At 22.2% G+C, this 72,089-nt stretch overlaps 1 protein-coding gene and 1 long non-coding RNA gene across 2 annotated transcripts; both read right to left on the bottom strand.

Annotated features, from left to right (window-relative positions):
- Positions 1 to 10,398: 10,398 nt before the first annotated feature.
- LOC122512916 lies at positions 10,399 to 17,713 on the bottom strand. The gene is made up of 3 exons (XR_006302673.1): positions 17,653 to 17,713; positions 10,893 to 11,036; positions 10,399 to 10,604 (listed from the first exon to the last, which is right to left on the bottom strand). It is a non-coding gene; the product is annotated as an uncharacterized LOC122512916 (long non-coding RNA).
- A 23,973-nt stretch (positions 17,714 to 41,686) lies between these two features.
- On the bottom strand, positions 41,687 to 68,066 carry LOC122512913 (ESX-1 secretion-associated protein EspK-like). Its single transcript, XM_043629059.1, has 3 exons — positions 67,604 to 68,066; positions 52,725 to 53,129; positions 41,687 to 42,251 (listed from the first exon to the last, which is right to left on the bottom strand). Exons 1-3 carry the CDS (start codon positions 67,616 to 67,618, stop codon positions 41,985 to 41,987), a joined length of 687 nt encoding a protein of 228 aa, XP_043484994.1. The 5' UTR covers positions 67,619 to 68,066; the 3' UTR covers positions 41,687 to 41,984.
- Positions 68,067 to 72,089: the final 4,023 nt, after the last annotated feature.

Genomic DNA, 72,089 nt, shown 5'->3' with positions numbered 1-72,089 from the left:
TAAGTTTTTATTTTCTAATATTTATTTAATTGGAACTTATTCTAAATAAATAAATAATTAAAAATAATTGAAGAAATTACGAATAATTGAAATTTTGTAAAATTGTAAATTCTTAAAGAACTTTTTAAAAAATTATTAAAAATAATAGATGTTTAGAAGATGTTTAGTTAAAAACACGAAAAAAAATTCAATTTTCAAAAGTTTCAAATTATTACAGAAATTCAATCATTTTCAAGAGTATATTAATATTTCTTTGCAAAAATTAAATATTGTTCAAAAGTAATAATACGAATAATAAATTATTCGTAGGGATTCAATTATTTTCACAAATAATAAAACTAATCGCAGAATTACAATTATTTTTAATATAATTTTAATCGAATTTCTCAAAAAATGTAATTATTCTTAAAAATTTTATTAAAATTCGTCAAAAAGAATTCAATTATTTAAAAATCTGTTGATAAAATTCTTTATGGGAATTGAATTTTAAGGAATATTCAATTATTCAATAAATTATTTATTTTTGCATTTAAATAATTGAATTCTAGTAGAATTTCTAATAAAAATTTATTTAAAAATTAATTTCAGTTAAAATTTTCGATAATAATTGAATATTAAAAGCAATATGGAGTGAATTTTAAAAAATAATTGTATTTTGAAATTATTTTTTTTGTAAAAGTTTAATTGAATTTTTTTAATATTATTTTAAGTTTTTATTTTCTAATATTTATTTAATTGAAGAATTTACGAAAAATTGAAATTTCGTAAAATTGAGTATTGTAAAGAAATGTATTTGAAAATTGTCGAAGAACTTTTTCGAAAATCATTAAAAATAATCGATTTAAAGAAGAATTTTAGTTAAAAATTTTTGTGAATAATAATTGAATTGTAAATGATTTTATCACTCGGTCATCTTTAAATTATTATAAAACATGAAGAAAGCGATCACTCCGAGTCGAAGACTCGGAGTTATCGATATCTTTATGTTTTATAGTTATGAAAAATTTAATTTATAATTTTAAGTAAAATGTTCTCTTATCTGACTCGGACTGGTTATATTTTTCTCAGTAATTGGTCCTTAAATGATCCTTAATTTTTCAATTTTGGTCCGGAAAGTCCGTAATTTTAAATAATATTTTTAAATACTTTCACTGTTTCGAGCTCTGCAACGATTGATTTTGGTTTTTTTGAACAATTTTGATTTTTTTGTGTGTTTTTTTCAAGTTTATCATAATCTGAAAAGAAACAAAAAAAAAATATTTTAATTCGCTGTTTGCCACATTCGATATATTATGGCATAAGATATATATTTATAAAAGAGAAGAGTTTCACTTGGATTTTAAATTCTTTAGAGTGTAGGAGAGTTGAAAATCCCCCTCCCCTCTCCCCACCCTTCGTCTACTACTTGCATCTGGAAGTGAAGATGTGTATTCGCGGCTGTTAAGCAATCCTCTTCACCTGATCTAATTTACTGCCCCGGCATCGATCTTCTCAATTGCAACATTTCGTTGCTTTGAGTTGCAATAAATACGATCCCCGATTCAATGGATTATGCATTGTGCATCCGAACGCGATACGCGCGTTGAAATTGATTTCTTTTTTTTTCACCTCTTGTCGTTCCTCATTCTTATTATTCTCAATTTCCAATCAGTTCATCTCTATGTCATTCGATTTAACGAATATTCAATTTCAAAATGAGAAAAAAAAAAAGAAAATATTTTTTAATGACTTGAAATTTAATATTGGGTTAAAAAATTATTGGTAATATTATGTAAATTTAAAAATAATGAAAAAATTCTGATTTTGTGAGATAAAATTTTTGTAGAAATAGTTTTTCTATATTATGAAAACAAGTTCGTTAATTTTTTTATGAACGGTTTTTCGAAAGAACGTTACACATTAGTTTTTTTTTTCTTTTTTTGCTGTTGAAAATTATTATTATAACTTTTTACAAAAGTTTTGAACTTTCAAATAAATGAAATACCTTTTATTAAAAATATTTTCATAAACTGATTGCAATAAAAATTAAATTCTTAAATTTTATATTTAGAAACTTTATAATTAATTTTATTCAAAGTGACCCAAATTATATAATAAAAATTTAATTTGAAGAGTAAGAAAAAAAAAATCTCCTTCTTTTGAAAGTAACAGAACTTTATAGGATCATAGTTTTCAACTAGAAATCTTGTTTTGATAATTATTATATTTCTTAAAAACTATTTTCAATCTCCATTAATTATTAATTAATTTACTCAATTAAATTATAAATATAATATTCAATTTAAAGTCCGTGTCATTAAAAAAAACTGGTTTAAAAAAAAATAAATGAAGTATATACAAACCATCAATTTTTTTTTCTTCAAAATTATTCATTTAATATCAAATTTACATTTTTATTTGCCCTTTTTTTCATATTCCGAGTAAAAATCCATTACTTCTAAAGAGAGCCAAAAAAAAGAAAAGCTTTCAAAATGAATGAAAAATTTGAAATAAAAAATGCCAGTTGAAAGAAAAGTTGAAAAGTCAATTAAATCCTATTTATTTAAAGATAGCTTGCTTAATTTATACAAACATAATTGAATTACTTTATTTGAAACATCCGGTTATGAAAGTGTATACATTAGTGAACGGAGCTTTCGCGCTGGTCAGACGAGAATACAAATACATATATACATATATATATATATCTATGTATATATATTTCAAGTAGTCAGACTATCGCTGTGGTCAGACACAGTGTGACTACTACACACCACACATACACACAAACATAGAAATGTATGTACATAAATATATCCTAATGTGTGTATATTTTGCACGCGACATGATTTGTCGATTAAAAATTTAGCCAACTCATTTGCATTCTAATTATTCCCTGAAATTTACTGTTCATTTAAAAATATAATGAAAAATCGAATATAAAATGGAAAGATATGCAAACGATATTTCTCGATTTTTGTCCTGCTGCTGCTGCTACTGCTGCTTTAATTCAGAGTAACATGGTTATAATTTCTCTTTTCGATAAAACGCCAATTTCTGTTCACTTGTTTCATAGAGTTATTGCATCTCTATACAGTTCAATTAATTCATTTAAAAGAACATACCTTTAGTTTTTTTTCATTTTTTTTTTTTTTTCTGTTGAAAAGTTTTCGTTTGCCAGTTTTTAATTAAAGTTTCCCAAAAAAGTATTGATTGGAATAATTTTACTTTTAGATTTTAGTAGAGTCATTTTTTCAAAATAAACAATAAAATATATAATAGTAAAAAAAAAAAAAAATATATAAAAATAAAAAATTTTTTTTTTGTAAAATAATACAAATAATAATATTAGTAATAAATAATAATAAAAATAATAACATTAGTAATATAAATAATAATAAAAAAATAGTAATGATAATAACAATAAGTAAAATAATACAATAAAAATAAAATAACTAATAATAATAATTATTTATTAATTAATACACTAATTAGTATAAAATGCTATGGATATAATTGAAATATAATATTTATTTATTTATTAATTTATTAATTTATTTACTACTTTTTAATTTAATTTTTTTATTATTTTTTTTTATTATCTATTTATTATTTTTTTATATTAAGTTTTTATTTTCTATAATATAAAAGTATTAATGATTGGATTTGAAAAAAAAATGGTAATTATAACGATAACTTTGAAGTTAAATTGGAAACTAATTATAGTTTCGATAATTCCTGCATATAATTGATAGCGAATTGAATATATTTTTGTGTTTGTTAGCCAATCCTTTGGTAATGAGTCCCGTATGTTTTGTTGATGTAGAATAACATAAAACAAATTCGCTGCTGTTTGAAAGCGCAAGGATAATGTTGCCCAGCAGCAGCCAATTAAAATTTTGTAATGAGTATTATCATTATATTAATTAACTAGTTTCACGTAACGCCTTTTTGATATATAGCAGCTAATAAAGCTAACTTTACAATAAAAATTTTTTTTAATTTCCTCCCTTTCATTTTTAACTTTTTAAATTAAAAAATTCGACTTCATTTATTCGAAGCTGATTTATCGCCTTTTTTCTGATCAATTTTACCAAATTTTACAGTTTTTATCCCCTTTGTTTTGCGAATTTTATAAATTAAATAAAATAAAATAATAAAAGTGGAGAAAAAAAAAATTAATGGGAAAAATAAATCAACATGAGAATAAATAAAAAAAGTAAATGAAAATAAAAAAAATGAAATAGAAAAAAATGGAGAGATAAAGTAGAAACAATAAATACAGTCAACTCTCGATAATTGAATTTTGGATTTAATTTAAAAAAGAAAAGAATAAAAAACAAAAAGTAATAAATTTTGTCCTCATTTAATACAAAGAGATAAAATATATCTTTGCAAAAAGAAACAAAAAAATAAATGCAGTAATTTAATTGTTTGCAAAACAAAAAAATTGAATCAAACTGGATAAAAAGAGCAGTTTTTGTAAAGACTATAATCAGTCCGCTAGAAAGAACTTTAACATTTATCTAGGTTTCAGTGAATCGTATAAAATTATTGCTCCGTTACATATCCAGCCGGTTGGTAGTTTGATACGAATGAGGGAAGGGTATATATAAGTTTCATTGTAACTTTTTACGACAGCAAGAGTCTTTTCTCTGTAATCCTTCCTTACAAATGGACCGTGAAGCTTTTTTTCTCTCCTATCTCCGCCCACACGTGTGTAACATTCAAAAAGCCAAAAGCATAAAAGGACATATATACATTTCTTCTTTTGTTGATTTCAAAGTACCTACAAGTAAATGCAGCAATTAATGGATTTTTCTTTTACAAAATTTCTCACTATTTTGTAACTAGTTTTTACCATTTTTTACTATTTTTCACAATTTTTACTATTTTTTACTATTTTTACCATTTTTTACTATTTTCTTTTTTCTTCATCTAAATCTTTGATAATAAATGTTTGTGAACTTTTCCAAAGTATTTCACAGATATATTTCATTTGTGTCAACCGCACCCAATCTTCTTTTTCTATTAAAAAAAAAATTTTTTCTTCTTTTTCCTCCTGAGAATTTCGAAATTATTTTTCCTCCACAGTATTTCGTGTGTCTCTCTTTCTCTCTCTCTCAAAGAACTGTTACTTGAGGCGATAATTTCTCGAAACCATTTAATAGATTCAAACTACTTACACTTTGAATTCAGTGATGTAATAAGTGGAGCAGCGCGTTTGAAATCAATGTATGTATAGAATGAGATGTAAAAAAAATTTTTGAATAGCTCTTTTAGTCACGAGAAACCATTTAATGCTTCCTTATTCTTGTGTGAACCTTTACTATTTCACTGATCAAATATACATACATATATGTTGCTTTTAATAGTCATGTAGAGACTTTTTTTTGAGAAGAAACTTAACACGTTTAACAATTTTCCACTGTTTACATTTTACTCTCAGTTTTAATGAGTCTTTCTTTCTTTTTTTTTTTTTTGCTCTCACGTGACCCAATTTTGAAATTCTACGAAATTTACTATTTTGATGATATTTTTTTATTACTGGTTAACTATTATTTAGGATTTTTTTTTACTAATTTTCAGACTATTTTTTACTATGTTTTAGAAATGTTTTACTACTTTTTTTATTACTTTTCACTATTATGTTTATTAATTTTTACTATTTATTACTGCTTTTTATTCCCTATTTTCTACTATTTTTCAACTACTTCATTATTAATTGTTTATTACTTTTTACTATTTATTGATATTCTTTTACTATTTTCTACTACTTTTTACTATTTTAACTGATTTTTTACTATTTTTCACTACTCTTTTACTATTCTTTTAAAAATTGTTCACTACTTTCATAAACTCTATTTTTTAATGCTTTTACTATTTTCTACTACTTTTGACTATTTTTTTTGACTATTTTTTAATACTTTTCACTATTTTCTACCACTTCTTACTATTTTCTACTACTTTTTTAAATATTTTTTAACTCCATTTTCTACTACTTTTTAAAATATTTTTTAACTTCATTTTCTACAACTTTTTACTATTTTAACTTATTTTTTACTATTTTTCACTACTCTTTTACTACTTATTAATACTCTTTCAATATTTTTAGTACTCTATATAATTATTTTTTACTATTCTTTTAAAAATTGTTTACTACTTTCATAAACTCTATTTATTAATGCTTTTACTATTGTCTACTACTTTTGACTATTTTGTTTTACTATTTTTTAATACTTTTCACTATTTTCTACCACTTCTTACTATTTTCTACTACTTTTTAAAATATTTTTTAACTCCATTCTATTTTTTACTATTCTTTTAAAAATTGTTTTCTACTTTCATGAACTCTATTTTTTACTACTTTTTACTATTTTCTACCAATTCTTATTATTTTCTACTACTTTTGAATATTTTTTACTATTTTTTAATACTTTTTACTATTTTAACTAATTTTTTACAATTTTTTTCTACTCTTTTACTATTTTTTAATACTCTTTCACTAATTTCAGTACTTTTTATAAGTATTTGTTACTATTCTTTTAAAAATTGTTTACTACTTTTATGAACTCTATTTTTAATACTTTTTTACTATTTTCTACTACTTTCTACTACTTTCTACTATTTTTACTATTTTCCACTACTTTATACTATTTTTTAATACTCTCTCACTATTTTTAGTAGTTTTTCAAAGTATTTTCTACTATTCTTTTAAAAATTGTTTACTACTTTTTTAAAATTCCATTTTTTAATACTGTTTTCTACCACTTCTTACTATTTTCTACTACTTTTGACTATTTTCTTTCATTATTTTTAGAACTTTTTAAAAATATTTTTGACTCTTCTTTTAAAAATTGATTACCTTTTTTTTAAATTCTATTTTTACCACTTTTTACTATTTTTTACTAGAACTACTTTTTATTACTCTTAATATTTTTTCTACCTTTTTGTACTACTTTTGAACTATTTTTCACTAAACTCATATACAGAGAAATGACATAATTTGACAGGAAAAATAAATTTAATATTTTACTGCTTTCGTATCATTATGTCATTTTCCAATAATTGTTTTCTAATTCCGAACCGAAAAAACTTATTGTGCTTAGAGATGATTGATCTATTAATTATCATATTAATTTCAAATTACAAATTAATATTCAATTTAGTAAATTTCATACATATATATATACAACAGAGATTGCAAATTAAAATGATAATCTCGTGTTTATCATGCGTGTGTTTGTTTCGGAAACTGTTTCGGACAGCAAATATGTTTCTGAGCCCGAAATGAGCCGTAAAATCTATTTCGAAATTATGAGCGGCGATGCATGTGCTTCGGCATATACTCAAATTGTCCTCTCCCCTCTTCCCATTCTCTCTCCTCTCTCTCTTTCCGCTATATAATATAACTTGAACTTGGAGCAGTCAACGATCCTTGAACAGATTGGGTCGTTTTATGAAATATTGGTATAGTGCTTTAAAGAGATATGAACATTGTACAAACGCATATTCTCTTCAAAAGTTTTAGTTCTCTCTTTCTTTTTATTTCTCTTTCTCTATATATACATATATGTATGGACCATATCTCATCTCTAGCTTAAATTTCTAAGACTTTTTCTTAATTTTCTTTCTCTCTTAGCCTTTGGGGAATTTAATGTCACAGAGCATAAATAAACACATTTCTCTTTGCTGAATTTATTTAATCTTTTTCTTTGTTCTGTCTATATATATATGTATATAGAGACTTTGGTGACTGAATGGGAATGGACCAAAAAGACACACTAATTAGTCGAGAATTTAAAATTTATAAAATGACAGAGCATACTCGCTGTCGTGATATTCTCAAAAGAGAATTAATTTTACATCGTGAGAAAGTAGCTTTTAAAAATGTGCGCTTTTTTCATTAAAGAAAAACGTTTTTTTATTTTTGGAATGGCGAATATTTTTTTTTTTATAACGTCTGGAAAATTTTGATTTCTGTTGTCAAAGGTCAAAAACTAGGATTTTTGATTTATTTTTCAATATTATTAACCAGTTTCGTATATAATTTTCTATTTAAATATTTTCAAAAATTACTAGAAAATAATTTTGGAATTACCTCAATTTTTTTTAACCCTACTCTATATATTTAACATAAAATACATTTTTAAATATTAAAAATAATCAATAATTTTTATTTTAATCAATAATAAACTGTTAAAAATTCTAATGAATAGATAAAATTAAAGAAAATTGAATTAATTAAAGAAAAGTACTTCTAAATTCTAAAATAATTGATTAGAAAATTAGTACATAGAATTGTTTAAAAACCCATTTAAATTTTTCCCAATTTTTTAAATTAGAAAATGAATTGATTTTTCTGAAAATTTGTTGAAAAGCTGTCTGATAAATATTTAAAGTATTGTTTAAAAAAAGAAAAACTGAACGTGTTCAATGTTTTTCACTTTTCTTCTCTCTTTTATATATATATATAAAAACCTTCCAGAGTTTTATGCCCTGGAGAATTTTGCTCTTTGAAAGTTATCGGTCCGCTAGACATTGGTCATGTGTATTTATTCGAGTACTAGTCCAGAGGGTAAAGATACGAGAGAGGGTAAAAATCTGTTCCTCTGAGTCCCTAGAAACATCACTCCGAATGAATATGGAAAAAAAAGAAAAGAGATTATCTTCCGTCTTTATAAAATATAATATTTGATTTGCATTACTTTCTTATGCATGTCACGTATAATTTTTTTTTTCTGTACAGAAATACAAATTCCTTTTTCTATATACACTGAGCATCTCATATTTATGTGAATTGTATATTGAATATCTTTTCAAACACACGTTTCGAAAAGTTGAAATGAAAATTTTTTTATATTGAAAGGATAAATATTTTCTTTTTGAATAATCAAAGTTGTTTGCATTTTGCTACAATTTTTATTTTGAAAATTTCATCATTCATCAGTTCTGAATTTTTATTTTACGTAGTTCTTTTGTATTTCTATATATGTACTTTTTTTGTATTCTTCTTTTATTTTTTGTATTTGGTTAATTTATTTATCTTCACTACTTTTTTTGTACTTTTCTGTTCTCCCTTTATTTTTTCTGTACTTTTCTTGAGTTTTTATATTTTATGCTTTTGTTTTATTTTGTCTCTTTTATTTTTTGTATTTTTCTTTTATTTTTTTGTATTTTTTCTTTTCTTCTGTTTTTTGTACTTTTCTTGAATTTGCTTTGTTTACTGTTTGTACTTTTCTTGTTTTAATTATTTTTTAACTTTTCTTGCGTTTTTCTTATATTTTTCGCATTTGTTTTATTTTCTGTCTTTTATTTTTTGTATGTTTCTTTTATTTTTTTGTATTTCTATCTTCTTCTATTTTTTGTACTTTTCTTGTATTTGCTTTGTTTTATTTTTTGTCTTTTATTTTTTATATTTTTCTTTTCATTATTTACTTTTTTGATGCTTTTCTTGTATTCCTCTTTTATTTTTTTACACTCTTCTTGTTTTCTTCTTTTATTTTTAGTATTTGGTTTATTTGTTAGTCTTCACTACTTTTTTTTGTACTTTTCTGTTCCCCCTTTTTTGTACTTTTCTTGTGTTCTTATATTTTTTGTATTTGTTTCATTTTCTGTCTTTTATTTTTTGTACTTTTTTTATTTTCTTTGTATTTTTTCTTCTTCTGTTTTATGTACTTTTCTTGTATTTGCTTAGTTTATTGTTTGTACTTTTCTTGTTTTATTTACTTTTTACTTTTCTTGCGTTTTTCTTATATTTTTCGCATTTGTTTTATTATTTGTCTTTTATTTTTGTATTTTTTTTTACTTTATTTGTAATTCTTTCTTCTGCTATTTTTTGTACTTTTCTTGTATTTGCTTTGTTTTATTTTTTGTTTTTGGTTTATTTATTTATCTTCACTACTTTTTTTGTACTTTTCTGTTCTCCCTTTATTTTTTGTACTTTTCTTGTATTTGCTTTGTTTATTGTTTGTACTTTTCTTGTTTTATTTATTTTTTACTTTTCTTGCGTTTTTCTTATATTTTTTGCATTTGTTTTATTTTCTGTCTTTTATTTTTTCTATTTTTCTTTTACTTTCTTTGTATTTTTCGTATTTGGTTTTATTTGTTTTTATTTTTTCTTTTATTTGTTTGTATGTATTTTCCATGTTTCCTTTATTTTCCTGTAGATTTTTCTTTCACGTTAAAATTCATTTTTCCATTTATTAAATTTTTCTGACTTTTAAATTACGAAAACAATAAATTAAAAGAATTTATGAAATGTTCAAAATTAATTTTCACTTTTTTATTTATATCAAGTAAAAAATAGATTTAATTTCGAATAGCACGATGTATTTACATTATCATGAAGTGGTAATAGAGTCGTTTTTAAAAATAAAAGAGAAAAAAAAGTTGTTACTATAAAGTGAGTAAATAAGACAAGTTTGAAATTATCGCGGACAATGTCATCGTCGTCGTCGTACTCGTACCAATTTGGTATTCTTGGGACGAACATGTAAGGTCGTGGTTTTGCACTGTGGCGTTCCTTTCTAAACTGGAATCTCATTTAGTTCTAACGCGTCCATTTCTCACACCAGAATAACATAGTATCGTCTCGAAAGCTCGAGAAAGAATTCCACAATGCCCTGAAAGAAATTCCATTTTCAGAAAATGTCCTTTTTCCTCCACTCAATCTGATTGGGCTTCATGTAAAAGTGATGATGCCTTGACCAAAAATAAGAAATTTTTTTTTGTCGACCAAACTATTTATTATACGAACATCTTCTATATACGTTCCATAAACGCAAAAAAAAAATTTTTTTTCTCTCTCTCTCTCTCTCTCTCTCTATAGATAAATATTTTTATATAATTTTTTTTTTTAAATTTTCAAATGAATATTGAAAAGGCGAAATATATATATCTGCACCGTTTACCTTCGTGGAGTGAATTTTCTATATCCGTACATATGTTTGTGAATGAACACGTGCGCATGAACTCTCCTCTAAGTTTGTACAGCTTTGACAACAAATTGTCGTGCTGACAAGTTGTCACGATACTTTAACGAGCTGAGCGATTACCTGGAAAAAGTGATAGTATCATATTAATTAGGACATTGATGGATACGTAACATTTTACAAAATTTATTTTTATGTGTCTTAAGAAGGTGGAATTTACTCTTTAGTTCGTTTTAAAACAAATATTTTTTGTTGGAGAAAATTTGTTCGAAAATTTCTCCCAAAAAGCAAATGAAAATTTTTTTTAATTGATCTAATTAAATTAATTTTAAAATAAAATAATATAACAATGATGCCTCCTAGGGTCGATTAGGTAATTTCATTTTTATTTCAACTTTCAGTTTCACTTTTACTTTCACTTTGAGCGATTCTTCATTTACCTTTGTTTTTACTTTGATAGTTTTTTGTATTTTTTTTACTTTCATTTTCAGATTGATAAATATTTATTTTCACTTTCACTTTGATACAAAGTGAAAATAAAAGTGCAAATGAAAGTGAAAAAATCATTTAAAATGAAAATAATATAAAGATAAGAATTTTAAAGTAAATGTGAGAGTGAAATTGCAAATAAAAATCGAACAAAATGAAATAATAATTATAAAATAATTTAATAAACAAGTATTATTAAAAATTTAAAATAAGTTTCATTTAAAACTAAAAAAAGTTTTTAATTTCAAATTATAAACAATTGTTCAAGCTCTAAAAATTTAATTCAAAATAATTTAAAATTTACCTAAAAATTTTTTAATTTGAAAACAAAATGTTCATTTCAAATTTGTAAAGTTGTATTCAATAATTAAGAGTTTAAATCAAATTAAAAATATTTAATTAAAAATTACAAAGTTTTAAATTATTTTAATTTAAAAATCTTCATAAAAATATTAATGTTTAATTTATTAAGATTTTAAATATTTTTAATAAAGTGTTTTAAAGTAAAATAGTTTAAAACTTAAGTAATTTTTTATTAATTATTTTAAATTTGTATAAACTTTTGATTTTTGAAATGTGAAATGAATATTTTATTTTCAGATTTAAAAAATTTTGAAATAAATTTTGAAATATTTTTAATTTAATTTGATAATTTTTAACAAAACTTCATAATTTTCAATTAGATTTTTCACATTTTGAATAAAAAATTGTAATTCTGAAACTTTTTACTTTTACTTTTGAATAAAACTTTACAATTTCAAATAAAACTTTTTAATTTTTGAATGAAACTTTAGAATGTTTAATAACATTTTTAAATTTTGAATTTAAGTTTTAAATTATTCTGAATTAAGTTTGTTAATTTAGAACATAACTTAAAATAATTTTGAATAAAACTTTACAATTTTAAATTAAATGTTTTATTTATAAACAAAATTATAATTCTGAATTAAATTAAAAAAATTTTCTGTAATATTTTAAATATTTTGAATAACATTTTTAATTTTTGATTGAAAACTTTTTATTTCAGAATAAATCTTCAAAAGTTTGATATAAATTTTTCATTTTCAAACTGAATTATAATTTTTAATAACATTTTTAAATTTAAATTTAAGTTTTAATTATTTTGAATTCAGATTGTTGATTTTGAACATAACTTAATATAATTTTGAATAAAATTTTGTGAAAATTGAACAAAGTTTAATAAAATTTTGAGTTAAATATTAAATTCCAAAATATTTTGAATAAAACTTTACGGTTATAAATTTAATATTTTATTTATAGACGAAATTATAATATTGAATTAAATGAAAAAAATTTAGAGTAATGTTTTTAAATATTTTGAAAAACATTTTTAATTTTTAATTGAAAACTTTTTATTTTTGAATAAATCATCCAAAGTTTGACATAAATTTTTCATTTTCAAACTGAATTATAATTTACAGTTAAATTTAAAAAATGTTGTATTAAGGGCATTATAAATTTTCTGATATTACGAATCAAATTTTAATTTTACGAATCAAATTGAAAAATTTTGAATGAAATTTTTAAACTTTGAATAAAATTTTTTAACATTAAATGAAATTTAAAAAATTTCCAATTGAAATATCAAATTAAATTTTGAAATGAAAATTTCAAATTAAAAATATAAAAATACGAAATAATGGAAACCATTATTGTCGCGCGCTGTACATTCTCGTTTATTGAGTGGTGATTGTGTGCACACGTATGACTCAAGAGTCTTTCTCTCGGTAAAAAGAGGAAACCTACACACACACGAAATGGAGAGCAAGATGCGGCGATGCACACAGGGATCACCTCATTATGTACGTGACTCCCACATCGTTATGCAATAGCGAGAGATAGTGGTTCTCAAACTAGGGTGATAGTTCATTTGATATCTTCATTATTTCATCTTTTAATTAAATTCCATTTAATATAGTCACAGAAATTCAATTTCCAATAATCAAATTTAATTTCCATAAAATTTCATCATTAATTTGAGTAATTAAAAAAAAAATGTCACATCACTTGTGCGTCTATAATTTGTAGTGCATACGATAATAAAAGCATACTTGTCAGTCATTGTATAGAGCAAACGAGGGAGAATTAAAATCCATTTATAGCTTTTATGTAAAATAATGTGTGTCGTATTGAGTGGAAAATACAATTTTAATGAATCATGTATTCCATTTTTTTTCTCTTTTTTTTGTGTGTGTGGAAAACAAGAATAATAACAATAATCAGTTAAAAAAGAACATTTTTGCTGAATCAAGGTTCCTCTCTTTTGGCTCACGGTTAAAATTACAAGTTATTTTTTCTTTGTACGCCGGATGAAATGAAAAGCACACAGAAAAATGCTGAGGTGGTAAAAACGACTTGCGCTATATCACACCTCGCATATTGTCACTTTTTTTCATTTTTTTTTTATTCATCTTTTGCTTTATAATGAGATCTTTTCCATAGTGGAACAGAAATTATTTACCTTTCTGAAGAAATATTTTCTTAATTCTCAGTTCCTCTTTTTTTCAATTATAAAGAGAGAAGAAGTTAACGTCTTGCAATATGAAATTGAAAACAGTTTGCTTTTGAAAAATTTTACACTGCAAAACATTATTTATTCTTGGTGAATTTTTTTTTTAAACTTTATTTAAAAGGGGTTTCTTTCTACTTTTTAGAGAAATAAGAATTTTCCACTTGTTTGAAAAAGGGTAGTTCTTGAAAATTTTTTATTTCTTTACTTTTCCTGATATAGAAAATTAATTGGAAAAACGAGAAAAATGAAGTAAAAGTTTTTACTATTTACAAAATTATATCTAAAACTATTTCTATTTTTTTTTTTACTATTTCCGGAGCAATTTTTACAAAATTCGAAGGCAAATTTAGCAAAAGGGGAAAAAAGGTTCCTTATTTTTTTTCCTGGTAGTAAATAAATAAACAATAAAAAACAAATAAATATAAATGTAAAAAAAAATAAAAAATTAAAGAAGAAAATAATAAAATAATTCATAAAATAAATAAGTTATAAAAAAAGTTCCGAATCGTTTCCGTATATTTGGAAATAAATTAACATCTCTATAAAAAATAAATTACAGTTTATAGAAATTTTTCTCCTGTAAAAAAGTGTTGAGAGTAAAATTTCGGAATGTGAACCTTTCGCAATGATATAGATATAGAATCTAAATTACATTTATTGCGTATTTGAACTTAATAATTGGCATTGCAAGAGAAAATGATTTATGGTTTCCTTCGACAATTACCAAGAATTTTAATTATTATTAAATTCTCTTTGTGAGTATAGTAATTTATCAAAACAATGACAGTGGTTCAATATAGACAATAGTGTGCAAAATTTGTACATATCGAAATTAATTTTGCAAGTAGATTATTTTTTTGAAAAATAATAACCTTTTAGAGATAGAAAAGGAAAGTTTTTAAATTATAATTTTTATATAGAAATTTGTAAATGAAAATTTTAGATATATGGAACTTTTTAATTGTAAGATTTTGAATAGATTTTATAAATGAAAATTTCTAAACGGAGTTTTTGTATTGCAACTTTTAAATATATATATATATTTAAATCGAATTTTCTAAATAAAAATTCTGGAAATAAATTTTTTAAATAACAATTTTTAAATATAATTTTTTAAATGGAAAGTTTTAAAAGAAATTTTTTTTATGAAACATTTAAAACAGAAATTTTTTAATAAATTTTCTAACTGGAAACGTCTAAATGAAATTTTCCACTTAAATGGGAATTTTTAAATAGAATTTAAATCGTTTCTAAATATAGAAATTTTTAATTGATTTTAGAAGATTTAAGAAGGAATTTTCATGATATTTCTGCATAGATTTAAAACAAAGTTTTTAAACTAAATTTTTTTAATTAACAATCTCTAAATGGTATTTTCTAAATGAAAATTTCTAAACTGAATTTTCAAAATGGAAAGTTTTAAAATGAATATTTTGTTATGAAATATTTTAAATAAAAATTTTAAAATGGAATTTCCAATTGAAAAGTTTTAAATAAAATTTTCTTCACAAATGAAATTTTGTAATTGAAAATTATAGAAATTTTTTTCTTAAACTTTTAATTAGAAATTATAAAATTAAAATTTTTAAATGAAGTAATGTTTTAAGTAAAAATCATGGAAATTTCAATTTGAAAACTTCTAAAAAGCAAATTTTAAATTGTATTTTAGAATTTCAAATTAAATAATTTATAAATAGAATATTTTAAATGAATATTTTTCAAATTTCACTTTTTTAGATAGAATTTTTTAGAAAATAATATTTAAATGCAGTTTTTTATAAAAGAAATGTTTAAAATTTTTAAAATTTAAAAATTTTTTGTTAAAATTATTTAAACTCATATTTTTAAATAGAATTTTCTATTTTTAAATTTCTAATTGGAAATTTTTAATTACATTTTTTAAAAAAAATGAATTTTTGATATAAAAACTTTGAAATTGAAATATTTTAATTGAATTTCTTAAATAGAAATTTTTAAATTAAATTTTTAAAACTCATATTTTTAAATAGAATTTTCTTATTACGAGTTGATAAATGATATTTTCAATTTCCAAATGTCTAAATTGAAATTTTTATGTGAATTTAAAAAATTGAAAATTGATTTTTAGTTTAAAAACATCGAATTGAAAATTTCAAAATAAAAATTTTGAAATTGTACTCTTCGAGTGAAAATTTTAAAATAAAAATTTTAAAATGGAATTTGAATGAAGTTTTTCATAAAGAAATGTTTAAAAGGAATTTTTTAATTGAAAATTTTTAAATAGAATTTTATAAATGGAAATTTTCAAATGGAATTTTTTAAACTCATATTTTTAAATATAATTTTCTATTTCTAATTTCTAAGTGGAAATTTTGAATTAAATTTTTTCAAATTGTTTAAAAAATGAATTTTCGATATAGAAACTTTGAAATGGAAACTTTTTAATTGAATTTCTTGAATAGAAATTTTTAAATGGAATTTTTTTAACTTAATATTTTCAAACAGAATTTTCTAATTAGGAACTGTTAACTAATATTTTTTTTAATTTCCAAATGTCGAAATTAAAATGATGTGAATTTAAAAAATAAAAAAATAAAAAAATTTTTATTTTTAAAAACTTCGAAATGAAAATAAAATTAAAATTTTCAAACAGTACTTTTCGAGTGAAAATTTGTAAATAAAAATTTTATAAATACAATCATTTCTAATCAGAATTTTTTCTAAAGGAAGAAATAAATTCTTTTTTCTCAAAGAAATTTTTTTTTTTTTTTGACGGATGATATGGCGCATTTAAAAGAGGGAGATGTCAAAGTAAACGGAAAAAAATGTGAATTTTATAACCACTGAGGTAATTCCATCAAAAGTGCGAGAAGTTTGCGGAAGTAGCTTATAAACATTGCTATGTAATTTATGTTTAAGACCTTCGCGTGATTCGACTTGCAGTTAAACTTTTACACGCCTCATACTGTGATTGGTCAAAGGTTTTTAAAAGCAGTTGGCGTGATTCCGAGAATCTTTTCTCCAACTGGCTTCGAAAAAGCTTAGTCGTTTATTTTTCTCTTGCTTCTATTTTTCTTTTCATTTCCCGTTGAGAGTTTTTATTGCTTCCAAGTTTTGTCCAGTACAGTTGGAGTTTGAGCATTAAGGGTGTGACATTTTTTTTTCCCTTTTCTTTTCGCCCCCCGGGCAATGAATGAATGATTTTCTCCATTGCACTTGTATTTTCTCTATTGATGCATTTTTTTGAATAAAAAAAAAAATTTATTTTTAAAAATAAAGCTCATTTTTGAAATTATATTTTTTATTTTTAAAAATGAAGTTAATTTTTAAAATTATATTTTTTATTGTTAAAAATGAAATTATTGTTCAAAATTAATTTTTTATTTTTAAAAATAAAATTAGTGTTCGAAACTAATTTTTTATTTTTAAAAATAAAATTAGTGTTTAAAACTAATTTTTTATTTTTAAAAATAAAATTAGTGTTCGAAACTAATTTTTTATTTTTAAAAATAAAATTAGTGTTCAAAAATAAAATGAATTTTTCAAATTATAATTTTTTTAGTTTTAAAAATAAAATTAGTGTTAAAAAATAAAATTCATTTTTCGAATTACAATTTTTCTATTTTTAAAAACAGAATTTTGCAGGTGGTTTCGATTATAGAGAAATTTAAAATTTAGACGATTGTAATCTTGAGAGTTGTGTATCTCAATTATGTTTATGATTGATCAATTACATACCAATTGAGAGAATTGCAGAGATATAAAAAGACCTTGTGTATATATATTGTATTTATTCCATTGATTCTGTGAACTTTTTTTTTTCTCGAATCGAAGTTTATTTATTGGTTTATCATTAGTAATGGAGTTAATAGGAAATTAAAGTTGTCTATTGAAGCGGTAAAAGGCATTAATCTTCTAAGGAGGCTCGTATATAGCGTTGAATCGTCCTTGATGGCTTCTTGACCGCGTCTCACAACTGCAGATGAAGGTATTAACCATATAATCCAAACAAAAGTTTGATGAATGGCACTTTTGAATAATGACTTGTTTGTCATTTTTATTATTCCCAATATAGACAGTGAAAACGTATGGATATTAATTGCAACTTTCCAATTTTTTATCATTAATGATTATTTTCTGCATCGAAATTATTAATTTATTATTCAAACTTCTGTATAATTAACAAATGGATTTTTTTAAACTGATTTCCGCCTTTTTTGGGGGGTAAAATATTTTTAAGAATTATTTAAAAAATGAATTAAAATAAAATAAATTAAAAAACTAATGAAAATTAATTTAAATATGAATTGAAATTAATTTAAAAAATTAATTAATTTAATAAAATGATAAAAAAATAAAAAAAAATATTTTCATTACCTAACTAATTAAAAAAATTAATTAATTAGTTAATGAAAATATTTAAAAGCCAACTTTCTGAATAAAATTCAGATTTATATTTTAGAACTTCTAAGAAGTTGACTAAAAATAGATTTGAATAGTTAAAATTATTTTTTTTACTTAATGTAGATTTTTGATGAGAAAAAAAATCGAAAAGTCGTAATTTTGTATTTGTATTGATGATAGAAAAAAATGTTTGTATTTATTAACGAAGATACGAGAGCGAGTCAATTAATTGGTTCCAGTTTCATTTTCAGCAGAAACACATGTGACTAGTTATTGATTATCAAATTTAACGTCTCTAAAAATATTGTAGTAGTGTATATGAAAATAGATATTACTGAAAAATACAAAATGGAAATAAAATAAAAAAAATTTTTTTTTTTCACGGAAAATTTCAATATACTCTGGTAATTAAAAATAATTTGAAAAGCGCGAGACAGGTGAAATAGAAGAATTAAATAAAAAATATTCTTTTTCATATAAACTACAAAATTTATAAATTTTTACGATATTTGAAACTTTATTCGAATAAAAAAGTTCAATTTAGTAAAAAAATTTTAGAAATGCAGAATATAGTAGGGGAACATAGTCTAGGTCGGCCACCTTTTTGACTTTTGTTTATAACTTTTTTTTAAAAATGAATTTGGACAATTGAAGTATATGGTTGGAAAGTCCTGTTTAATAGGAACATTTTTTCTGTACAAAGTAAATTGACAGGTTTAAAAATGAAAAAGTTATAAAGATTTAAAAAAAAAAAAAATTGTAGTCCAGGTTGGCCATTACAGTCAAGGTCGGCCATGTTTAAAATTCAAAGGGCATTAATCGTTAAAAAATAAAATAACATGTTTGGAGTTACGGAAAATTGATTCTTTATTGTTTACAGTTTGTAACTTAATGAAATAACAAAATAATAACAATAAACAATATAAAAAAATAAATATAAATAAAAAAAAGTTTTGCACTAAAATATTAATAAAATTAAATAAAAATATTAATAAGATGATCAATTATATTATGAGTTATACAGAATTGCAGTTTTTGCAAATGAAGTAGCTCGTCCTCATCTTTGCGCATTTTAAACACATAGTGGCCGACCTTGACAGTAAGTAACATTACCGAATTGTTGTAACCATAAAGAAATACGTTTCGGGATTCGATTTTTTACTTTGTTTTCCTTTCAACCATGAGTCCCACAAATTTTCTGCATACTTGCCTTGACGATTCAATTTGTTTTTTATCTTTTATTAATGGTTTTTCACATTATGCACAAAACTTTTTTTGAGCTTTTTTTGTACCGACGTCACAGAAAACACAATTTTCGATTTTCCGAAAATGTAATTGAACAAAAAGTTAGGTTTCACTAAGACAAGCTTCGACAAAAATGCGCGTAGGTGGCGCTAGTGAACTTGACAAAAAAACGCGAGTGGCCTACCTAGACAGTAGGCCAACCTTGACTACATTCCCCTATATTCAATATTTTATGAGACAATTTAATAATTAATTTTAATAATATTATAAAAATCATATATTCTGACATAGGGAATTCATAGGGAAAAGTCCGAAATTTTTATTAAAAGTACTGAGAAAAATATTAAATTTGTAGAATTCATAGGAAAATTCAGAATTTTTTTGTCTTTTTTGTTTGACTCGTAAACTATAAAATTACCACGAATTCTAATACAAAACCTTGAATTTTTTCAATTTCTAACAAAAATTTATTTTTAAATAACTTAAATCTTGAACAACTATCATAAAATAAATAAATTATTTAATAAATAATTGTACTTAAATATTTCAAAATTAATTAAATTTTAAAAGAATTGCGTTTACAATTTTCATAAATAAATGAACTTCAAACGATTTCAATTTGAAATTTTATAAAATTTCAATGTTGAATGAATTTAATTAGAAAAAACTTGAATTTTTGAAAAATTTTAATAATTCAAAGTCTTATAAAATTAGTTAAATTTGCCAATATGTATTAAATTAATTATTAAAAATAAAAAATAAAAATAAAAAAATACTAAAAATTTATAGAAGAATTTTAATTAAAAACACTAAAAAAATTGAATTTTGAAAAAGTTACAAATTATTGCAAAAATTCAATTATTTTCAAAAATAATAAAATTCTTAACACAAAATTCAATTATTTTCAAAATCCCGAAATCCCAATTATTATTTGTATAAATAAAAAAATTCTTTTTCAAAATTCAATTATTTTCAAAAATTTTAATAAAATTCTTGTCAAAATTTCAATTATTTTCAATATTTACTATTTTAATAAAATTAACCAAAAGAATCCAATTATTTAAAAATAATTTTAATAAAATTGTACGCTAACGTTTAATTATTTTCATAAATAATACAAATTTCACAAGAATTTAAATATTTACAAATTTTTTAAAAGTTTCCTCTCAATAATTTAATTATTTTTAGAAATAATAAAACTCATCGCAAGAATTTCAATTATTTTTAATACAATTTTAATCGAATTCTTTGAAAAATGTAACTATTTTAAAAAATTTTCATTAAAATTCGTTAAAAGAATTCAATTATTTAAAATTTTTTTATGAAATTCTGTGGAATAATTTAATTAATTTCGTAAATATTAAAATTCTTTTCAGATATTCAATGATTTTGATAAATAATAAACTTCTTTTTAGGAATTCAATTATTTTCAGAAATAATAAAAGTCGTCGCAGAATTGCAATTATTTTTAATACAATTTTAATTGAATTCTTTGAAAAATGTAACTGTTTTAAAAAATTTTATTGGAATTCGTCAAAAAATTCAATTATTTAAAAATTTGTTAATAAAATTCTTTTTTAGAATTAAACTTAAAGAAACATTCAATTATTTAATAAATAATTTACTTTTATATTTAAATAATTGAATTCTCGTAGAATTTTCTAATAAAGATTGATTTGAAAATGAACTTTATTTTAAATTTTAGATAATTAAATATGAAAATAATTTTGAAGAAGTTACCGTAACAATATTCTTATAATATAAAATAATGATTTTAACACTCGATCCTCTTTAATAATTAATTATTATAAAACATAAAGAAATCGATCACTCCGAGTCTTCGACTTGAAGTAATCGTTATCTTTATGTTTTATAACAATATTTTTAGAGTTTATTAATTTTCAAGAAGGTTTGAATTTGAATGTTTTGAAGAATTTTAATTCCTACGAAAAAATAATAATAATTGAATATTTAAAATATTTAAAAAAGAAATTATTGTTTTCGAATAATTTTTCAAATTAAAGATATTCGTAAATAAATTTAACAGAACATTTTTTTCAATAAAATTTCTTCCTCTATTTTCTAAAAATTCAAAAATTTTCACTTTCATTTTCAATTAAATTTTCTAATTGACAAATATAATTTATAAACATTCTTTTCCTTTATTTTTAAAAAACTTTGAATTTTATTAAAACAATTGAAATTAAGAAATAGAATTGATGCAAATTATTTCTTTATGAAAATTGAGAATTTTTTACAAAAATATTAAGAAACGGGAATAACTAATGTTTTTCTTCACAAAAGAAAAAAATGAGTTTGTAAACAATATTGTTATTGAGAAATAAAAATTATACATAAAATGGGTATATTTCCTACTTCTTAAACAAAATTTTTTAACAATTAACAATTTTCTAGTATTTTTTATAAATAAAAAGGAGAATAATTTACATAATAATTTAGTTCAATCAAACGAAATTTGTTATAGAAAAAAGCATATAACAAACAAAATGGGTATATTTTTTATTTGTTAATCATAATTTTTTTTTAATTTTCTTATTTCTAATATTATTTTATTATAATTCATGAAAAAATACCTTAATTTCGATTTGTCAGACAAAATATTTTTTAAAGAAAGAAAAACAAAAGCATACAGAAAACTAACTTCAAAACTGCGGACAGATCGAAGAAAAGAATATGAAGATTAATATAGTTAATAATAATAATAATAATTAGTAAAATTTTTCTTTTAAATTTAATTACTGTTATTACAGACATAAAAAGTTAATATAATTACACCAAAAAAAATAAAATAGAACAATAATCAAGAATCTGAGAGAGAAAGAAGAATAGAATTCAGAAACTTTGACAAAGCTCATGAAACATAAATTCGCTGTGTGTTTACATTTGAAGTTAATTAATTTGCAAATTATGAATGATCTATTGGGCCAAGTTTCGATTAATGAAACCAATAATTGCATATATTGTGAAAAAGAAGGACTACTATTACTGCCGAGGGGCGTTCTTCCTAATTCATTTGACTTGAGGGAGTGTCTGAGGGGTTACAGCAAATAACACATTTCCGGTAGTTCCCAGGGGATTGATCATGAGCGAAGAGTGCCCGGAGGATATCCTTCTATATACGTATTCACAGGTTTCTCTGGGTTCGTGGCCCTGCAATCTTCAGTGACTAATTAAATTTCGTTAACGCATTTCCGACATGACAATGTACTATAAAGCGATGTGACTTAACAGCCTAATGTATCTTCATTGAAATCTGCTGACACCATATCACTCTGTATAGTTTAATTATTGAGAAAACCAGGTGCAATACTCACTGCCTCTTCCAACAACAACTTCTTCTTCTCTATTAACATTTTATCAATCCATCAAATTATCATTTAATACATTTTTATATTTTACAGTATTTGTGCTGAAAAATTCTGTAATTTTAACATTTTGTATTAGATTTTATGATCCTAAAGTTCTGAATGTTATTCAATTGAACGAAATTTATTTTTTTTTGTCTTCAAATTAAATTTTTATTACAATATTCTTCAATTTGATGAAAAAAGCCTAAATTTGATGTTCGACTCAAAAAATTGTTTAAAAAAATTGTCAGTCAATTTCTACCTCTTTTAATGTTTATATATGACAAGAAGTATTGAGTTCAGAATATAAATAAATTGGTTTTAAATAATATTTCAGCGTAATAATAAATTTTACCAATTTTTGTAGAAATTTATTATTTACTAGAGTCTACTATACTAAATAATAAATTCAGTGTGACACACGTCATCCTCTTTTTTACCATCTGAAAATTAATTTATTTCCATTCATCCATTATTGTTCATTAGAAACGAAAGAATTATGTCAATATTTGTTGTGTGAGAGATGGAAAAAAAAAGTTATTTTGTTGATTCAATTTTCGTTTTTCAGTGCTTTGAGCCGTAACACGGCGCAAGCTTTGCTCAGTTTAGCTTTTAGCAAAGTCACAATTTATCTGGTCAATGGAAAGCTAGACGAGCTGTGAATTTGTAAGCGTGAAATTAAATTCCCTCTCGCTATGTCGTTTGAATTTCATGGCAGAATATTCTGTCAGTATGTTCGTAGACAGTTGTACAGCTGTAAACAAGAGAATTACTGCATTCTATACTGTGGGTGGGAGGATAGATTTAGTGCAATTCATACTCGTTATACGATGACGATTAGGTATTCGCCAGCTCGCGCACCGCTGTCAATGTTGTCCTCTCGCGGAACATTCATTTTTTATCGACATTTACTTTTGAAAAAGGAAAAAAAAGAAACCAACTAAATGATTGAAAAAAAGTAATCTTTTATTTAAATTTTAATTTAAATTTTTTAATCGATGGATGTTTTCCACTCTTTGAATATTCAAATGATTGAAACAATCGTGGGAAACAATAGAGTAAAAATACAAGGTTTTATTTGAGAAAGAATTTGTTTAAGGAAAAAAAAATATATTCTCTAAAATTGGGAATAAATCCTAGATAACCCAGCTTGAAAAAGTTCTGTAGAATTTCACTAGAATCATGAATTATTATTATTAATTATTTTCATTTGACTTAAAATATAGTCACGAATGTAAAAATTGTCGAAACAAATTGATGATATTTCAGCGATTACATTAGCGTCGAAATTTTTAACGTCAAATTAAATTTATGACTAATGAATTTATGTTAAATGAGAATTGTGTCAACTGCACCTAAATCTCCTCTACATATGAGCGATTTCCCATCCTAAAGACCATTCTTCTTTTTACGTTGAAAAAAGTTAAGATTTTTACGTTTCGGGAGGTAAAAAGCGTTATATATCATAAGAGTTTACGAACTTTTTCATTTTTCTTTTTTTGTTTCTTTCTCTCTTTTTTTTTGTTGATACATTTGAGAATCTCTCGTCTCTCTTTCGAGTTGGAAAAGACTTTTCGGCTCTGCTTGAGTGGAAACAGAGTCCCTTTATCTTTTCCGCAATCGCAAAAGTATTGTAGCAATGGCCTTGTTTTTTGCTGAACTAATGGATTTTGAAGTGCAAGAGAGAAAAGTAGTACTTTCACAGTGACGAGAAAATAAAAATGTGACCCCGGCCAATAATCCGCATCCATACTCCTCCTTCCTCTTTGTGTCCCCCACGGCAAGCTTGACCGAATAAACTGCCTCGACATATCAATTTTCCAGTCACTTCGTTCCATCCTATTTCATCACATTATCTGTTAAAAGTTTCTAAACAATACTTGCGTCCTACACTCTCGATTGTGACATCTTTATCTAAATTTAAGATGTGCATTCCAAAGGAGAATTAATTCACGATGAGAAAACGAAAATTTGTTTTCTAAATATCATAATTTACAAATCTTTCTTTTCGAGTATATATGTAAAATAAATTTCTAATTATATTTATTTTCTTTTATACTCTCACTGTACTTGGTGCTGTCAAAAAAAAAAATCAAAATAATTATACATTAAAGAATTTAAATAATAAAAATGTGTAGATGTGGGTAAATTAATTAAATTATAACAGTCAGGGGTCAAAAGAATTTCCGTATTCTTTACATTTGTTTCATAATGTGTACAAAGACATCAAAATAATCGGTTTGACGATTTAAAGAGGAAAGATAAAATTTCCCTTCTACAAATTGTACACATCCCTCGGTTATTTTGCGATAAGCAGTTCGCCCTTATCTCACATTATTTCTTTCACCCTTTTTTACATGGTTAAAAGAAAAAAATTTTCCATTTGGTTATCAGCGCACTTCTGATAATTAAAAACAAGTCAAAAGAATTGTTTCCTCTTTCTAATCAACTGACAGAAAGAAATTACATATAAAACTATTTTTAACAAATTCATTAATCTAATTCAAAATAAGAGCAAGTAAAAAAAAATCTTAGTAAAATAAATATTAAATTAATGACAAATAAAATTTATTTATTTTGACATAATTCTTATTCAACATAAAATTCATTTCATACAAATTTCATTTGACATAGAATTCATTAAACGTAAAATTTTATTTTTTCAGAAAACTTATTTGAAATAAATTTTATTTGTCATTAATTTAATTTGTCATAACATTTCTTTGACATAAAATTCATTTGACATAAACTCCAACTGACATATAAGTTATTTTTAAATTATTTAAAAATTATTTAATATAAAAATTAAAAGTTATTTAACAAATAACATAATTTTCATTTGTCATAAAATTAATTTGACATTAATTTCAATTGACATAAAGATAATGAGAGATATGAAAATAGGCGCGCGAATTTTAAAATTGTCGAATCACAATTTTCTTGATAATATCTGATTGATTTCGTTTAAAATTCACGCCGATATTTTTATGTCAAATCAATTGTTCAATTAATTTCTTGTCAAATAAAATTTATGTCGAGTGGTTTTTACGTCAAATGAAAATGATGTTAAATGACTATTATGACAAATGAATTTGATGTCAAATGAAATGATATCAAATAAAATTTATGTTTAATGAATATTATGTCAAATGAAATTTATATGAAATGAATTTTACGTCAAAATAAAATTTATATCTCATGCATGCTTGCCATTTATGTTAAACGAATTTTAGGTCAATGATAATTTATGTTAATCCATTTTTATGATAAATGAAATGTATGTTAAGTGTATTTTAATTTTTAAATTAAACAAGTATTGTTAACTGTTTTTATGTCAAATGAAGTTTGTCGAATAAATTTTGTGTTAAATAAAATTTATGTTTAATGAATTTTATGTTAAATGTGACTTATATGAATTTTATGTCAGAACGAACTATTCATTACATAAATTTAATGTCAAATGCCATTTTTGTTAAAAGAATTTAACGTCAAATGAATTTTTTTTGTTTTTTCAATTTCAAATTGAATTCACGTCAATTGAAATTTATGTTTAGTAATTTTTATGTTAAATAAAATTTATGTCAAGTGAAGTTTGTCGAATAAATTTTGTGTCAAATAAAATTTATGTTTAATGAATTTTATGTTAAATATGAGACTTATATGAATTTTATGTCAGAACGAAATATACATTACGTGAATTTAATGTCAAATATCGTTTATGTTGAACGAATTTAACGTCAAATGAATTTTTTGTTTTTCAATTTCAAATTGAATATACTTCAATTGAAATTTATGTTTAGTAATTTTTATGTTAAATGACATTTATGTCAAGTGATTCTTATGTCAAATGGAAAGTATGCTAATTGAGTATTATGTCAAATAAAATTCATGTTAAATGATGTTCAATGAAAATTGTCAAATAAAATTCATGTTAAATATTTGTCAAATGAATTATTTTATGTCATATGATACTTGTTAAATGAATTCCATAGCAAATGAATTTTAAATTAAATTAAATTCATGTCAAATTACTATCATTTCAAATAAGTTTTTGACATTATTCATCCGTCCGATCTCTTGACTTCTTAAAATAATTTCCCATTTTTATAATTTTTTTTTGCCAAGAATTATTAAAATTCACTTGATTTTAAATTTATTTGTATTTTACATTTTTTATATCCATTTGATATAAATCTTTAATTAAAAATTATTGGCGGCCCTGCACATCTTGACTTTCAGAACAAACTTTTTTAATTTTAAAAAAATATTCACTACATGAAAATTGAGAATCATTTTTAAAAAAAATATTTTGAAATATTAATTTTCTTTGAAAATGATTTTTTTCTTCTTAATTATTGCCGCTGTGGTCTGATTATACCCGCACGTAGATCAATCAAGAATTTAAATTGTTACCTTTTGAGATGAGGAGAGAAAATGTAAGTTAGATTGATATCAAAAGACTACCTACTGTAGAATCATGATAATTACAATGCCTGCTCATCAAATTGATTGACGAAGAGAGTCTACCGTGCCTCTTTTCGAGGCTCAGTGAGTTGAGAAGAATAGATTTTGCCCGCAATTTATTCCGTTATGTATATATATATACGTATATATGGGTGAACCGCAACAAACAAAAGTGTTTATGGAGTATAATATCAATGAGAGAAAACACTTTATATATCTAGGGAAAACTTTATAAGTGAATCGTTAGTACAATTCTAGCACGCAATGTTTAATGGTTTATATTATTCTCATAATGTCGATATATCTTCATTCATTTCCATGGTGGAATATCAATCGATCATGTGCTTTTGCTTTGACATTTTGCCCTTTACAACTTGTTCACCCACTCTCGCGATACAATAAATAATGATCTATCATTTTCATTTCTTTTTTCTCCTCTTTTTTTTTTGTTTAACAATGGAATGTGAGAATTGAATACAATTGACATATTGTAACATATTACATCGATACAAGGTGTATTTTATCAAGGTTTATATATAGACACATGAAGCGTAAATTGTAATTTGTATTGTCTAGGCATTTCATTTCCGGCAATGTCTATATAAATAATGCGTTTGGTATTTTAGTTTTAGTTCCGAATTTTTAAGATTCCACACTTTCTTGAAAAATATTTATTATTTATTCATTTTTTTTTCAGTTAAAAATAATTTTAAAGAAAAAAATTTTTAAAAAAATTTTTTTTTTAATAAATACACTTATATGCTTCTTTCTAATATATTATAAGTACATCGAAGAACGTATATTCTGAACTTAAACTAAAATCTTTTATTCTGTCAAATGTTCGTGGCACCAACATCGCTATTCTTATGGTATCATTTTCTTTTTTTATTTTTATTTTCGTGCCAGCATGTGAAAAGAAGCAGAATCTCCTAGGTGTTTCAGAATCGATAACAATCTTATATTGTGCAAAAAATATTATGTTCAATAACAGCAAAAATAAAACAGTAATTTTTAGACAAACAAAAAATACTTATTAACTCAATAAGTTACACTTTGTAAAATTATCCCCTTTCGCAATTATCTTTTTTATTAATTATTATTTACATGTTTAAAAATCCATTTTTAATCTAATTTTCTTTTTCAACCTCATTTCAAATTCTTTTAGTAATTTTTTGAAAGTCAAACTTCTGCAAATAAAATGAAAAGAAGAAGAGAGAAAATAATATTATTCGGCCTTGTGTTTTTATAAATGATAATTACTTAATAATAATAATAATTAATTATTATCTCCGTATTCTTTCATTCATTCTGTCCGCAGTTTGAAGTTATTTTCTGTGAATGCTTTTACTTTTTTTTTCTTTAAAAAAAATTGTTTGATAAATTAAAAATATGAAGGTATTTTTTCATGATTAAAATAATATTATAATAAAATAATATTAGAAATTAGAAAATTTAAAAAAAATTATGATTAACAAATAAAAAATATACCCATTTTGTTTGTTATATGCTTTTTTTATAACAAATTTCGTTTCATTGAACTAAATTATTATGTAAATTATTCTCCTTTTTATTTATAAAAAATACTAGAAAATTGTTAATTGTTAAAAAATTTTGTTCAAGAAGTAGGAAATATACCCATTTTGTTTGTTATATGCTTTTTTTTATAACAAATTTCGTTTCATTGAACTAAATTATTATGTAAATTATTCTCCTTTTTATTTATAAAAAATACTAGAAAATTGTTAATTGTTAAAAAATTTTGTTCAAGAAGTAGGAAATATACCTATTTTGTTTGTTATATGCTTTTTTCTATAACAAATTTCATTTGATTGAACTAAATTATTATGTAAATTATTCTCCTTTTTATTTATAAAAAATACTAAAAAATTGTTAATTGTTAACAAAAAATATTGATTAAGAAGTAGGAAATATACCCATTTTATGCATAATTTTTATTACTCAATAACAATATTGTTTACAAACTCATTTTTTTCTTTTGTGAAGAAAAACATTAGTTATTCCCGTTTCTTAATATTTTTGTAAAAAATTCTCAATTTTCATAAAGAAATAATTTGCATCAATTCTATTTCTTAATTTCAATTGTTTTAATAAAATTCAAAGTTTTTTAAAAATAAAGGAAAAAAATGTTTATAAATTATATTTGTCAATTAGAAAATTTAATTGAAAATGAAATTGAAAATTTTTCAATTTTTAGAAAATAAAGGAAAAACTTTTATTGAAAAAAATGTTCTGTTAAATTTATTTAAGAATATCTTTAATTGAAAAATTATTCGAAAACAATAATTTCTTTTTTAAATATTTTAAATAATTAATTATTATTTTTCCATAGAAATTAAGACTTTCAAAAATTTCAAATTTAAACCTTTTTGAAATTAATCAAGTTTAAAAATATTGTTATAAAACAAAGAAAACTGTTACTGTAACTTCTTCAAAATTATTTTCATATTATTCATTCAAATCAATTTTTATTAGAAAATTTTACGAGAATTCAATTATTTAAATACAAAAGTAAATTATTTATTCAAAAATAGAATGATTTTTAAATTTTAATTCTTATAAAGAAAATAATTGAATTCATAAAAAGAATTTTATTATTTATGAAAATAATTGAAATATACCAAAGACATTAATAAAAAATTTTTTTGAAAAATTTTATCAAAATATTAAAAATTATTGAATTGAGGAAAATTTCTGAAAATAATCGAATTTCAGAGAAGAATTTTATAATTTATAAAGATAATTGAAATTTGGAAAAGAATTCTTTTTAATTTTTTAACATAATTGAATTTCTGAGAAGAATTTTTAATATTTAATTTTAATTATTATCTGAAATTTTAACAAAAATACATTTTTAAATCAGATGTTATTAAAAAATTCTACGAACATTCAATTATTTAAATGCACAAATAATTAACTTATTCAAAAATTTTGAATGTTTCTTAACATTAAATTCTCATAAAAAATTTTTTCAAAAAATTTATAAATTCTTGAATTCTTTTGACGAATTTTAATAAAATTTTTTGAGGAATTCGATTAAAATTGTATTAAAAATAATTGAAATTTTGCGATGAGTTTTATTATTTATGAAAAGAATTGAATCTTTGTGAAAAAAAATGTTATTAATTATGAAAATAATTGAATCCTATGTAAAAAATTTTATTATTTATGAAAATAATTAAATGTTTGTGTACAATTTTATTATAATTGTTTTTAAATAATTAAAATTTTTTGGGTAATTTTATTAAAATAGTAAATATTAAAAATCATTAAAATAAGGAAATTTTTTGAAAATAATTGAAATTTTGACAAGAATTTTATTAAAATTTTTGAAAATAATTGAATTTTGAAGAAAAATTTTTTTATTTATAAAAATAATAATTGGTATTTTTTCGAGATTTTGTTTGTAAATTTTGAACATAATTGAATTGTTGCTAGTAATAATAATAATATAAATTAGTATTGTAATGATTACAATGTAATAGATTTACTACATTACATTATGATTAATGTACTTAATTATTATTAATGATGATAATTTGTGATATTGAACACTGATTTGAAATCATTATCGCACATATTATTGAAGTAATAATTATAAGATACACATTATGCTTTATAATGATTTCCTGCTGTATCGGAAATGAAATTTAATTCCCCTTTTTTCTTGGCTCGATTATCGAGTATATTACTAACTCAAAATGTTTCGTATTATTTTCCCTAAAATAGAGGTAAGCTCATAAATTAAATTATTTAAACTGTCTACATTTAGATCTCCCAAATTTCCATACGAATAATGTGGCATGTTAAGACTTCCCCAACGCAAAATTGGTAGCATTACACATTTACATATACTGTGATTTAATGGTATTCTTTAGTATTATTGATTCTGTACACCCTATTTAATTTATCATTTTCAATTTATCACGCAAGCCTGTCTATGTAATCGACTCGGCGGATTGACTCCATGAAAATTACGTTTTTTTTTCTTCAGAAACAGCATGAAAAAAAATTCTCTATTGAAAAAGTAAATAAAAAAAAAGGTTTAATATATTTTTTATTTAATTTTTTTTTTAAATATAGTTTTAAGTAAAATGTTGTCTTATTTGAATCGGAATGTTTATATTTTTGTCAATAATTGGTCCGTAATTTAAAATACTTTCACTGGTTCGAGCCGTTGACTATTTATGTTATTGCGAATTTCGATTTTCTCTTATAGGTGCTAATTTTTTCTTTCTTTCATAATCTAAAGAAGCGGGAAGACTATTTTGAAATACAATTTAACTGAAAAGGAAAAGGAGTCTAGAGAAGAATTTGCAATGACTGATCAGTTTGACAAGAAAGGCAATGGAAAAAAAAGGAGAAAAAAAAAGAATAATCGAAAGCGCATCTTCTCGTCGATTATAGCGAGCGCGCATTATTGACGCGTCTTGTGAAATTTCATCGTTTGCAGAGAATTTTTCACAATTTGTTTATTATATTGAATTTGTGGTCGATGTGTAACGCGGCAGCGCACCGCGAAGATGTAGTGACTATATGCTTTATAAAAGAAAATGACCATAACGTGATTATTGAATTGAAAACCCCTGTAATGGACCCGAGGATTCGATCTTCCCACGGAACAGTGAAAGTGAGTTCTCGTAAATATATATATATATGTAAATGTGTATATATATGTATATATACTGTCGAGATTAGTTCACGTGTCGACCAACACTTTTGCGCCTTTACTTTTGTACTGCAGCCTCCGTCACATCCTCCCCGAGAGTATGACCGTATTTTCAAGGTAGTCCATCCATTGTTCTTGATGGGATTGAATCGTCGTCGTTGCAACCAACTCTTTTGCGATAACTATTGCCTTCGAGTCATCATTTATAAAAGGTTGACTGAAATTGGGCAATTGCCAGAAGATGAGGGCGGATAAATACACTTTTCTTCACGGCACCTCCTTTCCTCACATGCAACCTATAATTTTTCAACTAAACTTGCATGTATATATAGTATTGATTACGAATTTCAAACTTTTTAACTAGATGAATGAAATATTCATTTCAATCGCGAAACTGTCTCTCTTTTTTTCCACTATTTTCCACCACTTTTTTCATTAAATATTTACCGTCATTTCATTTTATTATATACAGAAAACGCATTTTTAAAATTCAGGATACTTTTTTATAATTTCAATTATAGTTTATGAAATTTTTTGCTTGTTTACTTCTTTGATAATTAAAAAGTAGAAGAAGTGTTTTTATTAAATCAGTTTATTAAAATGATATTTAATTATTTAATTTAAAATTATAATTTAATACAAGCTTCGTACTCGTCTACTAAAACGTCTACTATTTACTTTAAGAATTTACTTATTTTTATTTACTTTAAGAAAAAATTTGTCTTAATACAAAAATAAGTAACCAATCAAAAAAATATGTTTGAATTAAGAGTACAGGAAAAAACATCGAATTCAAAAGAAATAAAAACGTCCAAAAGCCACGTTTTTACTTTTTACGCTATAAAATCGGAATTTAAAATGATAATGTTAAAATCGCAGGATTTTAATTATTTACATAGATATTTAGATAATAAAATTCTTCACAAAAATTCAATTATTTTTATAAATAGAAAAACTTCTAGAAAAATTATATACAATTATTTTCAACAATTTTGATAAAATTCTTTACAAAAATTCAATTATTTTTTTCAATATAATTCCAATTAAATTACTCGATTAATTTAATTATTTATCAGAAATTTAACTAAAAGCTACTTTTTTCTTTTTTTTTTAAAATAATTTTTCCTTTCATTTAATCAGAATAAAAATTTATTTTTGAGTTACTTTTTTAAAATTTTTTATCAATTTTGACAATAACAGTGTTCTCACAGAATGAAAAGAAGAGAATATCAAACTATCAATACCAAAAATTGTCTTTCAATTTTCTTTCTCGTCTTAAAAATTTTAAATACATCATAAATATAGAGGTGCATTACAATTTTTAGAAGTATTCTATTATTTTACTAATAATATATTTTTGTATTTAAATTTTAAATCATTGAATTGTGATAAGAATTGATTTAGAAAACTATTTTAGTTGAAATTTTGGAAAATAGTTCAGTATATGTGTTCCAGTAAGAAGTTTTAGAAATAATTAAATTTCAAAAAGTATTTAAATTAAAATCTTTGAAAATAAATAAAATAATAAAATCTTTGTTATATAAATTTTAATTAAAAATTCTAAAAAATAATTGAATTTTGGAAAATTACGGTTGTAATTTTTAGAAAGAATTAGATTTCAAAGTGTTTTCCATTAAAAATAATTAAAATTTTAATACTTGTGGAAAAATAAATAACAATAAGGATTTAAATATTTGTTTAAAAAAAAAATTATTGAATTTTTCAATAACTTAATTAAAATTCGGAAAAAAATTAGGTTGATACAAAATTGTAATTATAATATTTGAAAGATGGTTGAATTTCCGAAAATAATTTTAAAAAAATTAAAACTATTGGAAATTTCGTCAAATAATTGAAATAAATTTTCTTATTTTAAAGAACTGTTCGTTTTTACGTTTAAAAAATATTTTTAAATATAAATAGTATTTTTTATAAGAACACTAATTAAAAATTTTTAAAACTAATTGAAAAAATAATTAAATTTTAGAAAAATTTAGAATTGAAGTTTTATTAACAAAATTAAGAGTATTAAAGTGGACATTTTTAGAAATAATTAAACTTCAAATTCAATTTTTTTTAAAAATTTGAGAAATTCTAATTAAAACTGATAAAGAACTTAATTTTTTGAAAAATTTTAATGCTAATTTTTCTAGGATTGGTTGAATTCATCAATATATAATTAATTAAAAAAAATTTTCAATCGAAATTTCGCAAAATAGAATTGAAAAAATTGAATTTTAGTCTAATAATTGAACTGTCTTTTTATAAATAATTGATTTCTCAATGAATTTTCTAAAAATTATTAAAAAATAATTGATTTATAGAAGGAAGAATTTTAGTCCAAAATTCTAGAAAATAATAATAATATTTCTAAATTATAATAATTATAAAAATAATTAATAATAATATATAATAATAGTTAATAATGATACTGTAACTTTTGGAAAAAGTTAAAGAAGCAATTTTTAAAAATAATTATACAATCTTTCAAATTTAAAATTTTAGATAATTCCAAGAAATAAAAGAATTTAAATAATTGTTTTGAAAAATTGTTTAACTTTTGAATAATTTTTGTTGGATATGCCAGAAAATAAATAAAATTTTGCAAGAATTGTGATTGTAATTTTTAAAAATAATTAAATTGATGAAAGTTAAAAGTTTTAATTTCAAAAAATTTCAATTCCTGTGACAAAATAAATAACAATATGTATTTAAATATTTATTTAATAAAAATATTTAAGATTTAAATAAATTAATTCAGAAATTCTGAAAAATGTGGCTTATGAAATATTATTTAATTTAATATAATTGAATTGAAAAATTTTCTGTTTATTGGAATTTGGTCAAACGTTGTCCAAAATAAATTCAACTTTATAATATTTTAATGAAGTTTACTGGCATTTTTTTTATAAATAATCGTGTTTGTGAAGAAAAATGTGAATAAATTATTAAAATATTATTAAATTTTACAGAAATATTTAATTTTTAAAAGATTGCAGTTGTTATTTTTAAAAATAATTAAAGATCAAAAGGTTTTACATTAAAATTACTGAAAATTTTAATTGATGTGGAAGAATAAACTCATAAATATTTATAAATAAGTAAAATAAAATAAATAATAGAATTACTAATTTAATTTATTGTTTCAGTTTTTAATTTAGTTTTAAAATTGTTTATTTAAATTTTTATGAAAAAACTTACTTAAAATTAGTATAAATTTTTACTAATTAAAATTTTTGAACGATTTTTCACTACATTTGTATTTAAAAAATAAACAAATTTTCAAAAATAAACAAATTTCTTCAATGAAAAATAAATATCCATAATTGAGAAACAAAAGAACAATAAAAGAGGAAATAATGGCTATTATTAATATCATTTTTCCCTCACAATTATACATATTGATTCTGCCCTGAAGTAATTTAGAATCAATAATTAGGCAAATTAGCTTTGAGTAATTAACGTAATTGAAAAAAAATTTAATTATTCCGTGTATGCATGTTTTCTTTCACTTCTTTCTTTTTTTTTTAAATAGTATCAGATATATTTCAGGCTTTTTCTCTTGTCATTTATAAAACAAACAGAAATTTAATTAATTAGATTCGCGCATAGTCACCTTAGATAATAAAACTCTTATTGCACTATTTCATTAACTAAAATGACCGTTTTATGGTTTGTGTGTTTCAGGTAAAGAAAAGTTGATGCCCTCCTATCTGCACTTCGGTATACTACATATATATGCATAGAAGGTAGGAAATAACATTTGCAAATTGAACGTTGGTGCTATCAAGTTACACGTTAAAGCGTAACATTTAGATATCACATAATAACATAGCGCTATAGTAGTTTAATGATCATTCAAGTATCACGTTTATATCTAAATGTTACTGTCAACAACACAAAATATCTTCGCTTGCGTTTAAATTGAAAATTTTAACTCATCAGAAGAGTATAATGAAACTGTTTTCTTTTTTTCAATTCAAATTTTTAATTTTTTAATTAAAATTCTCGATTGAGAATTCTTTTTCTTTATTGTTTATTCTTTAAATTTGTTTCTTTTTTCTAATAGTCATTTTTATTATTTTTAATTCATTATTTCTACTTTTTAAATTCGTTTCATTTTTCTATATGGTTTAAATTCGTTTTTGTTTTATTCCTTAATTTTTTTCTTTCACTTTCTTTTTTTCCATTGAAAAACATTTTTTCTCTCATTATTCTTTAAATTTGTTCCTTTTTCGAGTTATTTTTTAAATTCAATTCATTTTTTTTACTTTTTAAATGTGTTTAATTTTTCTTTAAATTTAAATTCGTTCCTGTTTTATTTTCAAAATTTTTTCTTTAATCTAAATTCTTTTTGTCTTTTAGAAACTTTTCTTCTTTTTTTCTCTTTTAAATTCATGTTTTTTATTCTTCGAATTCTTCTCTACTTAAAAATTATTTTCGATTAATTCTTATAATTATTGATTCTGAATCTAAAAATAAAATTCCAATGATTAATTCATTCTGATTTTAAATTAATTCATTAATTCTGATGCTAAAAATAAAATTTCAAAGCTAATAGTTAATTCTAAAAATTAAATTAAATTTCCAAAACTAACAATTAATTCTGAAGTTAAAAATTAATTCCAAAGCTAATAATTAATTTTCCGAAGTTAAAATTAATTTCAAATTATAATAGTGGATAAAAATAAAATTCAAAAACGAATAATTAATTCTAAAGCTGAAAGTTAATTACAAAAGCTGAGGATTTGCATATTTTAATTGTCAACACAATTCTAAAAGCTAAAAATTATTTTTTTAATTGTAAACTTTTTTTTGTTTAGAAAAATTCTTAATGTAAGATTTACTAATACATTTAAAATTTTTTAACAATATTTTGAATTGAAATATTCCTAATCAGACGCTAAGGATAGACGTTTAATTGAATATTATTTTTGCTTCTTCGATTTTATGAGTAAAACTCGATTTTTCTTTTCCTATCAAAATTTTTTCAAAATAGACGAAAAATTTCCAGTTGAAAATTTTCCAAATTAAAACAACTTCCATTTGTAAATTTTCAAAATAAAATAATTTTCAAAAAATTTTCAAAATCAAAACAGTTTCAATTTAAAAATTTTCGAAAACAAAACAATTTCCATTAGACAATATGCAAAATAAAAATAATTTCCATTTAAAAATTTCGAAACCTAATACAATTTCCATAAATCAAAAATTTTCGAAATCAAAACAATTATTACTCTCTATATTTGAAATAAAATTTCAAATAGTAAATAGCACAGTAGTAGGTTTAATACAATTGAACATTAATTTATTCACAATGGTGACGAGTTACACACACACAAAAAGAGGAGAGCAAAAGAAAAAAGCAAAGTTCCATTGCTCTCTTTGAGAGAATTATAACATCTTGATTCTCACGGTTGATATTTGAGTATTAAAGAAAAGCAAGAGTATAAAGTCGTGATTAGTTTATTTCTCCACCTTGTTTTTCGTCAAAACATCCGATTACAATGATTGATGTAATTTACTTGTGGTGGAAAACAGTTTGCTGATCCCATGACCAATTGGATCTGATAAAATTTAATCTATATTATACGTATTATAAGTGCTAAGGGCACCAGCATTTATTCTCATCTTTTCTTTCTTTCTTTCTTCCATTTTTTTTTTACTTAAACGAGAAATTCCGAGTAAAATATATTATATGGTGCAATAATATTTGCACTTTGAGAATCGGGTGTATTACACCAAAATAAGAAATACCAAGTAATACATTTTATCCAATGATCTTTACAATACAAATGGGTTGTACTTTGTAAAAGTACTTTATAAAAAATTGCATGTAATTTATAGTAGAGATTTTATAGCGCACCCAGAAATACGTATTTTCGTATTTAGAGGAAAATTTTCTGGCATTTTACATTAGTAGTGTTTTTAATTAGGAATAATTTATTAGAAGAAGAATATTGTTCGTATGATATTGATGAAAATATGTTTCTACTCTTTAAGTTCGAATTCGCTATAGAAATAAATAATTTGGTAGCAAAGAGTCAGTTACTGATTCGAATAGCAATATATCTTTCATTTTTTTTTTAATATAAGCAACTAATTATTAGTTAAATTCAATAATTATATTTCTACTAATTATTTAGTAAAAAATTACTAATTAGTAATATTCCTACTAATTAGTAACATTTCTACTAATAAATAAATAAAAAATAATTAATTAGTAATATTTTTACTACTTATTGTTAGTAATTTTTTTAACTAATTAGTAATATTCCTACAAATTAGTAAAAATGTTACTTATTAATAACATTTTACTAAATAATTTGTATAAATATTACTAATTAGTAGGAATATTACTAATTAGTTGAAATATTACTAACAATAAGTATTAAAAATATTACTAATTAATTATTTTTCATTTATTTATTAGTAGAAATGTTACTAATTAGTAATATTCCTATTAATTAGAAATTATTATACAAATTAGTAATAATCCTACTAATTAGTAATATTTATACAAATTACTTAGTAAAATATTATTAATAAGTAATATTTTTACTAATTAGTAGTATCTTACTAATTAGTAACATTTCTTCCACTAAATTAATAGAAAATAACTATTTAGTAATATTTTTATTATTTATTACTAACAATATTTGATCTAAATTAATTAACAGTTGAATTTAATTGTAATATTTCTATTAATTATTTAGGAAAAAATTACTAATTAGTTCTATTTCTAATATTAATATTAGTAATATTTTGACTAATTGATAATATTTATACTAATGATTTAGTAAAGAAGGAATAATTATTATTTCTACTATTTATTAAATTAGAATAGAACTAATTAACAATTAAATTAAAAACTAAACTAAAACCTGCTAATTTACAGTAAAAGTCAATTGTAATATTATTAGAAATTATTTAGTAACATAATAAAACCAACAAAAATCTCTAGTAACTGAATAAATTTTTCTTTATTGACAATTTTTGAAATTTTTTGTGAACTAAAACTGAGTTTTTAGTGAAAATTATTATTTTAATTAATTACTAATTTTAATTATTAATTATTTATTATTTTTTACTAGTGAATAGTTATTTTTTAATAATCGTTACTTATATTAATAAAATGTAAAATCAAACAAGATTTTACTAACAATTACATATTTTTAACTAATAATGAAACTTAGAGAATACATTTTTTTTCTTTCCTTCTAAATATCATTAGAATTCGACGTCCACTAATTAAAATTAGCAAAAAAATAAACTAATTTTTACTAAAATTTTACTTTCTTATTTAGTATTTCTTTGATACTTGTCTATTTATTCATATTACTAATTTATACAACTAATTTATTATAATTTAATTCAGCAATTATTTATCATTAATTAATTAAATACTTATTCATCGATTAATTATTAGTTTTTCTAAAGTTGTAGTGAAGAAATTAAAAAAAAAAATTTTTAATTCCAATTACTGGACGAGTTTTAAGTAATTAATTTTAGAAAAGTGAAAAAAGTACAAAGGAGATTTTCTGTTATTAATTCATCTATTGATTAGTAGTTTTTTAAAAAGTTTTAGTGAAAAATAAAAATAAAATTTTTTTTTATTCAAATTAGTGGACGAGTTTTAACTAATTAATTTTAGAAAATTGAAAAAGTTCAAAGGCTATTTTCTGGTATTTATTTTATTTATTGATTTCCTAGTAGTTTTTTTTAAAGTTTTAGTGAAAAATAAAAAAAAATTTCTAATTTAAATTAGTGGACGAGTTTTAACTAATTAATTTTAGAAAATTGAAGAAAAGTTCAAACGCAATTTTTTGTTTTGAATAATTTATAATTAATAAAAATAAATTTAGTATGATTAAATATAAAATTGAGACGATTTAAAAAAAAAATTTATTCACATTCAAGAGAAAAAAGTTTAAATTGAATCTAATTTGATTACATTATTTGTCACTATATTCTCAAACTAAAGAATGTTAAAATAAATAAAAGCTTATGGAAAATAATAAATTATTGAGTTGAAGTTCAACGAGTTTAAAAATATTATAATAGATTTCAGTATATAAAGAACAATTCCATTGTTTGGCATATAAATATGATTTGAAACAATAGTTTATTTCTTTTAAATGCTTCTTCTCTCTGCCTTCTTTTATATTATAAGAATAGCAAGTAAAACTATTTAAAATATTCAGTGAATTTCTTTTTTCACTACTTTTTTTATTCATCGTTTTTTCTTTTGTGCGCTATTCTACATATTTCATTTAAATTGCGTGAAATTTAATAATAATAATTTTTCTTTTTGATTTTTATGAGATTTGTTAAAAAAAAATTTAATAAATGTTTTATGATTCTGATGAAAATAAAGCGCTTTTATATTTTTCTTTATAGAAAAGATGATTATTTTTCTCTTTCGATAAAGTGATAAATTAAAATCTGGTGGTACAGGTTTAGAAAAATTTTAAATATTTTAATAGAAAAATATTTTATCTTCAATTGTGCTTTTAATCTTTTATTACGTATCAATAGATAGAATGTATTATGAATTAATTGCGATTTTCTATGTGGAGAGTAATTAAATTTCTTATTAGTCTTAATTACTTATTATCCATTGTACCGTCAATTGATAATATTCTACTGTCTATTTTTTTTCATTCCAAAAAATAATTGTGAATTATTTTCATATTTTTTTTTATATCTTTTTATTGAAAATAATTCTTAATTGATTTTATACAAATTTTTTCTATAACTTTTGATATGTAAAAAAAATTCAGTGAATGTCGTTTTTTTTGTCGTTTTTAATACGAAATTTAACATTAAAAACGAAAAATTTAAGGTTTAGATATATATTTTCAATTTTTTTTTGTTGGGATTAGTTATTTATTTTTCTATTATTTTTTTCGGTTAAAAACTAACGCTACAAAATTTTGTCTAAAGTATGTGTAAGAAACAGATGAGACCAACATTTTTTTACGATAAATATAAAAGTATTAATTATAAAAAAAGTACAACAAAAAATAATAAAACATTTATCATTGGCTTTATTTGCACAAAAATTATTAATAATAATAATAATAATAATAATAATATCAAGGTTAGTTTGTGTAAACGGATTTTGGTTAAATGTTCTTTTTTTATTTTTTTTAAAACACTAGTATAAAAAAATATGATAGAAAAATAAAGCATATATACATGGGAGTAGATAAACATTTATAAATGCGAGGATAGTGAAATAAAAAATAAAAAAAAAATGAAACTAAAACAAATATGAAATAATTGAGAAAAATGTAAGAGTATTTGATTTTCGTTCTTTATAATCTACCTGAGAGTAGTGAACGTTTTACATTTTGCAACCAAAATTGTCACAAATTGCATTTTCATTAAATATTTTATACAAAAAGATTTATAATAAATTATATTACGTTGTCTTTATTTTATATTGTAAATTGCGAGAAAAGTGCGAAATTATAATTAGCTAATTAAATAAAATTTAGATTTAGATAAAATAAAAATTTAAATTAACTCATAATTTAAAAATTATAAAATCAAATTGTTTTTTCAATTTCTACAAAATTTTATTTTATTAGCGAATTGAAATTTCGCAAAAGTTTTTTCTAGTGTAAATGTCGCTTTTATAAAAAAAGGTGCGAAATTACTATTATCGATTAAATTATTGAAGTTTAAAAGTTTGTTTTTGAATTGAGATGTTTTTTTGATAAAAATTTCTTGCGAACGGTTTTTTTGCTTTTAGATGGTGTTACATTTTTCAAAAATGGAATCGAAAATAAAATATATAATAATATCGAAGCACAAGGTAAAAAATATATATAATATAAAAGTGCACTTTTCGAGTGGATTTTTTTTTGTTTTCTTTATGAAGAGAATTTTTTTTCTTAATATCCTTGGAAATTGCCACCAGGTCCTGGCGCGCCGAATCGTGGCGTTCCCTCATAGGAAACTTGAGCTGAAAAACCGTGTTTCCAATCTGCGGTGTAACGAACGATTTGTAAGCGACCATCCGGTAATTGAACTCGATATTCCCCACGTGTAACATCACCATCGCTAATAGCGTTATGCGAATAGTCGTTTCCAAAAGCGTCTTCCTTTACGGCGTAATTGAAGTCAAACGGCATGCCTGGCTCATGGTGACCATGATCGTGCTAAAATAAAATATTATTCTTTATTCATTTATTTTAGAATATTGAAAACGTAAAAAAAATTTTTTTAATGTCAGTGAATAATAATTTCAGGATTAAAATTAATTTTAATTACTGTAAAATATAGAGAAAGTAAAATATAATTGTAAAATTAAAGAAAATTTTTTTTGTAAAATTGGACTTGGTTTTTATTAATGCAACTTTTAGGTTCTAAGTAGAAAAGTAAATATTAGGTCAGACGAAACTTTTTTTTTGAAGTAGAAAAAATAGTTTTGTTGAGTAGATATTAATTTTCAGTGGAAAAAGCAGTTTTTGGTCGAACAAAGAGTTTTTAGGTGTGTAAAAATGTTTTTTAAAGTATATTTTTCTTTTTAAGTAGAAAAAGCACTTTTTGTTCAGACACATCTTTGTTACAGAATAAAAAACTGTTTTTTCAGAATAAAATTTTCTATTTAAGTAGGAAAAATACTTTCTGTTTAGACAGATCGTTCATTAGGAAAAAATTGCTGTTTTTTTAGAGAAACATTTTCTTTAAGAGTAGAAAAAGTATTTTTTAATCAGACAAACCATTTAGAAAAAAAATTTTTTTTTTAAATTTAGTTTTGAGTAGAAAAAGCATTTTTTGATCAGATAAAATGTTGTTCTGAAACAAAAAGATATTTTTTAAAATTACGTTTCCTTTTTGAGTAGAAAAAGTATTTTTTAGTCAGACTCAATTTAAAAAAGAAAACTGTTTAAAAAATTTTTTTAGTTTTGAGTAGAAAAAGCATTTTTTGTTCAGACAAAATGTTGTTTTGAAACAAAAAAGATATTTTTTAAAATTACATTTCCGTCTTGAGTAGAAAAAGTATTTTTTAGTCAGACAAAATACTTTTCTAAAATAAAAATATATTATTTAGAGTTACGTTTCTTTTTAAGTAGAAAAAGTATTTTTAGTCAGACAAATCATTTTTAAGAACAATAGGCTGTTTTTTTAATGTAATTTATTACATTTAAGTGGAAAAAGCACTTTTTCTTCAGACGAATAATAATTTGAGAATAAAAAGCGGTTTTTTAGAGTATCATTGTTATTTTAAGAAGAAAAAGCATTTTATAGTGAGACAAACCGTTAATTAACACTAAAAATTTTTTTTTGGAGGTTACATTATCTTTTTGAGTAGAAAAAGTATTTTTTAGTCAGACAAATAGTTTTTAAGAAGAAAAAGCTATTTCTCAATGTAATTTTTTCCATTTAAGTGAAAAAAGCACTTTTTGTTCAGACGAATAGTAATTTGATAATAAAAAGCTGGTTTTTGGAAAATCGTTTTTGTGTTGCATAGAAATAGTATTTCATTGTCACTCAAATCGTTATTACATACTAAAAAATTTTGTTTTAGATTTGACATTCTCTTTTTGAGTAGAAGAAGTAATTTTTATTTAGACAAGACAAATTTTTTTTCGAGTATAAAAATTGCCTTTCTTAATAAAAATTTTCTGTTTAAATCAGAAAAAGTATTTTTCGTCAGTCACAAATTTTTCTTTAGAAAACTATATTCATTCTTCCAATAGAAAAAAAATGTTTCTTCTGAATATAACTATTCTTCTTCAATGCTTTTAAGTAGTAAAAGTATTTTTTGGTCAGACAATGCGTTTTTAAGGAATATATTCCTATATATGAATTTTAATGAAATGAATTTCAATTTGGAAAAAATAAATTTTGAAGTTTAAAAAAAATTTGAAATTTTAAGAAAATTTTAAGTATATATACTTTATTTTCTGAAAAATTTTTATTTTTAAGTAGACACAGAATTTTTTTCACTTAAATTTCTTTTCTAAAGGACTAATTTTTCATTCAAGCGAACAATTTTTTTTATCTATTTTTTTTTTTTAAAGACTATTTGGCTCTTTGTATAAAAAATTTTTCTTTATTTTAAATATTTTAATTTTATTTTTAAATATTTTACTTTATATCCAAATGTTTTATTTTATAGCAAATAAATTCAGCTTTTATTCAAAAACTAAGTTCTTTAAGATTATGAAATTTACTTTCTAGAGCTGCCTCTTCTTTTTCAAGTAGAAAAAGCCCTCTTTGCGCAGACAGAAACTTTTTACTTCAAAAAAACTTGTTTTTTGTACCTCCTTATTTTCTCTGTAAGTAGAAAAAATCGTTTTCACTTAGACAAGTGTTTGTTAAGTAGATGTTGATTTCCAAAGTGGAACAAGTAGTTTTTGTTCAGACAAAGGAATTCCGCTGTTTTTAAATTCCATTTTTTAAAGCAAGTATTAATTTTTTGTGAATAATTTTTGCCCTTTTTACCCCGTAGAAATAAAAGTGTAATAAGTATTTTTTAACGATCAAAATCGCATTTATTTAATAGAGAATATTTTTTTTAGTAGGAATTTTCTTTAAAATAATGAAAAAAAGATGTCTGTACAAGAAATTTATCAAAATTTTGACGTCTGAGAAAAAAAATTTTTAATTTTATGGAAATTTTAAGTAGAAACAGTCGTTTGTAGTCAGACGGATTTTGTTTTTTTTAGTAGATTTAATTTAAGGTAATAAATTTATGAATTTTAAGGGAATGAATTTCAATTTGGAGAAAATAAATTTTGAAGTTTAAAAAAAATTTGAAATTCAAATGAAATGTTAAGTAGAAAGAGGCGTTTTTAGTCAGACAGAGAAGGAGGGATTAAATAGATTTGCTTTTAAGGTAATAAATATGAATTTTAAGGAAATGAATTTCAATTTGGAGAAAATAAATTTTGAAGTTTAAAAAAAATTTGAAATTTTAAGAAAATTTTAAGTAGAAAAAGTCGTTTGTAGTCAGACGGATTTTTTTTTTAAGTAGATTAAATTTAAGGTAATAAATTTATGAGTTTTAAGGGAATGAATTTCAATTTGGAGAAAATAAATTTTGAAGTTTAAAAAAAATTTGATATTCAAAGGAAATTTTAAATAAAAGAGGCGTTTTTAGTCAGACGAGTTTTAGTTTTGTTAAAAATAGATTTGTTTTTAAGTCAATAAATTGAATTTTAAGGAAATAAATTTCAAATTCGATAAAACAAATTTTGAAGTTTGAGAAAACAAATATGAAATTTAAAGAAATAAATATCAAACCAAACAAAATAAATTTTAAATGAAAAAAAATTTCTTTTCGTAGAAAAATTATTTTTCTCTCAGGCAGATAATTACAATAAATTTGCTATTTAAATAAATAAATAAGTAAGAGAGTAAAACAAAGTAATCTGAACGTAATTTCAGTTTAATTTCCAAACTGAGAAATTAATTTTTATCAAATTGGAAGTTAATATTATTATTACTATTATTATTATTAATCTAGTTGGATTAGAGAGGAATTCTCTTTACTCCGAGAACAAAATGATAACAGTACACCGCATTTTGATTTCACATATATACATATGAAATTCAACAATCTATAATAAACCTAATTACAATCATCATATTTATAATATCATCATCATTATCAGTTAATTTTACTAAAACGAGTATAATGCATTGGATTACCCAAAATATATATCTCGTTTTAGCGCATATTATTGAATATTCAATTAGAAACAAAAACTCATAGACAATAGATTTTGCAAACTAATATTATAATGATGATAAATTCATAATGTTAGATTCGAAAATGAATAAAAGTGTCAGTTTAATGTTCTTTTGTTTATGTTTTGTAATATATTTTATAAATTGTACATTTTCATTTGCCAACAAGAATTTAGTTTAAAACGTGGAATTGTTTCATTATTCATATATATACACATCGGGAGAGGGGAAGTAATATTTGAATATCTATATTTTACATTCCTGCGGGCAAGTGATTTAATAATTGCAGAGAGGGCATCAAATGAATGTCTCAGATATCATATGGAGATTAAATATATTTTAATACACTGATGATATTTTCAGCCATAAAATTGTTTTTTTTTTAAAGATTTATTGAATGGAAATTGATTTCATAAGCATATATTCTTTATATATTATCTTTTGAAAATGATAAAAAGCTATTATTATTATTGATGCCTTAATGCTTTAGGCATTGAGGTAATTTATTTGATTACCCTTTTCTTATTGTCTTTCAATAAAGAATAGATTGACAAATAAAGTTCAATAAATCACGAATGACATTATGTCAAAATTCTTTTATTCTTTTATTCTTTATTGTGAATTGTGAACTTTAAAAAATATTTTATAGAAGTTTTGAGGCGCATAAATGGACCCCAAATTTGCCTATTCGATTATTTTACCAAAAATTATTTTTATCTATTATTAATTAATTATAATTCTTTTTAATAAATATTGGATAATTTTAGAAAAATTACAAATGATTGCAAAATTTCAATTATTTTCAAAAATAATTAAATTAATCTCCGAAATTCAATTATTTTCAAAAATTTCCCTCAAGTCAATGATTTTCAATATCTTTTACAGAAATTTAATTATTTACAAATTTTTTTTATAAATTCCTTCGCACTAATTTAATTATTTTCAATAAATAATCAAATTTTTTACAGGGATTGAATTATTTTCATAAATAATCAAATTCTTCATAGGAATTCAATTATTTTCATAAATAAAACTCATTGCAAAATTTTAATTATTTTCTTGAAGATTCTTAAAAATTTTATTAAAATTCGTCAAAAGAATTCAGTTATTTAAAAATTTATAGATACAATTCTTTATAAGAATTCAATTTTAAGAAAAATGCTATTATTCAATGAATTGTTATTTTTTTATTTAAATAATTGAATTCTACTAGAATTTTCTCAAAAACATTGATTTAAAAATGAATTTCAGTTAAAATTTTAGATTATAATTGAATTTTAAAAGCATTAGAGCGTAAATTTTTAGAAATAATTGAATTTTGGAAAGCTTTCAGATTTAAATCTTTGAAAATTTGAATTTTTCATATTTTTAACTAACAATTTTGTGGAATTAATTTTTTTTTTGAGAAACTTGAATTGCGGATTTTTTTTAATGTTATTTGAAGTTTTTATTTTCTAATATATATTTAATTGAAGAATTTACGAATAATTGAAATTTAAAAATTTAATTGTAAACAAATGAATTTAAAAATTCTTAAAGAACTTTTTCAAAAATGATCAAAAATAATGGATTTATAGATGTTTGGTTAAAAAAACGCAAAAAAAAAATTTAATTTTGTAAAAGTTATAAATTATTGCAAAAATTGAATTATTTCCAATATAATATTAACAGAATATCTCCAAAGAATTCAATTATTTTCAAAAATAAAAAAAAGTTGTCGTCAACTTTTCAATTATCTTTATAAATGAATGGCAAAATTGTTGGACAAAATTCAATTATTTTCAGGAATTTTAATAAAATTCATGGCAAAATTTCAATTATTTTCGAAAATTTTTCTTATTTCAATGTTTTTCAATATTCTACTATTTTAATAAAATTTCCCAAAAAAATTCAATTATTAAACAAAAATTTTATTAAAATTTTACATAAACATTTAATTATTTTCTAAAAATAATAAAAATTTTACAGGAATTCAATGATTTAAAATTAAATTTTGTATAAATGTTTTCGAAAAAATGAAATATTTTAAAATTTGTCAGTAAATTCTTTGCAGCAATTCAATTATTTTCATAGATTTTAAAATTCTTTTCAGCGATTTAATTATTTTCATAAATAATATAATCATTCGGAGGAAGTCAATTATTTTCACAAATAACAATATTCATTACAAAAATGCAATTATTTTCATAAGTAATAAAATTCAATTATCTTCAGGAATTTTAATAAAATAATGAAAATTTCACAGGAATTAAATTATTAAAAACAACTATAATTCAATTATTTTAACTAATAATAAAACTCATCGCAGAATTTTAATTATTTTTAATACAATTTTAATCGAATTTCTCGAAAAATGTAATTATTCTTTATTAAAATTCGTTGATAGAATTCAATTATTTGGAAATTTGTTGATAACGATTTTTTATGGGAATTGAATTTCAAGAAACATTCAATTATTCAAAAAATTATTTATTTTTGTATTTAAATAATTAAATTCTAATAGAATTTTACAATAAAAAATAAAAATTAATTTTAGTTAAAATTTTAGAAAATAATTGAATATTGAATAATATTAATAATATTAATATTATTAAATTAATATAGCGTGAATTTTTTAAAATAATTGAGTTTTGAAATGATTTTTTTTTTTGAAAAGTTTAATTGAATTTTTTAAATATTATTTTAAGTCTTTATTTTCTAATATTTATTTAATTGAAGAATTTGCGAATTATTGAAATTTCGTAAAATAGAATATTGTAAAGAAATGGATTTAAAAATTGTCAAAGAACTTTTTTGAAAATTATTAAAAATAATCGATTTAAAGAAGAATTTTAGTTAAAGTTTTTGTAAATGATTTTATCTCTCGATCGTCTTTTATAATTATAAAACATGAAGAAATTGATCACTTTGAGTAGAAGACTCGGAGTTATTGATTTCTTCATGTTTTATAGTTATGAAAAATTTAATTTATAGTTTTAAGTCTAAAATTTTCTTATTATTAATTTTGTTTCTATAAACTAAAAAGGAATTATAGTTTAATAATTATAATGCTTAAGAATAAAAATAATAATAGCAATAATAATAATAATAATTATTAGTTAATAATTTAACAGTTCTTCTTAGATAAAAAGAGTTTCGATAGAATAAAGATTGGAAAAAGCAAAATTTAGCTCTATTCATTCACCTCAAAGTGTTATCTCAACCAAAAAAAAAAATGTGTGTAATTATTTTCTTCCAATTTTCCCTCTCAGAAGTTAAATTCAAGTTTAATTATCATTTTGCATATATAGCATGTAGTGGAATTTATAATGCATCATTTCCTGGGAAGTTTTCTTGAAAAGAGTTTTTTAAAAACTTGGATAAATATTCTTTTAAAGTGCTTGAGGCGATAAGGGAATTTCTCATTTTTGAACGGCTCTTCGTCAACTGGTAAAAAGCTTTTTCTTTCCTGGTTGAGGACACATACATATTTTGAATTCATTCTCAGTTTTATTTCTCTCCCACTCCCTCTCTGTATATAGTTGTATGCATTCCAAGTTCGTAATTTTTGTTTCAAACGTCAAAAGTACGTCCGTCTTGAGATAAAAGAAAAAAATAAAAAAAAAAGAAGGCAAGTAAGTCGCGAGCATACACGTGAGAACAGTTTTTTGAAATAGGGTCCCGTCTTGGAAAAAGCATGCTGCCGCGAGATATGAAAGAAACATTTCTCTTCAGTGGTCTTTTTTTGCGAAACGCATTTGTGTACAGTGATATCGTTGCTCGTAAAAAAGTTTGAGCCGCTGGCAAGTAAACTTCAACGCGAGCGCGAGCGCCCCTTTACTCACGTTGTTAGATTGCAGATTCTCTCTCTCTGTTTACGTCTTTCCCTAAACCAAGATGAGCGAGAAAGTGTTCTCTATACTTAAAGAGCATAAATAGGTGTGTCCATTTGTAGACGATATCAAATTTTTCTACTCGTGATATCTGGTTTTTATATATAGACATTTTTTTTTTGTTTGTTATCATCGTCGTCGTACATTTGCGACTGCTATATTTCTTGAGATTTTTATCTTCTAAATGACATGTTTCTTTGGGAAAATACTCCCTCAAATGATAAAAGATTTTTCACGTTTTTACTATAAACGTGTTTACTTTCGAAAAATTACATTTTTTATTACAAGTACCTGCTTCAGAACTTTGACACTGTCATTTACAATGGAAAATAGAAAGTAAAAGTTTACTTTGTCGGCCTTTTTTATGGTTAGACTCTGGTTTATTGATTCTTTTATTTCACCAGACAATTTTACTGCAGTTTTATTAAAAAATCTAAAATTTTATCCGACAAAATATTACTTTAAGTCGTGGGTTCAAATAATATCGAAGTAATATTAATTAAATGGTTTTTAATTGGTTTGATTTGTTTCGTTAAATTTGAATTTTGCGCCAAAGTAGTTGTCTGAATTTCCGCCTAGACGGCGTAAAATCTCGCTCGTAAACGAGACAAAGTACATGTACTGAAGAATATATTTTAAAGAACAATATTTGTCAACAGATGTTATTATCAATAATATATTAATTTTTTATTGCAATTTTAAAAATTACAAAAATTTAAAATCACTGTCTGACTAAAACGTACTTACACTACTGATAGTGGAATTACTCAATGAAAATTTTATCGTCTGACTACAACTTTATTTTACTACTGACAAAAAATAGAAATTTGAAAATATTTTACACATAAAATTTTGGAATATACTAAAAATTCCTAAAAATTCCTACAAACAGTTAAAAGAAAATTTAAATCAATAGAAGTTCAAGTTTACTTGAACTTAATCTAAATTTCCTTACAACTGAAATTAAAAAAAAGAATTTGAATAAATAATAAATATTATAGAAAACAGAATTCATGTGAATAAATAAATAATTCTAGTGAATAGAAAAAAAAATTATGATAAGTATAAAAAAATAATGTAGATAAACAAAATTAAAAATAATTTAGTTTAAAGAAACAAAATAAAAATATAATTCACGTAAAAAAAGAATCTCAGGTAAATATACAATGAAAACAATACTTTAGGTAAATGGATTAAGAAAACTAAATTACTTTAAGAGAACTAAGAAAACTTATTTGTTAAAAAAAAAAAATTACGTGAAAAGAATAATAGAAATTAGAGTAAACACACAACTCCAAATTTGAAATGGTAAAAATGTTTACTAACTTGAATTTGTGATTTACTTTTTGCTTTCGAATTAGTAAATTTTATTAATAAATAGTAATTTTTACTATTAGTAAATTTGACTAATAAATAGTAATTTATTCTAATTTATTTGTAAAATCTAATAATAAATTGTCATCTCTACTAATTTATTAGTAAAATTTACTAAATCAAATGCAAAAAGTCAGTCACTAATTCAAAATATTAATTATTTTTACTATTTTAAATTTTGCTAATAGCTTAGTAGAAAATTAGTAGAAATTACTATTTATTAGTAATTTTACTAATAAATGAGTAGAAATTACTGTTTATTAGAAAAATTTTAATAGAAATTTATTACTAAATTGTAAATAGAAAGTACTTTTTATTAGTAAAATTTACTAATTCAAAAGCAAATGGTCAGTCACTAATTCAAATTATTAATCATTTTTACTATTTTAAACTTTTAAGAATAGATAAGTAAAAAATTAGTAGAAATTACTATTTGTTAGTAAATTTTAACAATAAATTAGTAGAAATTATTATATTTTAGTAAATTTTAATAATAAATTAGCAGAAATTTTTATTTATTAGTCAAATATACTAATTCAATAGCAAAAGGTCAGTCACTAATTCAAATTATTAATTATTTTTACTATTTTAAACTTTTGAGAATAGATAAGTAAAAAATCAGTAGAAATTACTATTTGTTAGTAAATTTTAACAATAAATTAGTAGAAATTATTATATTTTAGTAAATTTTAATAATAAATTAGCAGAAATTTTTATTTATTAGTCAAATATACTAATTCAAGTTATTCAATATACTAATTCAAGTAAACTTATTCAAGTTATTAATAATTTTTACTGTTTCAAATTTTTGAGAATAGATTTGTAGAAAATTAGTAGAAATTACTATTTAATAATAAATTTTACTAATAAATTAGTATAAATTACTATTTGATAATGAATTTTACTTATAAATTAGTTAAAATTATTTTTTATTAGTAAAATTTACTAATTCAAAAGTAAAAGAAAAGTCTCTAATTGAAATTAGTAAATATTTTTACTAATTCAAATTTAGAGAGTAGAAGCAATAATTCAAGTAGATAAAAAAAAATTTCAGGTAAATAGAATAAAAGAAACTCAGGTAAAGATAATAAAAAGAACAATTGAGTTTTATACATAAAAAAAAGTCTGGTAAAGGAAATAAAAAAAAATGTTAAGTGATAAAATAATAAAAAATTCAGGTTTAAACAATAAAAACTATTTTTCATTCAGTTGAGTAAAAAAATATAACTCAGTTAAACAAAATAAAAAATAATTGAGATAAACAAAGTTATAAAATAATTAATATAAAATGTATTCACTAAACAGAATAAAAGAAAAGTGAGATAATAAAAACTCAACTAAATAGAAAAAAATAGGATAAATAAAAATAAAAAAATAATTCAGATAATTAGAATAAAAGAAATTTAGATAGATGAAATAAAAGCAATAATTCATGTAAATAGAACAAAAGAACTCAGTGGAAATAAAAATAATTTAGGTAAATGGAACAAAAAACAATTCATAATAAAAAAATAAAAAAATAATTCACATAAATAAAAATTCCATTAGATTGAATTTACTGAAATCGAAACTAAATTATTGAAAATTAAGTAATAATTATAAAGTAAGTGCAAAAATTGAATTAAAAAAGAAATTTGCATTCTCTCGATAAATAAAAAAAGACATTTAAGAAATATCGAAACTTACGTCAATATTGTTGCCGTTATTTCCGGACGGTGAACCGGGATAATCGGGGAATCCTGGTGTGGGTCTTGGTCCAGGAGTGGGGTAACCATTACCACCGGGTGTGGGTCGTGTTCCAGGTGTAGGAAAGCCGGGAGTGGGCCTTGTTCCTGTACCGGGATACGTTGGCCTACCAGGTGTCGTGGGCCTCGTTGGGCCTGTGGGAAAAGTGGGAGTTGGTCTCGTGGGCCCTACTGGAAATGTTGGCCTCGACGAGGGGAATCCCGTCGTTGGCCTTGGAAATGTTCCCGGCGGTTTATTATAGTCATAACCACCTTTCGTTGGCTCCGGCGGTAGATACGTGTTTCTTCTTGTGCCTGGCGGTAAATCGCAGACGACAGTGGCCACTGCCAAACAGAGAACTGTCATCTATGAAAATAGCAAAATATCATTAGTTCCAGTATTTTATATTTTTTATTCATTTTTTTTGTTTTTTTATTTACTATTTTTATTTCACTATTTTTTATTCATTTATTTTGTTATTTACTGTTTTTCTATTTTTTAATTTTTTATTTTTTTTATTTACTATTTTTTTATTTGGGTATTTATTACTCTCTAAATTTGAATTAGTAAAAATGTTTACTAATTCCGATTGGTGACTGACTTTTTGCTTTTGAATTAGTAAATTTTACTATTAAATTAGTAGAAATTACAATTTATTAAAAAAATATTAATTTAGTAAAATTTAGTAAAAGTGTTTACTAATTTGAATTAGTAAATTTTACTATTAAATTAGTAGAAATTACAATTTAATAAAAGAATATTAATTTAGTAAAATTTAGTAAAAATGTTTACTAATTTGAATTAGTAAATTTTACTATTAAATTAGTAGAAATTACAATTTATTAAAAGAATATTAATTTTGTAAAATTTAGTAAAAATGTTTACTAATTTAAATTAGTGACTGACTTTTTGCTTTTGAATTAGTAAATTTTACTATTAAATTAGTAGAAATTACTATTTATTAGTAAAATTTACTTATAAATTAGTAGAAATCACTATTTATTAGAAAAATTGTAATAGATATTTATTAGTAAATTGTAAATAGAAATTTATTAGTAAATTGTAAATAGAAATGTAATAGAAATTTCAATTTATTAGTAAAATTTGCTAATTCAAAAGGAAAAGGTCAATGACTAATTCAAGTTATTAATAATTTTTACTGTTTCAAATTTTTGAGAATAGATTTGTAGAAAATTAGTAGAAATTACTATTTATTAGTAAAATTTACTAATTCAGAAGCAAAAAGTCAGTTACTAATTTAAATTAGTAAACATTTTTACTAATTCAAATTTAGAGAGTTTTTTTTCTATTTTAGTAGTTCCAATTGTTTGTTTCACTATTTTTATTTATTTTTTTAGCTATTTATTATTTTTATTTTCATATTAACTATTTTTTATTTCACTGTTTTTTTATTTTTCTTAAATTTTAATAAATTATTATTTCTTATTCTGTTACGATTATTGGTTACTTTAATATTTTTTTAATTTTTATTTCATTAATTTCATATGGTTCATTTCAATATTCTTTTTATTATTTTGTTTTGTTTCTTCATAATTTTTTTTATTTTTAATATAAAGTCATTTATATTCGTATATAAATTCATTTTCTTAAAAAAATTTTTGTTAATCTTTCGTAATTTTTTCAATGGATTCTCTTTATATTAATGAAATAAATTTGTTTATGTTATTATAATCTTATGATTAATTGTGCAATTATTGTTAATTAATTATAAATAATTTTATTAACGAATAAACAAAATATTTCTAAAATTTTAAACGTTTAGATGAACGAAAATTTTTTACCTTTTGATAATTTTTAAATGTATTTTAATGAGAAATAGAAAAATAATTTAATACAATTTAATTTAAGTAATTAATTAAGTAAATAATTCATTTTTTAATGTGTAAATTAATGTTTTGTACCTACCAAAATTAAAAAATTTAAAAAAAAGGATTTTGTTATAATGATAAATTATAATTTAATTAATTAACTAATTAATTAACTAATTAGCTAATTAATTTTATTAAAGAATTGGAAAATCGAGTGTGAAAATTTTTTTTACTTCATTCAAGAGTCAAAAAGAAGAAAAAATCGAATAAAAGAGGCGGTTAATGCCTAAGCATTATAGGAGAAGATTAGTAGAAACCTGTCACTAATTGCTGAATGATTTAGATTAAGATAGAGATAGGCATTAATGCGATGTTGAGTGTTGACTTACAAAGTAACATTTCCTACGGTTTATATCTCGTTGACGTCTAAAAGATGGCTTTACAAGAAATCAGTAGGTATTATAAATCAACACCTATTACTCAATTCACCCACGGGAATAGTGAAAAATGATAAATGCATTTTTTTTCCACTTCTTGAAATATAAACTACGATAAATTTATAAAATATGTAAAGATTATCTCTGATTTCAAAGAAAAAAAAAAGAAAGAAAGAGGAAACTATTAATCGCAATTTATTTACAATTTTAAAATATCAACATCAAGATATATTGATTAAAATTAACCTTCCCCTTTTGATTATATATTCACGAAATAAATAAAAATTACATTTTTTTTTTACAGGGAAGAGAAGTTGTTACTTTTCTTTAAAGAGGCGAAAAAGAGAATTTAAAAATGAATTTTTTTTTTAAATAATGATAAAAAGTTCGATAAGTTAATTATCTCGGAAATGTTTAGTTCCCCTTTTTTCCTGGCATTTGTTTTGAAGGGTCCAATTTCTTGCGATGAAAACTTTATGTTGCTGGAGTTATTTTATGAGAGTTCTAAAAGAAAGGAGGAAAATAAAATAAATAAGTTTTGAGAAGAAAAAGCAAAATTACTAAAAGTAATAAAAAAAAATAAAAGTAAAAAAAAATATTGGAAAAGGAAGTAAACGAGAATCGAAAGCAGAAAGTAGAAATAGAAACCATTTCAAAGGATTAGAAAAATACAGTTGTTAGGAAAACATTCATTCAATTACATTATTTTAGATTTTCTTTAATATCGGAATTTTTCTCATATGCAGAAATTATTTTCCGAGTTGTATTTCTGTTTTATTATTATTATTATTATTATTATTATTATTATTATTATTATTATTATTATTATTATTATTATTATTATTATTATTATTATTATTATTATTATTATTAGTAATTAATTAATTGAGTAACAAATTAAATTTATGCTCATTGAAAGTAATAGTTTAACCGTAAAAAATTAGTATTTCTCGGATGATTATTTCTCGTCAATATACACGATACATTTTTTATGATGTAATTATTACGCACTTTTTTCCTTTTTTATCAACAGAAATCATTACGTTGCGTTTGTTAGCTTCTGTATAATAGGAGTGTTTTGAAAGAGTCATAAAAAAAAGTAATCAACATTTCTAAGATGATTCTTAACGCCAATCTTTAACAAGAGTAAAATGTGAATACTTTCTCCTATTATAGAGGATCTAAGGAATTAATAATCCACTTAAGATGTCTATTATAACTCTTTCAAATATATAAATCATTCTTTAATGAACTTTATACAAAAATAATTCGGTTCATTATAAAATCCATTTCTTCCATTTTATTATCTTTTAATAGTTCAAATTATCTATCATCTATTTCAGAGGAAATATATTTTCAATTTTTTTTTTCTTCAATTTTCTATAATTTTTTAAACTGGAATTATTAATTATAATTTCAAACTATAATTAATTAGTAATTCAATTATTTTCATAAATAATAAAATTTTTTTTATGGAATTCAATTATTATTTTCATAAATAATAAAATTTTTTTTATGGAATTCAATTATTATTTTCATAAAAAATAATTTAAATTCTAGAAAATAATAATTGAATTAAAATGATGAAAATAATTTTGATGAAGTTAGAGTAACAATATTCTTATAATATAAAATAATGATTTTATCTCTCGATCATTTCTTTAATTATTAGAAAACATGGAAGAAATCAATCACTCCGAGTCTTCGACTCGGAGCAATCGATATCTTCATGTTTTATAACACCACTTTTATAAGTTGTTTAATTTAAAAAAAGTTTGAATTTGAAATTTTTGAATGTCTTAATTCCTGTGAAAAATCCTGTTCCAAAAATAAGATTAAAAATATGAATTGTGCAAATATTTTTCTTCTTTTTCTAAAACAAAATAAATAATTTTGTTAAAAAAATTGTGATTCATAAACAAAAATTCAAAAATTCATTACAATAATTTTCGAAAAAGTTCGTTGACAATTTTCAAATCCATTTATTTACAATATTCAATTTTACTAATTTTCAATTATTCGTGAATTCTTCAATTAAATATATATTAGAAAATAAAAATTTCAAATAATATAAAAAAAAATTCAATTAAACTTTTCCAAAATTCAATTATTTTTAAAAATTCATGCTATATTGCTTTTAAAATATTCAATTATTATCTCAAATTTTAACTGAAATTCATTTTTAAATTAATTTTTATTCCAATTTTAGAAAATTCTACCAGAATTCAATTATTTAAGTACAAAAGTAAATAATTTTTAATAATTTTTAAATAAATAAATTCTTTTGACGAATTTTAATTAAATTTTTAATAATAATTACATTTTTCGAGGAATTTGATTAAAATTGGTTTAAAAATAATTGAAATTCTGCAATGAATTTAATTTTAATTATTTATGAAAATAATTTGAATTCCTAAAATGAATTTTATTATTTATGAAAATAATTGAATTATTGCAAAGAAATTTATAAAAAATCCGTAAATAATTGAATTCTTGTGAAATTTTTATTATTTTAAGAAAATAATTAATTGTTTGCGTAGAATTAAATTAAATTTTTGTTTAAATATTTTAATTCTTTTGGAAAATTTTATTAAAATAATAGATATTAAAAATCTTTGAATTGAGATAATTTTTTGAAAACAATTGAAATTTTATCACAATAATTTTATTAAAATTTTTGAAAATAATTGAATTTCAAAAAAGGATTTTAATATTTCTAAAGATAATTGAAATTTAGACCAGAATTTTTAAAAAAATTTTAACATAATTGAATTTTTGGAAAGAATTTTATTATTTCTAAAGATAATTGGAATTTTGACGAGAATTAAAAAAAATTTGTGAACATAATTGAATTTTTAGAAAGGATTTTATTATTTCTAAAAATAATTGAAATTTTGACGAGAATTTAAAAAAAGTTTTGAACATAATTGAATTTCGTCGTAGAATTTTATTACTTTTGAAAATAATTGAATTTCGGAGAAGAATTTTATTGTTTCTAAAGATAATTGAAATTTAGACCAGAATTTTTTTTTAATTTTTTAACATAATTGGATTTTTGGGGAGGATTTTATTATTTCTAAAGATAATTGAAATTTTGACGAGAATTTAAAAAAATGTTTGAATATAATTGAATTTTGGCGTAGAATTTTATTGATTTTAAAAATAATTGAATTTCGGAGAAGAATTTTATTGTTTCTAAAGATAATTGAAATTTAAAACAGAATTTAAAAAAATTTTTCAACATAATTGAATTTCTGGGAAGAATTTTATTACTTTTGAAATTTTAACTGTGAATGAAAAATATAAATTATAACTAAAAATTATAGCTGTAAATTATAGCTAAAAATTATAATTGTAAACTACAATTATAAATTTCATTAATTTTCAATTGCAAAATTTATAATTTACAAAAAATAATTTCCAATTAAAAATTTAAATAGCACTTCAATTATAGTTGTTTTACATAATTGTAAATGATAAGCATTTTCAAATTATTGTTCAGTCCTGATTTTTTTTTTTGCTTTTTTATTTATGGAAATTTTTTGTTAAAGTTTCATATTATCGTTCGCTGTTGTACGTCTCTTTTTTTTTGTGTGAATAAAAAGTTTTCCTTTTTCTCTGAGCGTAAAGTTTAAATTATGCAAGATTTTCGAGTGTACGAGATTGGAATAATCCCGTTGGCAGGTTATATTCGACCGCTAATAATAAGATTGTCCTTTTCAGTGAGTGGGTTGCAAATTCCAAATGCACTTTGCGATTCAAAGGAATCTTATGTGTGTGCACCTGCTGAAAAGAAACGATATTGTGAGGAAGTCATAGGGCAAACCATTAGTATCTCAATGTCGAGGAGCGTTGCGCTATATCTATATCTATATATATAGAGAGAGAGAAAATAAATGTTGCATCGTAACCGCTCCTCTTTTTCCCTTTCAGTCATAGCATATCTAGAAAAGTTGATTTTGAAAAGTTCATGTTACACGCAGTGGGAGTAACGTTTAACTGCCACATCTCCGCGAGCAATTCTCCACAGATTAATGAGTTTCAAACATTTAAGATGACAAGTTGATTCTATAAAGGACTTGAGAAATAACTATAATAACAATTTTTCAATATTCTTTCTAATACAATTCATGTTTACTATTATACTACTCTTGAACTATGATTTTTCTTTTTTTCTTTCTTAATATTTTTCTTATTTTTCTTTCTTGATATTTTTCCTTTTTTTCTTTTCGGTATTTTTTCGTTTTTAAGTACTTTTTTGATATTTTTCGTTTTTTCTTCCGAAACTCATTTTTTTTTCCTCAACCGAGGTTATTATAATCAGAAAAAAAACTATTTTTTGAAGTCTAAGATTCACAAAAATTAAAGTAAAAAAAAAATTAAATACAATTTCTACATAAATTCTAGAAAATATTAGGTAATTAGGTTAGGTATTCAGTATTATTAAGTAAAATATTAAATAGAAATTTCCACAATTATTATTTTATAAATATTAATTATGTATGACTAATTAAATTTTTTCTTTTTTTGAATTTCGCGCCAACATAGTTCGTTAGATTGCCGCCTAGGTGGCATGAAAATTCTCTCACAAACGAAATGAAGCGAATACAGAACATAAATATTTTTACAATATATTTGAGTAATTGAATATTAATTATTATAAATGTTATTATAAATATTAATTATTATTGTTAGTATAAATATTAATTATTATTATTATTATTATTATTATTATTATTATTATTATTATTATTTTAAATTATTAATAGTAATTAAAATTTTGCTCATAATTATTACCTTGCTTATAATAATTCTTATTTTGATTGCAATGAGTAATTTTCACATAAAATATAAATATTAAACTGCCTAAAATTATTATAACTTTTATTATTTTATTTATAAAGTGAGAATTCGTTTAGAAATTAAATATTTAAGATTTAACTAATTTTTAGTTGAAAACTACTAATAGTCAATTTATACAATTATTTTTGACTAGTTATTAATTAATTATTTATTATTGATTAAATTTTTCATTTTTTGAATTTCGCGCCAATAAAGTTCGTTAAAATGCCGCCTAGATGGCACAAAAAATCGCTCACAAGCGAAGTGAATCAAATAGAGTACATGAATCTATTTCACGAAAAATTGGAATGAGTAAAAGAAAGAAAAGTTTTTTTTTACTATGCCTAAAAATTACTATACTGAAAAGTAATGTAAGTACAATATTTATATTCTTAGGTTATGAATTAGGTTTTTTAATATAGAAAACATTTTTTTATTAAAATGCCAAATACTTTACTAATTAAAAGTAAAAATTGACGTAGAATATCGAAGTAACAATGTAAAGAAAAATAGTAACAAACTAGAAAAGAAATAATTCGAAATTTTTTTTAATTAAGAAATACTTTTTCATTTGAATGAAAGTAAATAATTGTTATAATTATTTACTGGCCTGTCCCGTTGATATTCAAAATGAATAATAAAATAATAAAGTAATAAATAAACTATAAAATAATAATAATAATAATAATAATAATAATAATAATAAAATAATATAGTAATAAATAAAAATAATAATAATAATAAAATAATAAAGTAATAAATAAACTATAAAATAATAATAATAATAAATAATGAACCTAAATAAATAAATAATAAAAATAGAATAAAAATGATGAAATTCGACTACTTTCTTGAACAAAAAAATGTTTCTTTAGAAATTTTTTTTTCACTCATGGAAAATCTTCTGCGTAATTACAGGGAAGATTCAATGTCAATAGAGTTGAAAATGTTAAAGAAGAAGAAAGAAATTGTTCGGAACTGTGAAAATAATAATAAATGCGAAAATTATTCTCAAGGAGTATTATAAAAGTTCATTATTGAATGATGCTTATCAAAAGATAAATGTTTAATGTAGATTTAACACTAAAAATCGATTGGAAATTAAGGTTGGATAATGTAAACTCAATTAGAGATATTTAATCGTGCAAAAAAAAAAGAAGAAGGAAACTTTTTTCTCTTGGAAAAGAGGCATTTTCCTTCATTGAAAATTATTGCTTGGGATGCAGAATTACAAGAGCCATAAATTAGTTCAATGTAAAGAAAGATGGAGAGTAGGAAAGAAAAAAAACGACATGAATTATAGTGGATTTTAAATGAGCTAAAAGTGATCCTTAAGGAATTATAATAGTTTCATTTTTCCAATCTTTTCAGTAGGAAAAAAAATATAGATAGTCAACATTTATTTGTATTTAAATTCGATTTAGGGTAAAGTTAACTTTTGATTCTTGAATTTTTTTCTCTCTTTTTTGAAAAAAGGGTTTTTGTGCAAAAAATGCGAAGGAAAAATCGTGAAAATAAAATTACGTTTTTCATTTCATAGTAGTTAATAAAATTAGTTTTTAAAATAGATTTAGACGAATCTTTTTATAAGGTTAATTGGAATTATTTTAAAAGTAGAAAATATCTATAAGCGCAAGTTTTTAAAGTTTATAGTTCTATTTTTATTTTTAAACCTCTGCTCTACTTTTTGCAAATTAAACTAATTTTTTAAAGTTAGATGTATATTTTTTAAAAATACTTTTGCACTTTTTTTTATAGATTTATGAATCAGATTTCAAACTAAGACTTCGAATAATTGCAATTTAAAATAACTATTTTAAGAGAGGAAAAAAATTGTCAAACTTTTCGAATCTAAATTTAAATATTTTCTTTTAATTCTAATTAAATTAAATTTCAAGTTTCAAGTAAAACGTATTGATAAAAATTAAAATTACATAATTCAAAAGAGGATTAAAATTTAGTTTCAGAATGAAAGAAATTGAATCGGAAAGAATTTTTCTTCGATTTTGATAACAATTTAGATTAATTTTCCAATTATTATTTATTTATTTTTATTACAACAGAAAAAAATTTCTTTCAAATCTTGATGGTTGAATTTCAATTTTATTTGCAAATTCTAATTTTTTTTACGTTTTCACTCAAAGCGAAAATTGTTTTCAAAAATTAGGTAAAATAGGAAATGTCACGTTTCAAATTTTTATTTTTAAATATAAAAATTCCTGTTCGGAATAAAATATGACAAAATTGTTAAAACATTGAAATTTAGTCAACGAGAATTGATTCGAAAAGAATTTATTGACGAGTTACATAAAAGAAACAAATTATTTCGAAAAATCGAAATTGAATTCGAAATTTAAATTATTATCAAAACTGATTAAAGATATACGAAAAATTTTTCTCTAGGAAAGATTTTTAATTCAAGCAAAAAATTATTCGAATAGAAAAATTTTCACAGTAAGCAAATCTATAATTCAAATAGCAGATAACTCGTTTAAAAGCGAACTTCATTTTTCAGCTTTTTCTTCTTCTTTTTTTTTTACTATATTTGAAAAATAAGAGGATTCAACCCTTGTGAAATAATGATCATTACTCTCTGTATATTACGTAACGAATCTATTTAACCTGTAGTTTAAAGAAACTACCTGAAAATAAATGATGAATTCTCTTTTAGAACACTTCAGTGCACTGCCTTATTTAAATAAATCTATTGCTCGATGAGCATTATCCTCATAAATAACTAACGTAAGAGCTTTATGGGAATCGTCTCCATTTCTCTATCTCTCTCTCTCTTTCTCCTCTCCCTCTTTCGAGAAAATTCTAACTACATACGCCAATGTTACTAGTCACTTATTCAACGAAGATGCAATAATTGAAACTGAAACTATTCGCTTTCCACGTGAAAGCATCTCTTCCGATTGAACGCGTTACATAATCCAATGAATGTATACCCGATTGTGTTTCGAAACTATCAATGTCGTTATATGTTCGAAAACCGTCCAAAGCTTCTATTAGCGATCATTTGCAATTTTATATGCTTTTGCGCAAAATTATACAAATTTTCTCCCAACAATTTTTATTTTTTCATAAAATACTTTCTCATATATGTGATGAGAGAATGTAAAAAAAATACCATCCTTTAATAATAGAAAAATACCATTCTTTAAGAATAAAAAAAATATCATTCTTTAATAATAAAAAAATATTTATTTTCCTACATTCGTAGAAAAAAATTATTATTTTTTTTTTTTTATAAATATCCACATTGATGGGAAATTGAAAAGAAAATAATGAACAATGTACGTGTGGAATTATTTGTAATTCACGTGTGCTCGTGTGATGTGTTGGAGCTGAGACAGGTGCTTATAGTGTAGGAATGATGATATATTGACGACGATATTGCGAGCGTTTGATTACCGTTTTCTACTTACGCATCATAAAATCGAACGTAAATGTCGACCAACAACGTTTCCTTATTGTGCGCGACATTTTTTTTATACGTGACTCAATGAAAATGTGTATATATTTTCTTCAAATTTTTACAACCAATATGCTTCAAAGAAAATTGAGTTTTTATTTTTCAATCGAATATAATAGGTAATGACAGTTGAAAAATTAAATTTGATTTTAATAAGTTCCTAATATTTCTATTAATATTTTATATACGCAATTTTAAAAACGTTTAATAACAATGAATATTCACTTCGTTCACTTCGTTTATGAGAGACTTTTTATGCCCTCTAGGCGGCAACTTAAAGAACATTACTGGCGCGAAATTCGAAAAAGAAAAATTAATTTACTATATTAATAATATATAATTAATTTATAACAATTCTTATAATAACTATTATAATAATTGTATTCTTTATATAAGAGTTATTAATAATTGTAAAATAATAATAATAATAATATAATAATAATAATTTTGTAAAAAAATTTGCCTACAATCTTATTTAAATAAATTAATAGTTGCAAACGAGATAATAATTATAAACGAACTAATAATTATCAATCTAAAAATTCTATAGAAAAACTTTTTGTCCCTCATTTTATAATTATTTAATATTAAGTACAACTAATAATAATTATAATAAATTAATAATAATTAAAATAAAATATTAAGAAGCACAATAATTATGAGCTATGTAACATTTATAAACAAAATAGAAATAATTATAAGAAAAGTAATAATTCTAATCAAAATAATAATTATACTATTAAGAAAAATATTCATCATTCAATTTCTCATAAATATTGTAAAACACAATTACGTAAATTAATATTATAATTATGTATAATGTTATATACGTAATTAAATATTATGACAGCATTAATCACAATATTTTGAAAAGAATGATTATATTAGTTATTAAATCACGATAATAAAATCTATATAAATAATATTTAAGACTAGAAAGTGAAACAAAATTTTTGAAAATCGAAAGCAATAATGAATTTTTAAATTAAATATTGTAAAAAAAACCGGCAAAATTTAAAAGTTATTTACATTGTGAATTTAATTTTAAATTTTATTAAAATTTAATTTGAGGTCATAATCTTCAAGAGTAAATACAATGGTAAGAAAATATTCTAGAGAACAAAAGTATCATTTGCTTCTTTTCCCACCTTAGACAATTGTAATTATAAAAAAAAATTGAGGCTAATTATCCAAACTTTTGTGTTTTTAAATTAATTATGAAAATTATTAATAACATAACATAAGTAGCTAATGGCGAATTAATTGAAAATAAATAAATAATGAACAAATAAAAATGGATAAATAAATGTTAATAAATAAATAATTGAAAATAAGATAAATAAAGGGGGCAAAGGGCATATTTTTTTGCAAGCACGTATATTGTTTAAATAAATAATAAATTCAATAATTGAAAGTAAGTAAATTATAAAAAACAAAAGTATATAAATAAACGCAAATAAATAGTTGAAATTAAAGAAAATAAAAAATAAGAATAATAGTAAATGAAAACAAACAAAAATAGTAAATTAGTTAATAAAAGTAAAAAAAAAAAACTAGAATAAATAAATAATAGTTAATAAATAAAGTTAAACAAAAAATAATAACTGAATAATAATAGATGAATAATTTCTAAATTGATATAAAGTGTAAGTAATTAGTTAAAATCTATTAAACGAATTTAATTGTTAAAATTCAATCAAACAATGAAGACTGTAATTTGTGTGACAATTGTACTTTGAGTTTATTTCTCAAAAAAAAGAAACAAAACAAAGCAAATGAAAAAAATACAAAAAATCGTAAAATTCTAACAGTTAGAATTTGGTTTGTGAGTGGAGAAAATTAAAATAATTATAAAACACTGCAATTTAAGCGTGGAACTACTGTAAGATTACAAACCCCCGTGAAAACGAGAAACTAGAAATACGAGATACAAAACATGAAGAGGCATATAGTGGAAAGCACAACGGGAAAAATAGATACGTGTATATATGTATATATATTTATATATATAAAACACGAAAAATAAAACGTTAAACTCGAAATGTATTTTCTCTTTCACAGTTTCAGTTGAAATCCAATCTATTGTTTCGTATACTTCTTTTAATTCTTCTCTGTGTGCAAAGAAGCTGTTTACTAAAGAGATTGGAATTCTTTCATTTTGAAAACAAAAAAAAAAAAAAAAAACGGGAAAAAGATTTATTTTTGTCGGAAAATTAAATTTTCTTTCAAATTTTCAAGCATCGTTTTTGAAATACTTTTTTATATTTTTTGTTTCCATTTAAAAGAAAAATCTTTTATTTATTTATTCTTTGTATAGATATTTAATTAGTGAATATTTGTTTTTTCGAAATCAAAGAGTAGAAATTTATGAATAAAAGTTTTTTCATTCAAAATTATTATATTGATAATATTTGTAGAAAATTTACAAAGGAAGGTTTTTTTATTTAAAAAGAAAAATAAATTGTTGATTTCAAATTGTTGGCTAACAATAGGGAATTTTTTTTCATACGAATAGGTAGCGAATTTAGTTATAAAGTTACTAAACCTTTTTTCCATAAAATATTTTCTTTTTTTCTATTTTTAATTTAAATTTTTAATTTTTTGAAATTCATAGTTTTCAATTTATTTTCTATTTCTAATTTCTCTTTTCTAATTCTCTAAAAACATTATTATTCTTTAAAAAAAAAATTTGTTTAATCTACTTTTAATAAATAAACTAAACTAGACGTTTAATAAATTAACAAATTTAATTAATTATAAATTGTAATATTGATAATAATAATAATTATTATTATCCTAATAATTAAAAAAAGAATAATAATTAAAAAAAGAATAATAACAGTTATAAAAATAATATTATTACTTTAATTAATAATTAGTTATATCTTGAATGTTAGACAATTTTTATACAACAAGAATGTTTCTAGTTATTATTATAAAAAATTTTTTTAAAAATCGAAAATTAATTCAAAAGATTACTTCTTTTAGAGAAAAAAATTTTCATTCATGGAAAAAATTTTTAATTAACAAATTAAATTTTTTGCAAAGTATTTTTAACTAATAATTTTTAATTAAATAATTGTAACTTTTTAAACAGTACCTAGTCGTAATTAATAATTTTTATTTAATTAATTAAACAAGTTGCAGTAAAGTATTAATAATTAATAATTTTTTAATAATTAATTCAAGTAATTGCAATAAATTATTAAGTTTTAATTAATAAGTTTACTTAATAACAACATATTAATAATTAATCATTTCTAGTAAATGAAACTGATTGCAATAAAGTATTAATAATAATTAATAATTTTGTTCATGCTTTGTGGTCATAATAAAAAATTGTTAAAAAATGTTTCTTGTTATTTTTAAAAAGAATACAAAAAAATCCATAAGCAATTTAAAAAAATAAAAAATTATTGTTTAAAAAAAATCTGTTTGACAAAGAGAAAAATTATTAAAAAGAATATCAAAAAAATATATATATATTAGCAAAAAATTAATAGTTAATATAAAAATTTTAAACTAAAATAAAAATTTAAATGTTATTGTACTGTAGAATTTTTTTTTTAAATTCAATGTTAAGAAACAAAAGACTAAAAAAGTTTTTATATAAAATCACTATTTTTGGTTTCGTTTCCTCCTTTCTTTCTATATTTGATACTCTTTAAATTTGTTATAAGTTCAAATCTATAATATACTTTTCTTGTAGCTTCTCGTATAAAAGTGAAAATTTTCGCTAAGGTGGCAGCACTGTATCTCGATAATCTCTCGAGTCACACTGTCACCTATTTTCCATCTATCACACTCACTATTTTTTTTTTTCCTAAGAGAAAAAGAGAAAAATTTCCAAATAGAAAAATTTCAAATAAAAGAATTTCAAGTTTTATTCTCCAATTTTGAAATTATTTCCACTAGGGGTGAAAGAGAAAATCACGAATCTTTTTCCGCACCCCCTCCCACCCTTTTTTCTTTTTTTTTTTTTGCTTAACTCAATCCTCTAGGAAACCACGCTATATATACAACATCCACGAACGTATTTCAAGTTTTCCCATTCTCGACATCTCGTCAAGTATTCAGAGATCGAAGAATTCCTTGAGGATTCATATCGAGGAATCTTCCTCTTTTCCAATGGGAATTTGGACTATCATTCGATCCCGCAGAAGGATCTCTATCTCTATCTCTCTCTTTGGGGTATTTCGAATCAGGCAAATACAAGAAGGCAGCTTAAGAACTCCATTTGGAATCTCTTCGACGTACCTGTAGATGAAACATGTTTCCGGGCTTTTGCTGAATGCCCGTTGCAAACTGTCTTTTTTTTCTTCCTCCGGTAAAACAAACGCACCAAAAATATTTTCAACTTTTTTTTGTTTGTATTCCCTTTTGATGTTGTAAAACCCTTGGAGCTGTTTTTAGATTCTCTTGACACTTTGAAGGGTGGGTTTTGGTTATTATTTATTTATTTTTTTTTTTTGAATTTTTAGGCGCGAAAACGAGGGTTGGGGAATGTGAAATGAATATGCATGTAACCGGCCCGACGGAGAATGAAGACGGTGGATGACTGCTCGCCATGCCGCCGGCTTGTGTTTATATAGTGTGGGCCTAATAAGATGATCCTTCAACTCTCCTTAGGAGCGCGATGAGGAGCATCGGAGAGAAAAGAGATAGAGTCCCACCTCCCTTACATGTTGTGTATAGAAGTTACCTTGCCTTCGAACCTGGCTGAGGCCAACCGCGAGAGGGCAAATCATGATCCGAGTTGTATCACTCGTGAGAGGAGAGCTCTAGATCGCGCAAGGACCAGCAATTGATTCTTCTCTCCTGTGTCGAAGAGAAGGGGGAGAGAGAGAAAATTTCTTCGTCTTCTCTCTTTTCTTTTTCCAATAGCGGTTCCATTGTTACATAAAAGATTCTTCTCTTTTTGTATAAACTGAAAACGGTTTCAAATTTCTTCTTGTTCTTCTAATTTTTTTTTTTATTCGTCTTTTTCTTTTCCCTCTTCTCTTTCTTCTGTCTCTTTTCCTTTTTCTGTTTCTTTTTACTTTTCTTCTTCTGTTCCTGTCTCTTTTCCTTTTTCTGTTTCTTTTTACTTCTCTGTTTTCTTTATTGTTTCTTCTTCTGTTTCTGTCTCTTTTCCTTTTTCTGTTTCTTTTTACTTTTTTTCTTCTGTTTCTGTCTCTTTTCTTTTTCTCTTTACTTCTCTTCTTCTTTTACTGTTTCTTCTCCCTTTTCTCCTTCTTTTAAGAAAAAGGAAAAAAAAGAAAAGAAAAAAAAGAAACAGTAAAAGAAGGAGAAAAGGTAACTTTTCTAGTTTTGGTTCAAATTTGTATTGCCTCATGTACCGAATTTTATTTCCTTCCAGTTTGCACCCATTCTAGAACTGTTCTTTATTTCATCAACTGTTTTAGAACATTTCCTGAATTTACAAAAACCAGAAAATTCGCAAGGTAAATTCAGTGTGAACGTTTACAGAACAAGATCTCCCAGCACCGAAACTTTCATAAAAATTTATTAAGGATTTACTTATAAAATTCGCAGTATTTACTTGCAAAAGTTTAGTGAAAAATTCGGTCATTCGAAAACGTAATGTTTCTGTAAATTATTATTTCGATTAAAAGAAATTATTATTAATAGCTAAAATTTATTACGCGCGCGTGTGGTTTCTTTTTGTATGGTACATAAACGTACTTAAAAACATTTTTCATTTTCATATTAAATTATATTTTGAAAATAAAAATTTTAATAAGCAAAAAAAGGTTAAATGCATACATATGAGAAATATTGAAAAAAACGTAAAAAATTGAATTTTGGAAAAATTATAACGGTTTGTATAAATTCAATTACTTTCAAATGTAATCAAATTCTTTTCCAAAATTCAATTATTTTTAAAAATTTTAATAAAATTCTTGTCAAAATTCAATTTTTTAAAAATTTTTAATAAAATTTTTGTCCAAATTTCAATTATTATTAAAAATTTTCCTCAATTTCATATGAATTCTGTTATTTAAAATTTTTTTTATAAATTTCTTTGCAATAATTTAATTATTTTCAATAAATAATAAAATTTTTTAAAGGGATTGAATTATTTTCATAAATAATAAAATTCTTTTTAGGAATTCAATTATTTTCATAAATAACACTCATTGCAGAATTTCAATTATTTTTAATACAATTTTAAACGAATTCCTTAAAAAATATAATTGTTCTTAACAATTTTATTAAAATTCTTGAAAAAATTGAATTATTCAGAAAAATAAAAAAAATTCTTCAAAGGTATTCAATTATTTTTATAAATAGTAAAATTCTTTGCAAAAATTCAATTATTTTTAATACAACTTTTTAATAACATTTCATAAAAGAATTCAATTTTTAAAAAAATTCTTAATATCATTTTTTGAAAAAATTCAATTATTTTCTAAAATTTTAATAAATCCTTCGAAACAATTCAATTGTTTTTATAAATTTTATAAATTGAGAGAATTAAATTATTTTTCAAAAATAATAAAATTCTTCTCAGGAATTCAATTATTTTCAATACAATTATTAGCAAATTCGATTCTATTTAATAAATTAAAGAAATTTTTCAAACAAAAAATTCTGATATTTTCTAAAAATTTTAATAAATTTGAAGAATTAAATGTTTAATTTCAATTATTAAGAAAGAGGATTATTATAAAAACAGATTGTGAAATTTACTAAAAATACCAGCGTATAAATTTACAGAACTGTTTTGTAATGGTTCTCCAAACGGAAAAGAACAAATTTTGAAACTTAAAAAAATTGTAGTTCGCAAATTTACAGAATCCATAAAAAAAATGATTCTTCAAACAACAATGAAGAAATTCTGAAGTTTAGCAAAATTGTACAGTTAAAATTTTCAGAACAGTTCTGAAAATGGTTCTACAAACAAAAAAGAACAATTTTTGGAATTTACTGCAAAAATTCAGTGTCTAGGTTTACTGAACTATTTGGTTACAATTTTCTAGGAAAGGGATTTACAGAACGGTTCTGGAACTATTCGACGTAAACCAAAAGAACAATTTTTATAATTTACTGAAAATATCTGTGTCTATGTTTACAGAACAATTTTGAAATAGTTTTCAGAAGAGAAAAGAAGTGGTTCAGAAATTCCCAAAAACTTAAAGTTTTTACCTTTACAAAATAGTTCTGCAACTGTTCGAAATAAATACAAAAAAAAGCAAATTCTCGTTCTAAAAAAAAGTTCGGAATTCTGGGAAACATATTGGAATTTACCTTCATTTATTTTAACAAAGAAAATACTGAACAAATTTCATAAAAAGATCTTAATTATTATTTATTATTTTTATTATCAATTCTTAATGAATTATTTACAAACAATTATTTTCTATTTGATTTATTTTTCTAATGATTGTTGTTCGTTCAGTAAATATTAGTTTAATTATTCTCAATTATTTATTCGTATTTTATTATTAGAGAGAAATTTTTTGCAATGAAAAGAAGCAGAAGAGTGTATAAAGAAAACTGTTATTCTTTAGCGCTTTATAAAAGGAATATTATTCAGTTCAAGAAATTCTACTGGCATTGTATACGTGTCTTACTAAAATTGCCACTACTACTTTGGCATCCTTTTCCACGCACATTACGTATTTTGTATAAATGCTCCCTAATGAATAGAACTTGTTACATTCACACCTTTCTGAATAGAACATTTTGCTTTAAAATATATTAGGTAACAGTGCATGTAACGAGTCGCAAATAGAATATACGAACGACAAAAGCCTCTTACATCATTTATATAAATCAATTTTTTTATTCCAAATGGAAATAAATTCGTCCTAAAAATAAAACTTGTTCTTAAATTCATTGGTATTTGCAAAATTTTCACTAGGGAATTAAAACAACTGAAAAATTAATAAATGTATGAACGAATAAATGTATAAATTAATAAATGAATGAACGAATAAATGTATAAATTAAAAAATTAATTAATTAATAAAGTGGTACAAAAATTTGAAATTCTTTTGTCAACTTTAGAAATTTATACTTTTTCGAATATATTTGATAAATTTCCAGACTTCCTGACATGTGACAATTCTGTTATCCAAAACAGTAAAATTAAATATTTGAATACAAAAATTGTATATTTATACTGAAAACTGTCGTTTTTCATAATAATCACTGAGAAGCTTCGATTGACGGTAATGACGTTTCTTAAAGAAAAAAGAAAATATCAATTATTAATTTTTTTGAAAATGTGTTGAAGCATTATTGGTATACAAAAGACTCACATCATTCGTTATTCTTTTGTCTCTGTTTGCTCATTTCGTTGAAAACTCATTGCTGGACCATCTTATGCGCCCTTGGCAATAAGCTTTGATCGTAAAAGTTACAGGATTTTACTTTAGTCTCCAAGGACGATTAATTCCCACTATAAAGGAAATGAAAAACCCTCATAAAGCCTATAGTATCTCTTTTTAACAAGAACGTGTAATTGACACCTAAACTGGCACTCTACATTACCACTTCATGAGTGGACTGTTTAATGGCACTTTTAAATACGTTTCAACACTTTTACAAAAAAAGCTTGTTTTTCAAAAACGATTGTTTTACGAAAGGTTTTTTTTCGAAACCATTTTTACAAAAGGATTTATTTTACCAACCACTTGAAAAGAAACCATTTTCGATTACGTAACGAGGCGAATATTTTTAACACACTATTGATGACAGTCTATCAATATTTATTGATTATCGCTACAAGTGTATT

Source organism: Leptopilina heterotoma, unplaced genomic scaffold (genome assembly GCF_015476425.1).
Source record: "Leptopilina heterotoma isolate Lh14 unplaced genomic scaffold, ASM1547642v1 Lhet_13, whole genome shotgun sequence".
Classification (NCBI taxonomy): Eukaryota; Metazoa; Arthropoda; class Insecta; order Hymenoptera; family Figitidae; genus Leptopilina; species Leptopilina heterotoma.
This window is presented reverse-complemented; position numbering and strand designations above follow the sequence as displayed.

Bases quoted from the DNA above. Each gene is read 5' to 3' on its own strand.
- LOC122512913 (XM_043629059.1), bottom strand. The intron at 42,252-52,724 runs GTAAGTTTCGAT...ATTTTATTTTAG, and splicing joins ATAACGGCAACAATATTGAC to CACGATCATGGTCACCATGA.